The 72,089-nt window shown below is 37.8% G+C and overlaps 4 protein-coding genes across 4 annotated transcripts; 3 read left to right on the top strand and 1 right to left on the bottom strand.

Annotated features, from left to right (window-relative positions):
• Window positions 1-426: 426 nt before the first annotated feature.
• On the top strand, window positions 427-4,167 carry si:ch211-57n23.1 (uncharacterized). The gene is made up of 3 exons (XM_062990675.1): window positions 427-481; window positions 3,066-3,560; window positions 3,661-4,167. The coding sequence occupies exons 2-3, from the start codon at window positions 3,076-3,078 to the stop codon at window positions 3,800-3,802; spliced, it is 627 nt and encodes a 208-aa protein (XP_062846745.1). The 5' UTR covers window positions 427-481; window positions 3,066-3,075; the 3' UTR covers window positions 3,803-4,167.
• A 3,200-nt stretch (window positions 4,168-7,367) lies between these two features.
• chrac1 (chromatin accessibility complex subunit 1) lies at window positions 7,368-12,006 on the bottom strand. The gene is made up of 3 exons (XM_062990674.1): window positions 11,822-12,006; window positions 8,831-8,957; window positions 7,368-8,172 (listed from the first exon to the last, which is right to left on the bottom strand). The coding sequence occupies exons 1-3, from the start codon at window positions 11,972-11,974 to the stop codon at window positions 8,099-8,101; spliced, it is 354 nt and encodes a 117-aa protein (XP_062846744.1). The 5' UTR covers window positions 11,975-12,006; the 3' UTR covers window positions 7,368-8,098.
• Window positions 12,007-13,978: 1,972 nt separating this feature from the next.
• Window positions 13,979-26,363, top strand: crtc2 (CREB regulated transcription coactivator 2). Its single transcript, XM_063013975.1, has 14 exons — window positions 13,979-14,219; window positions 17,999-18,100; window positions 18,492-18,605; window positions 18,744-18,805; window positions 18,909-18,977; window positions 19,247-19,344; window positions 20,052-20,131; window positions 20,214-20,254; window positions 20,352-20,530; window positions 21,907-22,370; window positions 22,914-23,720; window positions 25,007-25,063; window positions 25,163-25,289; window positions 25,388-26,363. Exons 1-14 carry the CDS (start codon window positions 14,040-14,042, stop codon window positions 25,474-25,476), a joined length of 2,469 nt encoding a protein of 822 aa, XP_062870045.1. The 5' UTR covers window positions 13,979-14,039; the 3' UTR covers window positions 25,477-26,363.
• A 3,539-nt stretch (window positions 26,364-29,902) lies between these two features.
• On the top strand, window positions 29,903-50,218 carry si:ch211-57n23.4 (immunoglobulin superfamily DCC subclass member 3). The gene is made up of 14 exons (XM_062990673.1): window positions 29,903-29,951; window positions 37,865-38,176; window positions 39,847-39,991; window positions 40,092-40,222; window positions 40,437-40,574; window positions 41,140-41,298; window positions 46,021-46,186; window positions 47,019-47,269; window positions 47,549-47,713; window positions 47,976-48,164; window positions 49,011-49,127; window positions 49,293-49,419; window positions 49,554-49,689; window positions 50,126-50,218. Exons 1-14 carry the CDS (start codon window positions 29,903-29,905, stop codon window positions 50,216-50,218), a joined length of 2,178 nt encoding a protein of 725 aa, XP_062846743.1.
• Window positions 50,219-72,089: the final 21,871 nt, after the last annotated feature.

The following is a 72,089-nucleotide window of genomic DNA, read 5'->3' as shown; positions in this document are numbered from 1 at the left end:
TGGTCCTGACCATTTAAGAACAGCATGAAATGGGGCTAACAAAGCATGCAGAGAAACAGATGGACAACAGTCAGTAATCGTAGAACTACAAAGTGCTTCTATATGGTAAGTGGAGCTGATAAAATGGACAGTGAGTGTAGAAACAAGGAGGTGGTTTTAATGTAATGGCTGATCAGTGTTTGTCACACTCAATTGTTTTAGATTTTTAACAATTAAATACAGACTGATGGGCGAACATTGAATTAAACAGTATTAAAATAGTCCCACACCATCACCTTAAAAGTAGGTATAATGTTTTACTGCAATATGCTGTGTTAGTTTTCTAGTTAATTACGTGTGCTAATTACACCGGAAAATGAATCGCCTAACAGAATGGCGACTCAAATTTTCCAGCAGCCAAGTGACGACACACACACACACACACACACACGAACAGGCGCACACTCCAGCAGAGGCAGCGAGCAATTCCACGCTAACTGCGGTAAATTTTAACCTAACTTCTGTGTAAACAGTAAACAAATTGAATAGCTAGATATTTAGTTTAGTAGAATTTTTAGTTTATTTATTTAGTTATTGGTTATGCTAGCGTTTTTATACAAGAAACATGAAAGGATTTAAGAACATGAACAGTAACTCTTTCGGTGCTTGTTTTCTAAAGACATGTTTTAGACTGTAAAGTTTATTTAAATGATACAGTTTATTGTGGGTGACACAAGTACAACGAGATACAGTCTAAATGCGTGATGTTTGTAATGTTGAAATGACCGTGTCGGTTTAGTATATTAACGTTACAACAGGATGTAATGTTAGCTAAGTAATGTCCGAAATAGTTTGACTTCATGTTAACAATTTACTAACACATTAGGTGGAACTTACTATTTGTTTTTATTTATGTATTTATTTATTTAAATTCTACAATTATGGACCATAGTTTATTGTAATGGCAGAGATAAAAGATTAATAAAATACAGTCATAACCATAATCATATAAACAATCCATGCATTGTTATATGAAGCCAAGTGCAGCTGTGACCTAGCATTAAGAAATTATTTCCTATTTCCAAAAAAGATCAGTGATTTGTTACATTTCTCAAATCTTTAGATTTCCAGTGTTTTCACTGATCATTGTACTTTGTAAATATATACACATTTTGAGGGCGTGCCTCTTAGCAAGAAGATCCAGGGTTCCATTCCCAGGTGGAGCAGTCTGGGTCCTTTCTGTGTGGAGTTTGCATGCTCTCCCCATGACTGCGTGGGTTTCCTCTGGGCGCTTCGGTTTTGAGGAGTGGCGGCTCCTGCCAAATCTCTCAGGGGGGAGGCAATTGTTGCGATGATGGCCAAGGTGTTGGGTAAATTAAATGGCCGTTCAATGGGTAAATGAAAAGCTTAAATAATTAACATCTTAAGTCATCTGTCAGTTTGCCCTCACAGATAACTTTGAACATGGAGAGAGACCAGCTTTACCATTAATCATAAAATTAAGTAAAGCCTTCACACTAACAGTTTAATTCAGTCTTCATCAGCATTTTATTTTAGGTGCAGCAGATCCTGAGGTAATGGTAGTCATGTTGACGAGATCGCTAGCTGCTCCAATTAGGGTTGCCAATTTTCAGAACTGGAAATAAGGAACACCCTGGGCTGACAGGTTGGCGGAAGGCATAGGGTGGGGGGTGGTATGGCGGGTGTTTACCTGAGCGGGAGCGCGGGGTAGGCGGTTAGGGTTGCACCTATAAAAAATATAACGGGTCTTACACCGTCATAGGAACCTTATCAAAATGTTTTATGTAGGCTGTTTAACATTAATTATTTTCATTCTTTATAATAATAAATCAGAACCATATTTTAGGCAAAACAACATAAAGAACATCATGTAACATTTTTTCTCAATAACAGGTTGTTACGCTGATAAACCTGCGCACACACGGCGTTACTAAGACTAAAAGTGAATCTTACTTAAATAATAAACAAACGCTTTCTAATTCCCATGGTAGCAGCAGTTTCCTTATGTTTCATACATATCGCCCTGTCTCAGTCTAATCTGCAACATTTCTCTCTCATTGATAAAAATACGGAACATCATGTTTAGTTTACAAATAAGGAACGATTACGTGTGACGCAAGCATGTAAGTGCGTGCCCTCCCGGAAGCCATTCGAAATGCATTGCAGTGCCTGCAGTAAAAAAAAAAAGAGCCTTAACATGAGAGTCTATGAGCGCGATCTGGGGCGATTTTCAGTCAGACTGGAGTCGGCCCAAAAGGGGCGGTACTGTACGGAACACAACTCGACGCTGATTGGACTACGATATTCCGAGGCAAGACAGACTCCAGAACAGTCACAGCTAGTTTAACACTGGTTGAATGTGATAGAAAAATTTCTTCCCTTTCGCCCTTTGGTGGTGCGTCGCCCGATCGCCCTAAGGAACGAGCCGCCCCTGGTTTTGAGGACATGCGTTCTGTGTCTACAAAGGCACACTGTTGAAGCGCTTGCAGAATGAGGCCTGGCATCATATTGCTGAAATAATCATGGACTTCTTGGGAAAAGATGTCACCTTGATGGCATCATATAGCTCTCTAAAATCCCAATATTCATCACCGCATCAGTGGTACCTTCACACATGCACACTGTTGCACCCCCATACTATGGTAGAGAACTTAATGTCCATGTTTTTCCAAACAATAATAGACAGGTATGAAGGATTTATTTGCTTAGAATTGTATTTTTTAAATGTTGATTGTCAAGTCATAAGTAGATCAAATTAGAACCTAACACTCTGAGGGCCTAGAGGGCTATGACGGTTTCTCTCTGGTATTAACAGTGGGTTTTGAGTAAATAGTTTGAAATAAATGTTCATGATGATTGCACTGTGTCTTTAAATGTAATGTTTTTGTGACATTTTTCTAACAGCAATCCATAACAGAAGATTGTGTGTATAGATTGTTATAAATAAATTCAGCCCTCCTTATGGTTTCAGAGCTGACTAAAAGCAAACAGTTTGAGTGAGTAACAACTAAAGATGGACTGGCTAATGTTTAATAAATCTGTGAATATGAATGTTTTTCATATAGCCGCTCCAGGATGACCTGGTTACAGATTTGCAGCATTTTGCTTCTTCTCGCTGTGTGCCACTCTGGAGACAGCATTAAGGTAGACATGGAGGACACAGACTGGGAGTGGGGCTCCGGCCTGCACGAGCAGCTGCACATCTTCTCTGCAGAGAATCCCTTCATGGGGGAAATGCCAGAGAATCATGTGGTAAATTGTACTCAGCACTTCTTGCTGCCACCATCTCTACCAGTGTGCTGGGAAGACATAGCAGGTCCAAAAGAGTTTGAGGAGACACGTCTTCTGGTACTGCAGAACCAAGCAGCTCTGCAAGCTGTGACTGAGGTCAGTGGATTGGAGGAAGTGGAAGCCTCGTATAGCGAGCAGGCAATGTCAGATGTACAAGGAGTTCGGGAGGATCAGCTTAGCATTTCTCTGACTGTACAATCTATTGAGAAAGTCTTCTTTGACCTGGAGGAGAACCGGAAGCATGCAAGGCAACAGCAAAAATTGTCCAGGTAACTGCTGTGAGCTACATTTTAATTTTTTTGTCTAAAGAAAGTATTTTAATGTGTTTCATATGACATATAATTAAATTGAGTGTCTTCTTTGTTGAAGTTTGAAGGAGAATATTGCAAACACCAATGAATCCATAAATGGCAGGAAGCAAATATCTGTACGTCTGGAGCAACATCTTTCCCACATTGAGAGGACCTTGAATGGCATCCAGCAAAGACTAAACAGACTACTGGCACACTAAATGTGTTAAACAGAGGATTTACGAATTTTGCTTTAGTACGATGCATGACTGTGATGAGATTTTTATATTTCAAACCATGTTCCACAAACACATTATTATAAAAGATGAGTGATCATCTCATCCACTTAAACATAATATAGGACTGTTTTATTATACATTGCAATGTATTATTTCTTATATTGTGCTGATAAACCATGCAGGCATCATATTGATTTTAAGGAGTCAAGTTCTTCCCAGGCTTGATAGACACAGTGTGACGTAGTTGAGGGTAAATAATGCCATTTTTTCTACAGCTTTGCCAGTAATACAAAACAACCAATTACAATTGTAAAACGCAATAAAAAGAGGAATCTGTGATTTTTTAATTCTCTTGAATCTTTATTTCACAGATAAAGTAGAAAGAATGTTTTCACTGATCAACACACTGCAACGCATTGCAATACATTTGGGAGAGAAGCATGTTGACCCATGTGTTCCATCATCTTTCTTATTAATGGACTTTTTTGTAGTGGGTAGGAACTAAGAACACTATTTGTTGCAATTTGTCCACTCTTGCTTGATACAAGACTTCAGCTGCTTAACAGTCCATGTTCAACATCATCTGATTCTCTTCTTCATGATTCCCTGTCAATCACATCTTCACACATGCTGGTCCTTTTCATTCTTGGCACAGAAAACTTAACGTCTGTTTTTCCCAAAAACAAGCAGAACCATGGACTAATCTGACCACAGCACATGTTTCCACTGTCTTTCGGACCATGTGAGGTGAGTTTGGGCTCAGATCTGCATAGAATTGATGAATGTCTTTGTTTGGTGGTAAGTTTTAGGCTGAATTTCTTGATGCAGTGGCTGGCTGTTTTAAGTTATTATGTTTTTTCTCATTCTCTAAGACATGAAACCCAGCCACCTTTTTTACGAGCTGTGGCTTACTGGGCAGATCAATGTGCTTTAAGTTAGGCACTAACTGCCTTGTCTTTACACAAGCTAAAGGATACCCAGGATTGTCTGGTGATGATCAATAATGTAAACAGGAACTACTATTTATTTGAGGAACCATTTATAAACACTGATCAGCCATAACATTAAAACCACCTTCTTGTCTCTACACTCACTGTCCATTTTATCAGCTCCACTTACCATATAGGAGCATTTTGTAGTTTTACAATTACTGACTGTAGTCCATCTGTTTCTCTACATACCTTTTTAACCTGATTTCATTGTTCTTCAATGGTCTGGACCACCACAGAGCAGATATTCTTTAGGTGATGGATCATTCTCAGCACTGCAGTGACAATGACATGATGGTGGTGTGTTAGTGTGTGTTGTGCTGGTATGAGTGGATCAGACACAGCAGCGCTGCTGGAGTTTTTAAATACCGTGTCCACTCTATTAGACTCTCCTACCTAGTTGGTCCACCTTGTAGATGTAAAGTCAGAGACAATCACTCATCTATTGCTGCTGTTTGAGTTAGTCATCTTCCAGACCTTCATCAGTGGTCACAGGACGCTGCCCATGGGGTGCTCCATCATCATTGCTGTGTCTTATCCACTCATACCAGCACAACACACTTTAACATACCACCACCATGTCAGTGTCGCTGCAGTCCACCACCTAAATAATACCTGCTCTGTAGTGGTCCTGACCATTGAAGAACAACATGAACGGGGGCTAACTAAGCATGCAGAGAAACAGATGGACTACAGTCAGTAATTGTACAGGGTGGGCCATTTATATGGATACACCTAAATAAAATGGGAATGGTTGGTGATATTAACTTCCTGTTTGTGGCACATTAGTATATGGGAGGGGGAAAACTTTTCAAGATGGGTGGTGACCATGGCGGCCATTTTGAAGTCGGCCATTTTGGATCCAACTTTAGTTTTTTCAATGGGAAGAGGGTCATGTGACACATCAAACTTATTGAGAATTTCACAAGAAAAACAATGGTGTGCTTGGTTTTAACGTAACTTTATTCTTTCATGAGTTATTTACAAGTTTCTGACCACTTATAAAATGTGTTCAAAGTGCTGCCCATTGTGTTGGATTGTCAATGCAACCCTCTTCTCCCACTGTTCACACACTGATAGCAACACCGCAGAAGAAATGCTAGCACAGGCTTCCAGTATCCGTAGTTTCAGGTGCTGCACATCTCGTATCTTCACAGCATAGACAATTGCCTTCAGATGACCCCAAAGATAAAAGTCTAAGGGGGTCAGATCGGGAGACCTTGGGGGCCATTCAACTGGCCCACGACGACCAATCCACTTTTTAGGAAACTGTTCATCTAGGAATGCTCGGACCTGACACCCATAATGTGGTGGTGCACCATCTTGCTGGAAAAACTCAGGGAACGTGCCAGCTTCAGTGCATAAAGAGGGAAACACATCATGTAGCAATTTCAAATATCCAGTGGCCTTGAGGTTTCCATTGATGAAGAATGGCCCCACTATCTTTGTACCCCATATACCACACCATACCATCAATTTTTGTGTTCCAACAGTCTTGGAGGGATCTATCCAATGTGGGTTAGTGTCAGACCAATAGCGGTGGTTTTGTTTGTTAACTTCACCATTCACATAAAAGTTTGCCTCATCACTGAACAAAATGTTCTGTGTAAACTGAGGGTCCTGTTCCAATTTTTGTTTTGCCCATTCTGCAAATTCAGTACGCCGATCTGGGTCATCCTCGTTGAGATGCTGCAGCAGCTGGAGTTTGTAAGGGTGCCATTTGTGAGTAGCTAATATCCACTGAAGGGATGTTCGACTGATGCCACTCTCCAGTGACATGCGGCGAGTGCTACGCTGTGGGCTCTTGCTGAATGAAGCTAGGACAGCCACTGATGTTTCTTCATTAGTGACAGTTTTCATGCGTCCACATTTTGGCAAATCCAACACTGAACCAGTTTCACGAAACTTGGCAAGCAGTTTGCTAACTGTAGCATGGGAGATGGGTGGTCTCGTAGGGTGCCTTGCATTGAAATCTGCTGCAATGACCCGGGTACTGCGTTCACCAGACATCAACACAATTTCTATCCGCTCCTTACGTGTTAACCTCTGCGACATGTCAATGGCTGTAAACAAAGAGAAGCTTGTAAATAACTCATGAAAGAATAAAGTTACGTTAAAACCAAGCACATCATTGTTTTTCTTGTGAAATTCTCAATAAGTTTGATGTGTCACATGACCCTCTTCCCATTGAAAAAACTGAAGTTGGATCCAAAATCGCCGACTTCAAAATGGCCACCATGGTCACCACCCATCTTGAAAAGTTTCCCCCCTCCCATATACTAACGTGCCACAAACAGGAAGTTAATATCATTAACCATTCCCATTTTATTTAGGTGTATCCATATAAATGGCCCACCCTGTAGAACTACAAAGTGCTTCTATATGGTGAGTGGAGCTGATAAAATGGACAGTGAGTGTAAAAACAAGGAGGTGGTTTTGATGTTATGGCTGATCGGTGTATATAAAAATAATTTATCAGAAAGATAAAAGATTCACTGCTTGACCTATTGTTTCTGGATAATACAAACTTTTAGTAAAACCAACTCATATTACGAAGACAAATGTTTATTGCAAAATACATACCAAAACTCATACAGTACACTTTGCACATCTTCAAATCTGATACAAATTTCAAGTAAAAATATTAGCAATTTCAGTGCATGTTATTGATTTAAACAGGAGAAGCTCTGCTCTACCAGCAGATGAAGTTTTCACTCTCCATATTAGAGCAGCAGCCAGCACACACTGACATACAGTTCTAATTATAACTGTTAGTGGAAGCACTAGGCAATTAGATCTGTAGTATATCAGTGTCATTTTCATCAACATTGATTTGAAAACAGTCTATACACACACAAAACAAAATGTTCTTAACAGATGGGTGATTTTTAAAAAGTGACACCTTAATGCCTAATTAAAGTGTATACCCTGAGCAACACTGCTTTTCAAGCAGCTGAGATTTAGTAAATTTAAGCCAGTTATGACCAGACAGTCTGTACAAGCCATTGTTTCTTACAGAACCTCACTGGTAGTTTGGTGCTAAACATGTCTTAGCAAGATCAGTGACTAGGCCAACACTAAGTGTTATAACTCACACTAGAAAAGAGCAAACTATGTTGCCATTTAAAAGTTGTAAAGAACTATGAAAATTTGGGTGAATTGTTCTGAATATGAATTACTAAACTCATGTTAGGAATGTTTATCTGTCATCATCATGTTATTACTATGTACATTTAATAAAAATGCAGATGTAACAGGTCTTTGTAATAATTGGTTGATTTTTTAAAAATCAGTTGTCGTCATCTTCCATTTCCTCCAGTGACTTGAGATAATCTCGTGCCAAGATTTTCTTTGGAAGAATATCTAAAAGGAGTAAGAGAGTGAGTTTAAAATACTAATTTTACAGACATTACAAGCATTACTGTTTAATTCTGAGACTTATGTCTATCTGTGAACATATCTAGATCTTAAAGCATGTTTTCTTATATCAAAATGCCGTACATATAGTGCACAAATACTATTGAGGTATTTTAACGCTCAGATACATTTAAAATGAACATTCATTGAACTTTAACTCTTTTTTTTTTTTTTATGCATTTTCTCCCCATTTTTCCTCCCGATTTAGCGCATCCAATTTGTCTTCGCTGCTGACAGACTCCAGATTTGCATCCAAGGAGAGCACGCTGCTGCCCACGCCTTCTTTACACGTGTACAGCCCTCCTCTTCTCGTCCGTGCTCCCTGCACGGGCGTCTCTTCTGCCAGTCAGGGTCCTTACACAGAGTATGAAGACCCACCCACCCACATATAGTCCGGTCCGCACCCTGCAGATACGGTGGTGATCTGCTGCAGGCACTGCCAATTATGCCCGCCAGATGGCGCCCAGCTGACCGGTGGCAACACCGATCCTCGAACCCGGGAGTTCAGAAACTCGGTGCTGGAGCGTCAGCGGAATATCCTGCTGCGCCACCTGGGCGCCTATTGAACTTTAACTCTTAATTCATTGACACAGAAAGCACTCACCTGTAAGGAATTGAAAAGTCTCTATCTCTTCTGCAGTGTTGGCCAGATCACTGTATGACAGGGTGCCATCATCTTTGCCAGATCCTGTATTATATGAAGTCAGAGCCAGATGCTGAACAAAAAGCTCCTGCAGGGAGAAATTAATGGGTTAATGACAAATAACTTTAAAAAACTTTCCACATGGCAATACAAATGTATAGTGGATTCATACAGTATTCAGACCCCTGCCTTGTGCCTATTTTAATGTGTTGTAAATTGTATTGTGCGTGGACATATTTGCCATTTTATCCATCAATCTACACAAAGACCGATAAGCCGAGACATTAGGACACCTGCCTAACATGCTGTCAAAACAGGTCTGACCTGATGCATCCTGGTAAACGATGTACACATGCAAGGCCAAACACATGACCTTGGAGAAAATGTTGTCGGACCAGTCGGCCTTTGTCCATTGCTTTGGTGTTCAGTTCCGATGCCTTCCTGTCCACTGTAGGTACTTTTGTAGGGCAAGTACTATGTCTGGTGCAAATAGGCACTGCATATCACCTTGCTAAAACAATAACTATGTTGAAACTTGGTGGTGGTGGTGGTTTGTTTATTAGGATTGTAATGTCATGTTTTACACTTTGGTTACATTCATGACAGGAACAGTAGTTGCTCATTACACAAGACTCATCAGTTCACGAGGTCATATCGAACACACTCTTGGGACAATTTAGTGTCTTCAATTCACCTCACTTGCATGTCTTTGGACTGTGGGAGGAAACCAGAGCACCCGGAGGAAACCCACGGGGAGAACGTGCATACCCACGTAGCCACTGAGCTGCCCGGACTGGTAAGAACTGGACATAAACGTTGGCATAAACTGCTCACATAAAGGTGAACTAAGCTTGAGAAGATGTAACCCAAAAGACTTGCAGCTGCAATTGCTGCCAAAGAGCCTCAACAAAGTATTGAATAATGGGTCTAAATTAGAGATGTTAATGATTAGTCGGTTAACCAACAAATAATATGTTTGATCAGTACTGTCAGTTAATTCAACAGATGAAGCTTTATATAAACTGAGAGTGGAGTTAAAGAACTCAAACACATGCCGTTCAGACTGATAATTATTAACTCCCCGTCTCCCACCATCAGTTAACTGACTGTTAATATACTCATTCAGAGAAAGTGTGCTGCAGTTCTGATCCAAACAGACCATTTTTATGCATTTAGATTTTCACAGTCATGAATAACAGAACTATGATGCATTAAAATCACAAACTGTGAAACTGTTTCTTGTGAGTATGAAGTATGACTGCATGGAAAAGCGTTGACAGAGTACATCTCTTACATAATTTGCATGCTACGTTTGCCCTTGCAAAGACCTGTTTTCTTAAAAATCCACATTTTAAACCAGTAGTACTAATGATGTTTTTGTTCATCTTACCACTTTACTTAACTGCAGTTTTCACTACGCTGTTGTTCAACATGGTATAAAGACTTGATGGGTTTTACAGTGATGCTATTCTAAGTTTGTTGGTTATCGGTTAAAAGGAATTGAGAAAATTTGCAAGTCTAATGTAAATATTTTTATGAATTCTCATAGATTTTAGTTTATGGTTTTTCATTCATGTCTTAGAAAAGCTCTAAAACATGTTTAAACTTCATTATAGGTGAATAAATTTGGCAATAATACACATCCGAATCCACAACTACAATAAAAAAAGTGCAAAAGGTCAAGGGGTGTCATATTTTATTTTCTAATACAGGCAAGAGGTACGTTGGGTAGCAATGTCACCTCACAGGTCCTCTCTGTGTGGTGTTTGCATGTTCTTTCCATGTCTGCGTGGGTTTCCTCCGGGAGCTCCGGTTTCCTCCCACAGTCCAAAGACATGCAGTCAGGTTAATAGGTACAAGTTTGTGTGAGTGTGAGTGTGTGTGTGTGTGTGTGTGTGTATGTTTGCCCTGTGGTGGACTGGCAACCAGAGTGTTTCCTACTCTTCACACAATGTTTGTTTGTTTATTAGGATTTTAACGTCATGTTTTACACTTTGGTTACATTCATGACAGAAACGGTAGTTACTCATTACACAAGGTTCATCAGTTCACAAGGTTATATCGAATACAGTCATGGACAATTTAGTGTCTCAAATTCACCTCACTTGCATGTCTTTGGACTGTGGGAGGAAACCGGAGCACCCGGAGGAAACCCACGCAGACACGGGGAGAACATGTAAACTCCACACACAAAGGACCCAGACTGCCACACCTGGCGATCGAACCCAAGGCCACCGTGCCGCCCCCCTTCACACAATGAATTAAAGCCACTGTGACCCTGAATAAGACAAAGTGGTGGGAGGAAACCGGAGCACCCGGAGTAAACCCACACAGACACGTGGAGAACATGCAAACTCCGCACAGAAAGGACCCGGACCGCCCCAACTGGGGATCAAACCCAGGACCTTCTTGCTGTGAGGCGACAGTGCTACCCACCGAGCCACCCCAAAGTGGTGGTAAAGCAGGTTTCTGATGCACTTGTTTTAACCAAATCTCCTTTAATATTAGTATGCTCTTAGATATTTCCATTCTACTAATGATAACGAGTAATAACAACCAACTATTGATCAATGCACTTAAGAGTTGCGGTTACATGGGGGGGTGTATTATATATAACTATTAAACAAGGTTATACATGTTAGCTTTTAAATAATTTCAAGGAAAGATAAAAGTCATTATGTCTTGACCTTGAGAGGGTCAGTTAAATTAGTAACACATTTACTTTAAGATAAAACATGACGTACATCTACCAAGGTTAATAACAAAGAGTAATGGCTAGCAATTACTAGAACATGCAACGTGATCATTATTAACCCTTACTTCTGTTAAATAAACTTATTCCCAGCATAAAAGAAACTCGATCTAAAATAAACACTGAAAGCCAAGGGACAGGCACACTTTATACACTTTACTCAGGTTAGTGGTAAAATAAAAGACATGTTCACACAATACCGTCGCTTTCGTGGTCAAGAACAGAGCGTCCTGATAAATACAGGATACATCAGGAGAGCTCTTCATTATTAATTTTACACGGGAGACGGGGAGAGAAATGCCTTTCCCATTAACAGCTCCATCAACTTTGTTCTCCACGCTCTTCTTAGACATCTTTACTCAAACTTTGCTAGTTTGTTTAGCGGAAGTACGTCACCCGGTTTGTAACAACAATAAACACAATAAATAAACTGAAGTTTGATTGGTCATTATTTTTTGTATTTTTAAAATCGGTTTGGTACGTATATTTGTAGTAAGCCCCTTAACTATTTTATCCTTATCTTTAAGCGGTTAAAGTACTGTTCTTACTGTATTTTATTCTGAGCCAAAAAACGCCATTTCCCACAATGCCACAAGTGCTTGTAGTTTTCTGCAGACCTATTGTACGTTCAAATAACAATGATTATTTGCTGTTCAGACCTACATTTCCCACAATGCATTTGTCTTAGCTCTCTGTAGAGCCGTTTCATTATAATGATTTTAGAGTCGATTCCACCTTAGATTCCAAGTGTTTACAAAAAAATCGATTTCAAGAATACTTTTTATTAGTTTAAATAATTAGCTGCGACATGTACAGATAAATCTGAAGTTTAATATCAATTACGTACATAATAATTTGCATACAGTTTCATGTTGCTGCTAAATTATTCTTATCCTATGTTTATATATAATATACAATTTCTATTTTATACTCAGGTCTGTCAGTGTACTGTCAGTGTACCATACTTTGTATCTCCATTGCACAGTGCCTGTTGCTGTTCATGTCACTGCCACAGTTTTTTTATGTCATTCTATGCTTATATATAGTATTCCTTTTGTATTATTTCTATTTTATTATTTTATGTATGTTTGTTGACACCTGCACCAAGAGAAATTCCTTGTACATCTGGTAAACAATAAAGATTCTGATTCTGATTCACAGTAAAATGACCAGGGATCATTACATTTATAAACAGTACCTTAGTTGTTTCTCTAGAATACAATGTAATTTGCTTTTTAAGCTTTTAATAATATCCAGTTCAAAATAGGAAAAAAAAAAGTTTTGTTAGACATTTAAATTTTGCATTTCAAAGCAAAATATTACCACGAGATTACTGATGTCTGTGTTACAGAGTAAGTGTTTTGCACATCAAATATACACAACAGTGCTCCATACAATGACATTTTATCATCAAGTTGTGTAATTAGAGTTGCCTCACAGCAAGAAGATCCTGGGTTCGATCCCCAGGTGGGGCGGTCTGGGTCCTTTCTGTGTGGAGTTTACATGTTCTTCCCGTGTCTGCATCGGTTTCCTCCGGGAGCTCCGGTTTCCTCCCACAGTCCAAAGACATGCAAGTGAGGTGAATTGGAGTGTGTAAAACATGACGTTAAAATCCTAATAAATAAATAAATGTGTAATTAGAGTGAAAACAAAAGGGATTTTTCAAAGTCGATAATGTTAAGCTTAAATGAAACACATCTAGTTCTCTTGACTGACAAATGTCTATGCGCCTTATTGTTAAACCCCAGCCTCAAGGTACTAGGCAAAGTTAAGTGGAACATCACTTTGCATTGATAACCTCGAATAAGTGCTTTTGGTAAATACTAACAAGCTTCTGGAATTTTAACATATTCTTTTTGTGCAAAAGCTTCCAGCTCTTGCTGAGACTGAGAAGCCAACTCCAGGGTATTCCAGTAGTGTTTCTTTAACCAAGCTTTGATTGACTTGGTAATGTGCTTGGGATCACTCTCTTGCTGGGAAGTGTAATTATCACCAGGGTTCAAATTCACTACAGAAGGTTCAAATGCCAGTCACATGGTCAGGAATGCCAGTTCCTGTAGCAGAAAAAAACATTCCCACATCATCACTGATCCACCTTAATACTTGACATTGGCGTTTATCTGACAGCGAAGGCAAAATCAAGTCTGCGAATCAATTTTACTTTGTGGAATCGACTCTAAGTGAGAACTAACTTTATTCCCGCTACCTGGAATTGGAGAATCAATTCTTTTTGATGATCGACTCCCGGCTCCAGTAAACGACACAAACCTGTAGTTGTAAAGCTCGTGTGTGGCCGCTTGTCGTGTAGAACTACATTTCCCGTAATGTATTCCTCTCATATCCCTGTTGGGATTCTCTCTGGGGTTAATGTCCGTGTTGTGTAAGAAGTAGACAACTTTTTCTTTCTACAGAATAATAATGAATTTGACAGGAGCGGGCGGTGGAGCGGCAGGACGCGCACAATGGCCTGGTACACTGGCCAGTTCTTTCACTTGCAATCCACGCAAATTTAGCGAGAAAATCGCCCTGCACACGCAGCGACAAGCCGAGGATATCGCCGCCTTCCGAGAGGTAATGATGGACATCACTTCCACCAGGGTGAGTCCAGTTCAGGCCTGATCCTGCTTTTACACTCACATAACGGTTCTCTGCTATACACTCCTAACACTACTAACGGTTTACTGTTAGCGCCTTACTAATACACTAGTATATTATAACGGCTTAGTTACAGCTCAGCCACAGAAAATAAAACGCTGAACTAAGTAAACTATCCGTTTCTTTAATATGTAAAACCTGTTGATGTGGTTGATATTTATTGACGACACGATACAGAATATAATCACTCTTCTAGTGTAGACCTTAATGTTTTATAATGTTTTAAACTATATACAGGGTGCTGTGAAGAAGCATTTCCTTCCTTCTGAATTTCTATTTCTGCTCATTTGTCACATTTCAATGTTTCAGATCTTCCAGCCAATTTTAATCTAAGACAACATAAGTAAACACAAAATACACCATAGATTTTAGTTTAAAATAAATTTATTCTGAAAAGTAATAAACCTAATAACTGGTTGTGCCACGCTTGATAGTAACAGCTGCAATCCGACATTTACATAGCTTGTGATGAGTCGTTTACATCACTGTTAAAGGAAATTGTTTCAATTTGGCTACACTGAAGGGTTTTTGAGCATGAACTGCCCGTTTAAGATCCTGCCACAGCATCTCAAAAGTCGTGACTTTGACTTGGCCACTCCAAAACCTTACTTTTGCTTTTTGAACCTTTCAGAAGTGGACTTGTTTGTGTGCTTCAGATCATTGTCCTACTGCATAACCCAACTGTGTATGTGCTTTATGTCACAAACTGATGGGTGGACATTCTCCTTCAGGATTATAGGAGTGCAGAATTCATAGTTACATCAGTTTTGACAAGTCATCCAGACCACACACTACCACCATCATGTTTTATTGTGGTTTGCTGTGTTAGGTTTGTGCCAGATGTAACGGAACCCATGTCTTTAAAAAAGTTTTACCGCTGACACATTATTCATCAGAATATTATCACTAAAGTCTTATGGGTCATTTAGAATTTTTGGCAAATGTAAGACGAGTCTTTGTGTTCTTTTTGCTCAGCAGTGGTTTGCCCCTGTAACTTTGCCATTTCTTGTCTAGTGTCTTTCTTATTGTAGAATCTTGTACGTTGATCCTAACAGAGCCACATTGATCCTAACTGAGTTTTTTTGTGACATCTTGGATATGTTGTCGATGTGTTATTGGTGAAATGTTACAGTTACAGTTATTACAGTAATCTTATTGCAGTTATTTAGGTGATCAAGTTTATTTTGAGGTACAGGCGCCCAGGTGGCGCAGCGGGATATTCCGCTAGCATACCAACGCCGAGATTCTGAACTTGCTGGGCGCCATCTGGCGAGCACAATTGGCAGTGCCTGCAGCAGATACTAATTGGCCACCGTCTGCACCGACTATGTGTGGGGTGGGATCTTCATACGCTGTGTAAGGACCCTGATTGGCGGAAGAGACGTCTGTGCAGAATGCAGGGTGTGAAGAGGAGGACTGTGCACATGTCGGAAGAGACGTGTACAGCGACGTGCTCTACTCGGATGCAGTCGGGTATCCCTCAGCAGCAGAAGACAAATTGAGTGCGCTTAATTGGGAGGAAAATGGGGAGAAAATGCATTAAAAAAAAAGATTATTTTGAGCTGATAACAATTAAATCATAAATTGAAATTATCTTGTTGACAGATTGTCAGACAATAATTATTTTACCTTTATAATCATAACAGCCTAATTTTTAATTTGTATTTCGTAGTCGTAACAGGTTTAAAAAATATTGTTATTATTGTGTATTTGCACAACATGACACTTTCTGGTCTAATTACAAAAATCTTAATGTTAATTTATCATATTTGGAAATTTGTGAATAAAAGATCAATAAACTGAAAATAATAAATACAAAATACTATTAGTTTTAGTAACTGCAAATGGATGCTTTGAATTATCTGTCTGTTTAAGTGTAGACTTCATAAATACAGTGTATCACAAAAGTGAGTACACCCCTCACATTTCTGCAGATATTTAAGTATATCTTTTCATGGGACAACACTGACAAAATGACACTTTGACACAATGAAAAGTAGTCTGTGTGCAGCTTATATAACAGTGTAAATTTATTCTTCCCTCAAAATAACTCAATATACAGCCATTAATGTCTAAACCACCGGCAACAAAAGTGAGTACACCCCTAAGAGACTACACCCCTAAATGTCCAAATTGAGCACTGCTTGTCATTTTCCCTCCAAAATGTCATGTGATTTGTTAGTGTTACTAGGTCTCAGGTGTGCATAGGGAGCAGGTGTGTTCAATTTAGTAGTACAGCTCTCACACTCTCTCATACTGGTCACTGAAAGTTCCAACATGGCACCTCATGGCAAAGAACTTTCTGAGGATCTTAAAAGACGAATTGTTGCGCTACATGAAGATGGCCAAGGCTACAAGAAGATTGCCAACACCCTGAAACTGAGCTGCAGCACAGTGGCCAAGATCATCCAGCGTTTTTAAAGAGCAGGGTCCACTCAGAAAAGACCTCGCGTTGGTCGTCCAAAGAAGCTGAGTGCACGTGCTCAGCGTCACATCCAACTGCTGTCTTTGAAAGATAGGCGAAGGAGTGCTGTCAGCATTGCTGCAGAGATTGAAAAGGTGGGGGGTCAGCCTGTCAGTGCTCAGACCATACGCCGCACACTACATCAAATTGGTCTGCATGGCTGTCACCCCAGAAGAAAGCCTCTTCTGAAGTCTCTACACAAGAAAGCCCGCAAACAGTTTGCTGAAGACATGTCAACAAAGGACATGGATTACTGGAACCATGTTCTATGGTCTGATGAGACCAAGATTAATTTGTTTGGTTCAGATGGTCTCAAGCATGTGTGGCGGCAATCAGGTGAGGAGTACAAAGATAAGTGTGTCATGCCTACAGTCAAGCATGGTGGTGGGAATGCCATGGTCTGGGGCTGCATGAGTGCAGCAGGTGTTGGGGAGTTACATTTCATTGAGGGACACATGAACTCCAATATGTACTGTGAAATACTGAAGCAGAGCATGATCCCCTCCCTCCGGAAACTGGGTCGCAGGGCAGTGTTCCAGCATGATAATGACCCCAAACACACCTCTAAGACGACCACTGCTTTATTGAAGAGGCTGAGGGTAAAGGTGATGGACTGGCCAAGCATGTCTCCAGACCTAAACCCAATAGAACATCTTTGGGGCATCCTCAAGCGGAAGGTGGAGGAGCGCAAAGTCTCGAATATCCGCCAGCTCCGTGATGTCGTCATGGAAGAGTGGAAAAGCATTCCAGTGGCAACCTGTGAAGCTCTGGTAAACTCCATGCCCAGGAGAGTTAAGGCAGTTCTGGGAAATAATGGTGGCCACACAAAATATTGACACTTCAGGAACTTTCACTAAGGGGTGTACTCACTTTTGTTGCCGGTGGTTTAGACATTAATGGCTGTATATTGAGTTATTTTGAGGGAAGAATAAATTTACACTGTTATATAAGCTGCACACAGACTACTTTTCATTGTGTCAAAGTGTCATTTTGTCAGTGTTGTCCCATGAAAAGATATACTTAAATATCTGCAGAAATGTGAGGGGTGTACTCACTTTTGTGATACACTGTATACACTTTTTTGTCTAAAAGTTGAAATGGACATATAATATTTTAATGCATAAAAAACATTTTATGTGGCTAAATGTGAAACTTGAAAAATGAAAATGTGGTGTTAAGATATGTTATAGTAGCTACATAAAACACTGGTGTTAGTATTGTCAGGATATTTTCTATTGTCAGAAGTTTTCTATTGCAGATTCATGCTCAGAGAGTTCGACAAGTACGAAATCTGGCTTCATATTATGGAGGATCACTGCCAAATGTCAACCAGATATCAGCATGTTCAACAGAGACTCAGGTGAGTGCCTCACACTCTTTGTTTGAATTTTCTTAAAGGAAGATGAGTGACTGCTTACATTTATGGAAAGCCTTTGGACTTTAAATGTCAACAAATAAATTATACTTTACCATCTGTTACCATATTAAAGTATTATTGCTCACGCATGAACGAATTAAAACAACGTGATCATGTTTGTAGAGTTGCTAATGTTTTGCCTATACATAAATTAAAGTACATAAAGTACATAAAAAAAAAGAATACACAAAGTATATTGACAAAATCTTTATGTACATAAATTGTGTAGACTGTTCATTATCACCTTCATTGTGATATAAACTACCTGTGACATTAAAACCTTTTGTCCATTACACAGCAATTTACTAACTGATTTGTTTTAAATAATGTGTAGAGCCAGATTCTGTATCACCCAGACTATAGTTCCACCACACAGCAGCATGTAAAGACAGATCAAGGACAAAGAGATCACAGACCCAACAGTCATGGACGGCCAAACAGAAGACATGTATCCTTCTCTGTAAAACTGCTAGTGTGCATTTACAGCCCACTGTCTTACTCTGTTTACTACATAAAATAAGTCACATTTCACATTTAACAACCACAATATTTGAGAACCATTTATAACCTTAACTCTAGTCCACAGATTGACAGTGCCCCCTATCTATCATCTCACATGTCCCCACCCTCAGGGCCAGGCTGGCGGAGGTATTTGTTAACTTTGTGCTTATTGCATTAGCGTTAACAAAAAATTTCGCCTCTCCCAATATTAACAGCTTTATATTGAAATAGTTTTTGTTGCTTGTTAAAGGAACTGGTCTAGTAGATCTGTAAATGAAAAAAAGCAAATGGATCAGCTGCCAGTACCGACCCTGAGTAGGTAAGGACAAATCTGTGTGATGTATTCTTGCTTCTGTACTGCTGTATGCATTGTCTAATTACAAGAATCTTTATGCTCATCTGCAGATAAGCAAACTACTTTAGCTTTTATGTAGTTTTATTTCAACTAGATAGGAAGGCCAAGCTAAACTAAATAAAGAAGTTAAATTAAGATGGTTTCTGCTTGGCTAAAATAAAAACCTACATTTAGAATTTCTATTAGTGGATAAAATTGTAAATCCTTGTTTTATATCCTCATATATTTTCTAGGACTCATTCGGACTCTGCCCTCCACACCAGTGTGAGAATGACGTACATCGGAGACCCAAGTTCTGCCCATGTCCTAAATACCTGCTCGAGGAAAAGTGGTCAGTTGTCCACCCTTGTCTTATTAAATTGTTTTGTTATCTAAATATATGTTATCGGATTATGAATAATAATATAGTTAATGATAATCTAGGGCAGGTGGAATGCATATTTGTCATATAATATACACTGATCAGCCATAACATTAATACCATCTCCTTGTTTTTACACTCCCTGTCCATTTTATCAGCTCCCCTTACCATATAGAAGCACTTTGTAGTTCTACAATTACTGACTGTAGTCCATCTGTTTCTCTGCATGCTTTGTTAGTCTGCTTTCATACTGTTCTTCAATGGTCAGGACCCCCACAGGAGCACCACAGAGTAGGTATTATTTAGGTGGTGGGTCATTCTCAGCACTGCAGTGACACCGACATGTGCTGGTATGGGTTTTTGAACACCTCACTGTCAATGCTGGACTGAGAATAGTTCACCAACCAAAAATATCCAGCCAACAGCGCCCTGTGGGTAGCGTCCTGTGACCACTGATGAAGGTCTAGAAGATGACCAACTCAAATGGCAGCAAAAGATGATTTATTTAATGATGATAATTAGTATTGTTGATATTATCATTATTACTATAGTTAGGCATAATTAAAACCTTTAGCAAATGACTGTATAGGGTGCCATGAACAGAAAAATGATCGAACACAAAATCATTGCAAAAGCTATCTGTCTCTCTCAAAATCTATCTGTCTGTCTGTCTATAGGCTCCACATCATTTCCTTATCCCGTACCACTGATTGAAGAGAATGTCCTAGAGGAAGGGAGACCTTATAAATTACAGAAGGTGTGTTTATATAGAAAATTCTATAAAATAAGATTGTATAGCAATTAAATGACTAAATAAACAGCCATGTATCATTTCACAGACACCATCAATGTTATCTGAATGTGACACACCTGGAAATAAGTATTCTTTCTTTTTATCTTTAAAAATTACCTTACACTCAAGAATAGACCAAGTCGTTCTAAGCTAAGTCAATCTTTCCTTTATTTATTTTTTCCAGCATAAGTGGCTCCTTACCAGACCTCTCCAGCCTGTGTCTGCCCTCTACAGTGCCTGAGATTTTTAATTCTGAACCTCTGAGTCACAGCAGCTCACCTAGCAACTCCACCAGCATACAACAGAAATCAAACAATGTTACACTATCTGCAGCCATGGCTAAGAGTGGTTTTTCCCTGCCTGGTAAGACAATAAGTGCTTGTTCCTTGTACTTATTAACTCATATAACCTTAAGTGATTGTGTCTTTTAAATGGACGATTCCGTATAAAATTGCAGTCAGCCTGAAAAAGCTGTCTAAACTGATGTAGCCTTATACAAGCTACAGTTACAAGAGGAATGTCTGTAAACCCTTTGTAACTACAAATGTTCACAAATCAATTTCTCTTTTTAACATTATATGAGTTATAATAACTCATAATAGATGAACACATTCTACCCAAACTAGTAATATTAAACTACTGTTTATTGATTAATTGTATGAATAACCCTCTTATAAAAAGGCCACCTCATCTTGTAACACTAAAGCCCATAGCCTGCAGAAATTGTAAAGAACCCAAGTGCAAGATGATTAAATCAAGATAAAACAATACTTTGGCTAAAAGCCTCTAACTAAAAGGGGCAATCACAGATGAATAAGGTGGCCAAATATGGAAACAAAGTAACAAATGTAACAAATCTGCAGCTACAGGGAAATTGGATAGGACAAGGATAACGAAGAACTGATAACTGATCACGGTTTATCTTTTGTTTTGTTGCAACATCTAATTTATATTATCTTAAGGTTTCTTACTGTCTCAGTAAAAACTGTCTTCTAGTTTTAATTTCTTGATGTGGTTGGAATTCATTGTTTCCTCAATAAATACAAACCATAATGCTTTCACCACCATGCTTCACAGTCAGGACAAGGTTTTGATTTTGTTGTTTAGTGCCTGTTTTTTCCCAAACACAGAATTCTGTATTTTATGTTTCTGTCACCTAGTCACAGAAATTTTAAGTGTTTTTGTTAACCACAGCACAGTTAATGTGTGAACCATTTTTGTTAGTAGTTTCTTATAGGTCCTTTGGATTGCATTGCATTGCACGTTGTACTTTGTTGTGGTCTGTGCAGGATGAACAGTCTTAGGGACAGCTACAACAGTAATTTATTACCTTCATTTGTTGAACATTTGACTTTTTGTGAATTTATGGACAAATACATCCAAAAAAATGTACTTATTTTTATAACATGCTACATATTTCAAAGTATATTTCAAACTATTTGGGGCAAGCTCATCCCATTAATTTGAACACATGCCATGAGATTTTTAGATTTCTTTACTGAATTGTAAATAATTTTTTAACCTATGTGCTTACCAATTAGATAACAAGAAGAATAGTGTGTGTTATTAGTTTAGGAATAATGTGTTACTCTATTATGCCTTGGATAAAGATTAGGCCACTTTTATGTGTACTTAATGCAGACATCCAGGTTATTTAAAAGGATCAATTTACTGTAGATTCTGTGATTAGCACTAATTTGTGGGGGTCTTTGTTTTTGGATTGTTTCTTGTTTTCTTAGGTTTGTCAACTCCAACTCCCCAGGTGGTTACTGTAAATCCCTTGCTGCAGGCTTCTCTTAGCAATCCCAATCTCAAGACAACACACAGCAGGCACTCACTGTGCAATTCCCTTAGCTCCACATCCCTGTGCCCATCACTAAGCAGCTCGTCCCTGAAGTCCTCCCTTAGTAGCCAGTCCCTGCAGTCTTCGTACAGCAGCTCCTCTCTGGGTAACCAATCAGTACAATCCACAGCAAGCACCTGTAGCTACAGCAGTGGGATTGGTGGGTCTTGCTCTTGCTCCTCTTCCTCACTTTCCTGCTCACCACATGCATGTGGACAGGTTACAGTGCCACATAGTGCTTCATCACGGAGAAGAACCCCACTCAGTCCATTAATGATGCCCTGTGGGGAAGAATCTCTTTGGCAACTACCAAAGCAGTTCTCACCAACTGTGTCTTCTTCACTCTCACCTATTGCCCAGGTAAGATTTTAATATAGTGGAATATGGACTTCATTAATCACTCAATAATTATATGTGATTGAAAAAATGGATGGCAAAGTCACCTTGAACTTGAAGTTGCTAAACATTTACAAGCTCCAGTTCTGAAAAAAGTTGGGAGAATTTGTAAAATGCTATAAAAAGAAGAATCTGTGATTTGTTAATTCTCTTAAATTTTTAACTGACAAAAATAGAAAGAAGTGATTTTTCACTGATTTGTTTTACTGTATTTTGTACATATAAACACATTTGTAATGTACTCAAAAAAGTTAAAACAGAGGCAAAATAAGAGTGAGCAGTTATTATTATAACAGCTGAAGGAATCATGACTGGGTATAAAAGGAGGATCCAACACTTTTGTCACAGCCCTTCCTGCTGCGAGGCATATACATTTCAGAACATTTTTCATACATGGACTTTTCTATGCTATTGTATAATTTTATGCATTACTGTTTGCTTTTTGAGATTTGTAATTTCTGTGAAATATTTTAGTGCCTTCCTTTTGTGGTTTGATTATTTTTATAGGGGGTACCGCTCGACACCAGCAAAGTGCCACAAGAGGTAAAACCACTAATGTATCCATATAATCAGCTTCCTCTGACAGAGACTCAAATTGGAAATCATTTATCTCAATCCTGGCCACATGATCACTCTTTGGAATGGCATCAGTACAGTCAGGATACAAGACAACAAAGCCATCGGCAAGTCTTGAAGCAGCCAATGTCTCAGTCTAATTCACAACTATATTTTATGCAGCATCAACACCCTCACTGTAAAGCACAGTTGGTGAATCCACATCACTACGCAACTCAGCAACAGATGGGCCAACAAACACAAAACATGCGTTATCCTTACCAGCAGAGTCAGAGTAATCAACACCAACCGCTAATGTGCCCACCAAATCAATACCCACCACAGCACCACACACAGACAATGCAACAACAGCAACAATACCCACAAATTGACCGATGCTTGAATCCACAACTGCAGCTTTTAAGCAATAACCAGCATCAGCTGCAACACCAGTTAAACAATGACGATCTTCAACGACAGCAACCTCTTCATGAACCTAATGTTACAGCTGCACTGGATGAAGATATATCCTGGCAGAATCATTCACAAAACGTTATCAATATGGAGATGCTAAAACATTCTGGTACATGTATGAACACAAATGAACTGTCAAAACCACAGTCCAAAAAACCTGTCAGTGAAAGTGGAAGAGAGAGAACAGCACACTACTCTAAAGCAATACAGTCTCAGAAAGATCGTCGCCAGCTTACTCTAATGGCTTCTTTGAGTTCAGTGGATAATGGATCCGGACTTCTTAATGTAAGTGGTGTGTTTTCTTTCCTTTAGGTATTAGAAATAGCCTTATCTATTTTTAAATAATGTGCCAAATCAAATTATATAAATATGGTTGACCACTGGGGCTTGACATTTGCTAGCTCAGTACCTTAAGCACTGAGTCACCACTGCCCTAGTACTGGAAGTACAGTGTTATGAGTTTTAGTCGAATGCAGCATTAGACACTCTTGGATAGCCAGTTATCCAGCTAATTTTTAACCTTTTTCATTGATATTTACGCAGTCAAATGTCTAGTTCCAATATAGTTTAAAGTTAAAGCAAAGAACAAATAAACAGGTAAAAAAGCAAATAATGAAATTGTGTTTAGAAATAAGATTATGAAATAGGTTTAAGATCACAAATTTTAATATACATTTGTGACTCATCAAATAAGCTACCTTTTGAATATATAACAGCTAAGCATAGTGCTACAACAGAAAGCCTACCATCTTGTTAGTTTGGGGATATGTTTCTTGTCTTTGACTTGCTGTTTGATGAATTTCTGACCAACAAAATGCCGTGGTAGCCTTTTGGGTCAGAATTCCAGTTATTCTTTGCAAGTCACCAACCCTGGACTCAGCAAAAGAGCTCCAGATCATTGCGCTTTCTCCGCCATATTTAACAGCTGGAGTTGCACACTAAACCCTGTGTGATACACTAAAAATTTAATTTAATTAAGATTTAGATTCATCTGTACATAAGACCTGCTGCATGCCACATGCAAGACTCTTTTTCTTACAACCACTGAACCTGTCAAACAACCAGCTTAAAGTCACTGCAGCTAAAATTGAGACTTGCTTATGTGTAACTGTTAAACTGTGCTTGAAGTTGTTGTTTGGTGAGCTGCCTATCAGATACGCTATTGACTCTCAGAAATCGATGCTATCTGATGCAGCTTTCAAAGCTTAATTTACTTCTATTGCTTTATAAGATCTTAAAGTTGAAGCTTTAGCCTTTTTTGCTATAATTCTGAAATTGACATTAGTTTTTGGCAACCTTTACTTTTTTGTTACTCTAGGTAGTTTACTGCTTATGTTTTCAGGTTATTCACTTAACTTGAACTGCTTAAATATAAATAAAACTGGTAAAATGTGGGTGTAGGTGGTGTAGGTAAATGTACTGATTGGACTTTTGTTGACTTTAACAAGTTAAAATTCTGTGAACATTGCCAGCTACGGTATTTTCAGTTACAAATATTCTTCTGGTATTTAGGATTTAAACTGTAATGTGTATTGTCAGTAAACACTTACTTTAAGCTTCATTTTCTCAAGGAATCTTACAATGGCCTTGAACTGACACCCAGCCAGACAGAGGCTCTCTCACAAAAGGTACGCCTGTAACACTAATACATTTCTGTAGTAGTTCTTTTCTGTAGTCTAATTAATGCTGGCTGATTTTTAACCTAATTCTTGTTATCTGTTGCACAGCTTGGTCAACTCTATAAACTTACCACAATATCAAACTCCAAGTGTCAAGATATAGAGGAAAAAAATCTCAGGGACTTGCAAACCCACAGCAGTGAAGAGTTGTGTTTTCCCAGCACAAGCAGTACATGTAAGTGTCAATTTTATCATCTTTGCCATTCCAGTTATAATAACAGTTTTAAAACCCTTGCTACTCAGTTTCATTAATTGTATTTTTTGTTTCTACAGTGCCATCTACCTGCCTGGATGAAGAAATTTTAAATCTGCCATTCTCTGTCCCAGAAATTGACCTGGAGTCCTTCGCTCTGACAGAATAAAGCGTTTAAAAAAAATTAGTTATGCTAAAAAAAGAGCAAATGTTCATTGAACATAATCATGCACTGAAATGTATAATAGTGAAGAGTATCTATGTATATAATTTGAAATGGCCTTATGTATAGTATTAAACTATTAATAACCTATGTTGTAAAAAAAAAAAAGTATATAAATACTTTTGCGAGGTCAGACGCTGATGTTGGACGAGAGGGCCTGGCTTGCAATCTTTGTTATAGCGTACTCCAAAGATGTTGGGGTTGAGATCAGGGGTTGAGCTATATGCATGGTTGAGCTCTACGTGGGCCAGTCAGGATCTTACAGACTAAATTTACCTTTTTTTGCACTGGGGCACAGTCATGCTGGAATGGAAAGTGACCTTCCACAATCTTACAGTTGTTCAAAAATATAGTATGCTAAGCGTTAAGATTTCCCTTCACTGGAACTAAGGGGCCTAGGCCAACCCCTGAAAAACAACCACAAAGCAATATCCCTCATTCACCAAATCAAGCAGGCAGGTAGCATTCTCCTGATATTCATCAAATCCAAACTCGTTTATCACACTGCCAGCTAAAGAAGTGTGATTCGTTATTCCACACAACATGTTTCTACTGATCCAGAGTTTTTTACTTTTTCTGACTTTTGCCATTGTGCTTGGTGATGTAAGGCTTGCATGCAGCTGCTTGGCCATGGAAACCCATGCAATGAAGCTCCTGACTCACAGTTTTTGTGCTGATGTTAATGCCAGAGCAGGTTTGGAACCCTGCAGTTATTTAGTCAGCAGAGTGACTGACTCATTCTTTCTCAGATGTTTGTAAAGGCAGATTGCATGGCTAGGATCTTGATTTAATACACCTGTTGCAATGCAACTTAATAAAACTAACTATCTGTCTGTCTGTCTGTCCGACCGTCCGTCTGTCCATCCATCTATCTTTTTACACACACACACACACACACATATATAATTTTAAAAAGATTATTTGAAATAATTTGAAATGTAGTTCTCTTGACTATTACTAAATTAAGCTGGGATTTAAATCTGGAGATCGAAAAGGACAGGACTGATTTCTTAACCAAGCTGTGTTTAACTTGGAAGTGAGCTTGGGATCATTGTCTTGCTGGAAAGTACACTTATCACACTTATACAAATTTACCACCGAACACATAACATTACTCCTCAAAAGGCCTTGGTATTTCTGTGAATCCATAATGGCAGTCGCATGGTCAATATTGCCACGAGTTTTGGGCTTTCTTCAATGCCCAGGCAGGTTTGGTGCTGCGCCATAAGTTTGGAACCTCCAGACAACACTCCCACTGGTGTCTCTAGGAATGTTCAAGGTCTTTGAAATCTTAATTGAGAGAGGAGACAATTCCTTAGTTTTCACCATGGTGCAACACACCTTGAATACATCTCAAATAATTTTGACATTGCAGTATTAACAAAATATCCTGCTACTCTATGTTATAAAATCATTAACTTAGGAATTGAATATTTCTATACACACATATACACACATACATGCCGGTTTAACACCACATTCTTGACAGAAATGCTACAAGATGACATAGATGCATTGTTTTTATTTTAAGATTTATGAAGTAATATATGAGTGTGCCTAGTGTTTTAAGTGTTTTAATTTCTTTATAATTATTTGAGCTGTGGAATGTTTGACAGTATGTTACTTGTTTGCACTATGATGAATGCATTAATGCAAAAATGTTTGTATTAGAAACTATAAAGTAAAACTACATTTCAGATTTATTGAAGTTATTATTTTGTGATCAAGTTCAGAATTTATGGTGTTATTTAAATCTAAGTTTCATTAATACTTTAAATAATACATTATCACTTGGTTCATCACTTTGTTCCAAATTATATGAGAGAATTGGCAGTCAGTTCAAACACAGTGTTTCTCAGTGCAGAATTGCAAAGAATGTAGGTAGGTCTTTCACCATTTACAGTTTATAATATTAAAAGTTTCTGGGGAAGTCTGTGTGTAAAGGCCAATTGCATAAACCCCTGCTGAATGTTCATGAACATCAGGCCCTTTGTTTGAGAAACCTTCACGCTACTGTGATGGACATAACCACAGGTGTGCTGGTGTTTTATGTAGAGCAAAGAGTATACAAAGAGTAAACAGTAGCTGGAAATATTACATCCACCATAGAAAAGGATTTATAACTTCTTTATAAGGGTTCATAAACTTTTTCTGCCTGTCTTTAGTTCTTTGCTTATTAGGATTGTTAACATAATCTTTTACACTTTGGTTACATTAATGACAAAACTGGTAGTTACAGGTTGCACATAATTCATCAGTTCAAGTTCAGTGTCAAACAACATCATGGCCAATTTGGTATCTTCAGTTCACCCAACTGATTTTGACTGACATGACTTTGGACTGTGGGAGGAAACCGGAGCATTGGAGGAGAACATGCAAACTCCACACAGAGAGGACCTGGATCGCTCCACCTAGAAACTAAACCCAGGACCTTCTTGTGATTGAGCCAAAATTTAGTCCAGAGTCCCCAGCAATGTCATTAAGACAACAAAGAAGATATTACAGGATGGGTTGTGCCTCAGTACTGAAGTGTGAAGTAAAGCCTCGCACCTGCAAGAACTAAAAAATGAACCCAAGTGCAGGACGCTCAAACATGGTAGGATAATACTGTGGCTAATCAGCTATAATCAAAAATGGTAAGCACAAATAAAAGCAATATATCACAAGAGAGATAAAGCAAAATAACTAAAACAAAGTAACAAATGACCTAAAAAGTAAAAATTATTTAGTTTTTATTAGGATGTTAACGTCATGTTTTACACACTTTGGTAACATTCATTACTCATTACACAAGATTCATCAGTTTACAAGTTTAATGTCAAACTCAGTAATTGACAATTTTGTATCTCCAGTTCACCTCACTTGCATGTCTTTGGACTGTGGGAGGAAACCGGAGCTCCCAGAGGAAATCCACGCAGACACAGGGAGAACATGCGTACTACACAGAGAAAGGACCTGGACTGCCCCACCTGGGGATCAAATCCAGGACCTTCTTGCTGTGAGGCAACAGTGCTACCCACTGAGCCAAAAATAAATGAATGACATGATTAACAAAAGACATGTCAGTAATGGAGTAAAGCAAAACTGGAACTGTATGGCCATATTGATTAGAGGTTAATCAGGTGCAGGAAAAACTGAGTCCTATGATCAGAAGAATACTGTACCCACAGTCAAGCATGAAGTTGGGTCAGTGATGATGTTGGCATATTTTTCTGCTGCAAAAACTGGCAACCTGGACCATATCACAGGCAATATGGCTTCATAGAAATACCAAGGCATTTTAAAAAGGAATGCTATGACTTTGGTGGTGAAATTGACCCTTGGTGATAATTGGATGAAACAAAGATTCCAAACACATTTCCAATTCAATCAAAGTTTGGTAAAAAAAAAAAAAAAAATCAGTCCTGGAATATCCTGGAGTGGCCTTCTTAGTCTTCAGATTTAAATGACAGAATTCTTTTGGCTGGATTTAAAGAAATTAGTGGCAGCACGAAAACCATCAAACCTCAATGAGCTGGAGCTTGTTAGCACTTAGCAAAATCGATTTAGTTATCAAGGCAAAAAGGTGTTTAACCAAATACTGAGACTGGTTGTGCGCACAGACATTTATCATTTACACTTTCATTATTTGGCAGATGCTTTTATCCAAAGCAACTTATATTATTGTGACAGTTTATTCTCTGAGCAATTGAGGGTTGAGGGCCTTGCTCAAGGGCCCAACAGTGAAAACCTGGCAGTGGTGGACTTGAAACAGTGACGTTCGGCTCACTAGTCCTGTACCTTAACCACTAGGCCACAACTAAAAGAGAACCAAATGAAACTCTATTTTAAAATGTCAACTTTAAAAGTTTAGCATCTATACTTATTCTTTATTTGTTTCTTCTTGTACATTTTTAATGTGTTCATTCTTTACACGTCACCATAATACCTTGTAAGGTAAGGGTATGAATATTTCAGATTGTAATATTCGGAATGAACATCTGCCATGAGTGGATGAGTCGGAGCCCCGCCCCTTGAGATGTTTGTGATTGGCTGAGCTCAGTTCGATCTGTCAGTGCGCGTGAAAGCTGAATGCGTGAGAGGAAGATGGTGATTGACAGCTGAGAGGAGATGCAGAATTAGTAATGAGCGCCGCTTATTCCGCACATTCATCCCAACCAAACATTAGTCTAACCGCGGCTCTCAGTGTGAGCAGCAGCCCTCCTCCCGGCACCCGCTGGACTAACGAACTGAAGTGGAAATGTTTTCTCAAGTTTAAACACGGAGTGCTTAATACTATTATTAATATATTTGCGAACAGTAGTGGACGAAAAATAACACATATATTTAAGACAATTTACCGGTACCTCAGGCTGTGTGTGGACGCGTGGAGATGAAGCCACGGATTTTGCTGACCATTTTACTGACATTTGTCAGTTCTTGTAAGTATATCATGAGTTTTGTGTTTGAGTTTCGAAATTTATTGTCGAAATATGTTATGTTAAAGTAAATGATTAACCTGCTATGTTTTTATAACACTTCGGTGTCAGTGTGTTTACATATATGTTTGCGTTTGCTTATCCATAAAAGTGCTTAACGTTGGATAGTTTATAATCGTCCAAATGTGAACGTTAATAAAAATTTAAATATCTAAATGATTAATAATTGTAATTGCAAAAGGAGACCAAATTACACTTAGTTTTTTCACAATTTTCTAAATTTAAAACTCGAGCAACATTGTCACTCAACCGTGTCATTTTAATGTCTAAGTTATATAGAGAGCGTATTCATATACAGGGCTACTATAGAAGAACAAAACAATTACAGGTTAAAGAAAGTAAAATATATATTTACGTGCAATACAATATACAGTAAGTGCATTTACCCTTATTAAACAAACAAGCTCCAAAGTTCTTATACGTGTACTTTAGGCTATGTGTGTATGCACTATATGTAAACACACAAGCTCTTTTTGAATACATCAAAATGTCTTAAAATAGAATTGATTTTTGAAGGAAAACAGCTTTTCTAACTTCAGCTGTAAAAATTAAACCTGCAACTGCCAAGGAAAGCTTACCATATAAAGCCATGCTTCTAAAATAAATTGCAGTGATTATATAAGCCTACTTATTAATAATTAAAGGATAAATAAAAAATAAGGGTGTCTACCAATTACTGCTTCCTTAATTATCTTTCTTAACCCTATATCACATCATTTCAGGGGCAAGATGAGATGAATTAAATATGTTTTAGGAATGTGGTGTTTTACAGTATGTAAAAGTATTTTGCAAAAAGGTCACATTAGATAAAAAGGCTATTCTTAAGTAGATTGTTCTGATCAATACTTACAAGCCTAATCACTAGTTTACTTATAGACTAATTAAAAAGTTGTGTCTGTTTGTAAGGCTGAACTTAAATACTACAAATGTAGCTGTATGTCTGTCTGCTGGGCTAGAAGAAACAATTAGACATAATGCTTGCTTAACTTTGTAAAGACATTTAGTTGAAAAGTAATGTCTTGATCTATAGACAGACAAAGTTTTGTTTTGTAAAAAAAAAAATAATAGTGAATGATTTGTCTGTTGATAAGGTGTTGAATAAGACTTGAATATAGTTGAATATAAGGTTGTACCTGACATCTTATATTTGTTATTTAAAACATTATTGGTAGTTGTTGACTCCTCAGCCAAATGCATTATTAAAAAGTAAACAGATTACAGGTTAAAATGCTTGATAAATTATAATTATTGTGATAATCACTCATACAAGACATGACATAAATGTGAAAATTTTCTTCAGCATACAAAAGCATGTATATATCTTTTGGAATTAAGGTTGTAAGAAATATTCTTATGGGGTTAAACATTTATTATTAACTGGGCAATTAACCAAGATAACTTTAAAAAAAAGTGTGCATTTCACTGGCAGCATGCATCATGCAAAATGCAATTAATTTAAAAGAGTGATTTCAAATTATATTATTCTAGACTTAGGTATACATAGGTATTAAAATAGTTTACTTTAAAGCGTGTTTATTTTTATTAATCTGGGTCTTGTGCTTTGTCCTTCCAGAACTATAAATAAATACTGCACTAAAGTAGTGGAACAGAAGGAGGTAGTAAGTCCCAAGAGAGAAGGGAGGGAGATAACTGATTTCACAGAGTAGGCCCTATGATGACCTTGGGTAGCCTTAACCTCTGGGATTCCCCGTCTGGTCAGCAGAGACGTTCATGCAAAAGTCCAACAAAAGCGAGCTCTAGAGACAATGGCCAGTTTTGCTCCACTCCTTCTGACCTGACCCTTACACCCTCATCACCATAACACTAGGCAGGCCTTTTGGAGACACTGACTGTGTGTGAAGCCTTATTAAAATTTTGTGTGCACATGCATGTGTGTGCATTTGCGTGTGACAGGGTAAGCCCTTCACAGCTGCCATTGATTGTGTCCACACTCGCCACTCTGGCCGGGTGTTCCTCAATCCTTGATCAGGCGTGCTAGATCCCTTTAATTCAGACAAGACACCCCTCTAGCTAATCCACATGGCCACAATTAAAGTAAATCAGGCCATTGCACTTTTAGGCAGAGGTGGTGGGTGACATCTCTATCTTTGCCATGCTTAAGGTAATCATTCAAGGTTCATACCTGCTGAAGGTACAATAATGAGAATGAAACATTGGGCAGATCACAGTATAGATTTGTCCAATCATTTCCTGTAGGGGCAGTTGTTAGACATGTAACCTACAGGCTTAAAGATAAAGTTTTCACTGCAGTGGTTGTGACTTTTTTTGTTCATGTTCTTATTGAGATGTTTAGATCACTTTGGTGACTGTACCTGAGACCTTTATAGTAAAGTATTAAGCCTGATCAAACAACACTAGCATAGGCAGTCTTTGGCATGGTATAAGTTGTTTTAAAAGGGCACCCCTTATTAATAAAAATGACCCATATAGAGAAAAAGCCATTACACTGTTTATACAGTACACTTCAACTATGAGAGACAAAATGAGAAGAAAAAAATCCAGGAAATCACATTGTAGGATTTTTAAAAAATTTATTTGTAAATTATGGTGGAAAATAAGTATTTGGTCACCCACAAACAAGCAAGATTTCTGGCTCTCACAGACCTGTAACTTCTTCTTTAAGAAGCTCTTCTGTCCTCCACTCGTTACCTGTATTAATGGCACCTGTTTGACCTCGTTATCTGTATAAAAGACACCTGTCCACAGCCTCAAACAGTCAGACTCCAAACTCAACCATGGCCAAGACCAAAGAGCTGTCGAAGGACTCCAGGAAGAAAATTGTAGACCTGCACCAGGCTGGGAAGAGTGAATCTACAATAGGCAAGCAGGTTGGTGTGAATAAATCAACTGTGGGAGCAATTGTAAGAAAATGGAAGACATACAAGACCATTGATAATCTTCCTCGATCTGGGGCCCCCACGCAAGATCTCATCCCGTGGGGTCAAAATGATCATGAGAACGGTGAGCAAAAATCCCCGAACTACACGGATGGACCTGATGAATGACCTGCAGAGAGCTGGGACCAAAGTAACAAAGGCTACCATCAGTAACACACTACGCTAAGAGGGACTCAAATCCTGCAGTGCCAGGCGTGTCCCCCTGCTTAAGCCAGTACATGTCCAGGCCCGTCTGAAGTTTGCCAGAGAGCATATGGATGATCCAGGAGAGGATTGGGAGAATATCATGTGGTCAGATGAAACCAAAATGGAACTTTTTGGTAAAAACTCAACTCGTTGTGTTTGGAGGAAGAAGAATGCTGAGTAAACACCATACCTACTGTGAAGCATGGGGGTGGAAACATCATGCTTTGGGGCTGTTTTTCTGCAAAGGGGACAGGACGACTGATCCGTGTTAAGGGAAGAATGAACGGGGCCATGTATCGTGAGATTTTAAGCCAAAACCTTCTTCCATCAGTGAGAACATTGAAGATGGAACGTGGCTGCGTCTTCCAGCATGACAATGATCCCAAACACACCGCTCGGGCAACGAAGGAGTGGCTCCGTAAAAAGCATTTCAAGGTCCTGGAGTGTCCTAGCCAGTCTCCAGACCTCAACCCCATAGAAAATTTGTAAAGAGAGTTGAAAGTCCGTGTTGCCCAGCGACAGCTCCAAAACATCACTGCTCTAGAGGAGATCTGCATGGAGGAATGGGCAAAAATACCAGCTACAGTGTGTGCAAACCTGGTGAAGACTTACAGGAAACGTTTGACCTCTGTCATTGCCAACAAAGGTTATGTTACAAAGTATTGAGTTGAACTTTTGTTATTGACCAAATACTTATTTTCCACCATAATTTACAAATAAATTCTTTAAAAATCCTACAATGTGATTTCCTGGATTTTTTTTTCTTATTTTGTCTCTCATAGTTGAAGTGTACCTATGATGAAAATTACAGACCTCTCTCATCTTTCTAAGTAGGAGAACTTGCACAATCAGTGGCTGACTAAATACTTTTTGGCCCCAATGTATGTTCATATGTTTGCTTTAAATTCACATTTTTTATAAATAGGTGGTCTGCACCTTGCTAAATTAATCTAACTGTTACAATTTCACCTGCTCATTGTAAAATTATGTAACTTGAATATTCTATAAAAACTTTTACTCTTATTTTGTTTCTGTCCCAACTTTCTAGAGTTTATTGGATGCATAAAATTCTAAAACACAGTATGTTGTTCTACAAGAACTGTTGTTATTGTTTTTAGTTTTTGTTTCAATAAAACAGGAATTTGGTAGTCCAGTATGTTGGTCCTCCCTTAGTAATTACATACTAGATATAAAAGCCATGTGGTCTCCTCCCCCAAACAGTGATTTTCCTTATTGATCCAAGCTAAAGGTTGTGGATTGACAATCGCTTTACAGAGTGTTGAGCTTTCAAACCCAATCCAGTCAATGAAAGCAGTTCAGCTGTCACCAATAAATACAAACCCCATTTCCGGAAATGTTAGGATATGAAAATGTAATACTAATAAAATTTTATAAACTAAAAAACTGTCATTTGTTAAATCAATTGAACTTTTATTTAACTAATAAAAGTAGAAAGAAAATATTTATAGTGTTTTCATTGACAAACCTATTTTGTAAACATAAAAATAACAGAATGTGATGCCTGCAACACACTTCAGAAAGTTGGGACAGAGACTAAATTAGACTAAGGTAATGCAAGTAACACTGTTTTGAAATTAGACTGTTCCACAATTAGACATTTAACTGGTTTAATTTTGTAATAATGGCTTGGGTTAGTTTATAAGTTTTGTTGGTTCTTATAAAACAAAAGCAGTTTAACAGATTTAACACACAAATATTGCTTTTAAACAATAGGTATTAATAATTAGACCCCATGTAGGAGGCGGGACAAACAAGATACACATGTTCACAACAGGAAATCATGGGAGTAAACTTGACTTTGAACTTGGTAAATGACTGCTAATAGCAATCAGTTCTTAAACAAAAGAAACGTATGGCCTTCCTAATAGCAAGACAAAGGAGTGCCTATGCAACACACTAATAAAGACCTTGTTGCATAGTTTAACTCCCATTACTGACACAAAAGAAGAGGTTCTAGGCTTCTCTGATGCATGAAGACCCCTTTTCTCCCAGCTGCTTTACAATTCCTTCCCCACAGTTTGTATTCACCCATTGTTTGCGTTGTAGCTCCGGTCACAGTCATTGACATAATGGATGAAAAGAGGAGGAAAAGGAATTTGTAAATGTGCATGTGCATTTGAAATTTTGTTTAAAGGCTTAAAATGCATTTTGTAAGCAGGGATTATGTCTTAAATTCAGAATATGTGCTTTGCATATTCAAGCACAGATGTTCTAACAAAAAAGTTTATACACATATTAAATTCTTCAATCAGTTAAGGTGCAGCCACACTGGCCCTAATTGAGTATCAGGGCTCTAAGGCAAAGTGTCCTAAAAACGCACTTTATTGGCTTTTTACACTCAAATGCAGTTTGTCATGCAGTTTGTCAAAATGTCATGATTTTACTTACATAAAAAACAAGAATTTTATAATGAAACACAATTTCAAACATACCTCATTTAAAACAACGTAGTAACTATTGTTGGTTGGCTATCAAAAACCCATTTGCAATTGAAGTAGCAATTTAATTACGGTTTCTTTATTCTATGTATTAGGGCCTGCTTTTGATGTTTAGACTTGGGGTTGGGGAACTTGGTCTGGACTGCAAAAAAACTGTGAAGTTCAGAGCCAGCCAAAAGTAAAGACAAGGAACTGAAAAAGGGGGTTTGTGTAACTGGACACAGGCTGTTCATCAAGATCTCCACCCCAACCATTCAGCCATATCCAACTCTCTCATGACCTTTTAGAATACAAGGACACAACCTGAGGGGTGTGGCTGGTTGGAGGGCTCCTGCTGCTCTGGACACCCCCAACAATCAATTCAAATATGCAGACTGAAATATAATTAATCCTGAATACTCGAACACTTAAATAATAGGCTAACTACTTTTGTATGGTGAAGGAACTTCAAACGTCTTAAGCCAGAAGCTTTGCATTATTACTTCTACATATGTGACGATATTACAGGATGCTTGAGTAAAACTAGACACAATTTATAGAAACAGGAACTTTAAATAAATAACTATATTTAGCTATTTAACTGGATTTTTCTGTATACGGTGTTATAAGTGATTTAAGGGTTTATTAACTTAATAAGCTGTTATTGTGTAATACTAAAAATCACTGTGTAATAAGTGACTTAGCATCTTATTAACCTAATAAGCTGTTACTGTGTAATACTAAAAATCACTGTGTAATAAGTGACTTAAGGTTTTATTAACTTAATAAGCTGTTGTCGTGTAATACTAAAATATTACTATAAATTAATACTTTCAATACAATTGCAGAAAGAATCTTCATGCATGATAGAAAACATGTATGAAGCACCAGATTGGTGAATCGTAGTTCTAAGGTGCTTAAATTTAGCATCACAGACTCAGTATCAGCATGCTGTGTGTTTATTTTGACTTATCACATCCTGCTTATGTCATAAGCTACCTTTCCCACATGGGACTCCTGAATTATATTATCAACACCGAGGGCAGATGGGGTGGGGGGTGGTTCATAGGTAATCATAGTAATCCCTTGTAATACAGTGCAGCTGAGCTAGACTTTCTGCTTCTTGCATCTGCTAAGTGTGACACCTCATAACAATGAAAATGATAGGACAATAACTTGATATTTCTTTATGGCAGCGGTCTATTGACAGAATGATTCATGATCCTTCAATGCTATGCCAAAACTGTCTGTAATTAGAAATAAAAATAGATCCTGTGTGATCTAGTGGGAATAGTGATACATTCTGGAAAACTGAAACCTAATGCTTTAATACTATCTAGCTGTAAAAAATCTTAAAGACTAAATTATTGTTGGCCAATGGTTAGGTGGCATTGGAAGGATGTGCTGTGGCAGTCCAAAGCAGGCACAAGTTAATAAGTATATGTTATTTAAACTGTGAACATAAAGTTTATACAGGGTTGGGGTCCCCATGATAGTTGCCTCAGCTCCATACTTCATATTGTAAGTTCAAGAGCAGGTCTCTGTTCTCCTCCAAACAGCATCTGGGACAGGGGCAACAACAAAGGGTCATCTCTAAGGGTCATTTTCGTGCATACATGTGTCTTAGGGTGTCCCTCTAAAAAGGAAAGAAAATGAACGAAAGAGCTGTAGTTTAAATGTTGACACATAGAGAGGACTGGGGTTAGCCAGTGGCATGGGAAAGTCACCTCCAAGTCAGAGTGAAAGGAAAGTGGGGTCTGGGTGGGGGTGCAGGAGGGTGGGGGGTTGCATAAGTAGGGGGCAGATGGTCCAATCTGAGTGGTCCAATCTGATGGCTCCCGTTGGTTGATAGCAGTTTTTTAGGGAGTTGGAAAAAAGGAGTTGTCAGATCGCTATTGTTTTGGGGGTGGGCTTTCTTTAAAGTGGCTCTTCTAACTTGACCTTATCACCTCATAGCCCTCTCTAGTTTTTGGGCCTGTTTCTGCCTTTGTCCAGACCTTTTGGCTCAGTGGCTACACAGCATTTGGCTCTATTGTTATAGCAAGGTTTGGTTTGGTGATACTGAGAAGAATACAAACAATGCAACATCTCAATACAAGTCCAAGTGCAGTTAAGAATAAAAGATTTGGAAGGGGGAAGGTGCAAAGGGGGATATGGAACGAAAAAGAAATTGAAAGGACCGACTGTCATAAATATACTATATATGGGAAACACTATTTTTATATAACAACTCATAATTCTCAGCATTATATTTCCAAGTCAATGAATAAATTCATGACATAAATGTAACACACTCTTACTCTCTTATGTGTAGATTTATGTAGCAGCATGGAGCTGGCCTTCTTGCTGGAGCCCAGTGATGTGATTGCTGTGAGGGAGAGACCTCTTATGCTGGACTGCCGGGTGGAGGGTGAAGAACCTATCACTGTTACATGGCTAAAGAACGGGCGACCATTACTCACAGGAGCTGGTACACGGAACACACTTCTGTCTAATGGCACTTTGTTGATCCAAAGTTTTCAAAAGAAGCGAGATGGAGATGCCACCGATGCTGGCGAATATCATTGCGCTGCCCAGAACCGCTATGGCATGCTGGTCAGCCGAAAGGCTCGTGTCCAACTGGCATGTAAGTGTGATAATGCATGTGATTTGTAAGAGATAACTATTAACTCCACTTTAAAACTGATGGTACTTTTTGCTTTCATTTTGTCTGTTATTTTAAGACATTATCATCATCAGGAAATTGGGAGACCTAAATGGCTACTGTATTTTGCATTGTCCAGTCTTAGAGCCTTACTGCCCTGCAGAGTTTTAAGTTTGCTTTACTCCTAACACACCTGATTCATCTAATAAAGGGCTTCATAATTATCTTTTAAGCTAAGTCAGGTGTGTTGAAAAAAGGATAACTTTAAAATTTGGGCCTTTAAAAAACTCACAGACTTTATAAACTACACCTACTATATAAAAGCACTTCTTTGTGCACTTTTTCAACCCCCTCTACTCCAACTATCAATGGAAAGGGACCCCCACTGACCAGATATGATTGGGCGATGGACTTTTCATTACATGGTAATGACATGGTAGTGTGTATTGTACTGGTATGACTGTACTAGTTGCAGTAGTGTTGCTGGGATCTTTAAATACTGATTAAACTTACTGGCATCTTTTTTTAGAAACACATACCCAGGTTGCACTCTTTGTAGGTGTACAGTTATCTACTTTCTTTTTCATGCACACTGTAAGGTAATCTTTGCCTTTATCAGTGGAAACATTTTGATCGCAGGACCACAGGATCTTAAGTTTTATATTGTTGGTTTGCTCAGTATTCTTCTCCCAGCTATAAAAATCATAACAAAACTGCTGTACCTGTACAACCTACACTACCATGTCATTACCATGTTTATACCAGTACAGTGTTACCACCCAAATAACATCTGATCAGTGGGTTCTCTGGAAGTCCCTTGCCATTGATGGATGGGGGAGAGAATGACAAAGTATACAGTACAGAGACTAGAGTTAATAATTGAACACTTACATAATGTATTTATGGTAGGTGAAGCCATTTAAATAAGCCACTAAATGTATGTGCAAAAAAGGTGTTTTTAATAACATGCTGAGTATAAGTAGATATATGCACTGGAAGTATATTAAATAGCAGAAACAAAGATGTTTGAATACTTGTTTTTTCCACTGTATCTGACCATACCACACATGTTGATAACATATATAAATAACTCAAACATTGTTACAAACATTTACAAGCTGTAGTTACTTCAGAGTAGATTAAACTAGTAATGTACTAGTATCCACATATTTTATACCTTACTGGGCCTTGTTTTTTCAACGCATCGGTAATGCACATTTTTTTCGCCTACACAGCCTTAATCATTTATTATTTATAGAAAAGATTGCTAGAAAAAGTTTTAGACTTATACATCCAGCTAATTGGAGTGGATAAGTTAATAGCTGGGGCGTTCACTTTTTCCTAAGTTTCCAACATACTTTTTTCAAGTACTTTGAACTAAAAGGCAATAAGGCATGAAAATTGTCATGTATATAATATGTTTATGTTAAAGATTAGATAACATTTTATGAATTATCATTCTAAAAATGTAGGTAATTACTTAGGATTCATAAACGTTCTCTTGCAACTGTATATGATAAATGAAAAACCTCAGTTTGTAAGCCTCAGATTTTTACATCTCATGCTAATGTTATTACCAGTAATAAACAATAAAATCTTGGTTGAAGAATGTGAGTTTTTATTAAGTTTTTCATGTTATGTATCCTGAACAGCCCTTCCAAAGTTTCATACTCATCCAGAGTCCATGTCAGTTGATGAGGGTGGTGTGGCACGTTTCCAGTGCGAGGTGAACAGTATTCCAGAGGCTAACATCACCTGGGAGAAGGACCAAATGGTCATCAGCACATCAAATGGAAGGTAATCTGAAGTATTTCTGTTGTACCTATGTTTTATCCACTTTCTTGCTGATTTTATTTTACTTTTTTCATTCTCACTCCTTTTTTCTCTTTCCATCCAGGTACACTTTTCTTCCTATGGGTATTTTACAGATCACAGGGGTGAGGAAGTCAGATGCTGGAGTTTATCGTTGCGTTGCCAGAAACATTGCTAACATTCGCTACAGCCATGAAGCCATGCTCAATGTCACTGGTAAGTTATCCTTTCTTTTAAAAATGTCATTGTGTGATAAATCAAGAAGCCTTTGATTAGTATCCAATGTGTTGCTTGTTTATTATTTTACAAAACTAGTTATCAACAAGGGATGCAGCATGCAGTAAATATTAGAAAAGTCATAATCTGTCATACTTTCATCTGTTTTCTTAGATCCCTCTGCTCAATGTTTTTTTTATGTATTTTCTGTCAGGTGGAGCATTGCGTATCTACAAGGAACCAGTCATCTTGTCTGGCCCACAAAACCTCACTATTACCGTTCATCAGACAGCAATCTTGGAATGTATTGCTACTGGAAACCCTAGACCAATTGTGTCTTGGAGCAGGCTTGGTTAGAACTCTTCATTTTTGAATTGAGCAAGTTTGATTAAATAAAGTCATGTTTAAACTGTACAAAATGCCATTTGCATCAGATGTAAAATGTGCAAAAAGTTTCAAATGGAATTAGCTCACCATTGTAATTTGGAACCATAAACAAATAAAAAACACAAAAATAATATCTAGCTGTAACCAGATGTACATGGCAATAAAATGATTTGGATTGCATAATACTGTAATAATATTGTATAAAATATAAATTATATGAAAACGATTGCATAAAAAGCTGTCACAATGATTAAGCTACCATGTCCTTAACTGACACTTATCTATAAGATCAACATAGATAAGCAGTTCTGCCATCGAACATCACTGCAAAGTTTTGCTTGCAAGTGTGGTTCACACTGGTAGGTTTAGAGGTGAGAATGCTGAAATGATTAATTGTATTATCATTCACGTAAATAGAGCTGTAGATATTTTTGTGCCTAGCTTATTTTGGAGGCAAATATTTCACTGTTGCGCCTGCTGAAATAATGTAACTCTGTTTTAACTGTGTTTGTGTGTGTGTGATTTTACAGATGGAAGATCTATAGGTGTGGAAGGCATTCAGGTTCTGGGAACAGGGAATCTAATGATCTCTGATGTGTCACTGCAACACTCTGGAGTGTATGTGTGTGCTGCTAATCGCCCTGGCACCAGGATGAGACGAACTGCTCTTGGAAGGCTTGTAGTTCAAGGTAAGCTTACTCAACAACAAAAAAACATCTGAAAAACTGCTATCTAGTCATATATGAAATTATGAACTCTCTAATGTTTTCCAAGTGTCCATCCTTAAACTGATCAATCAGTGGCTCCCCATCTGTTGTACACAAAGGTTTTGGCAATGCAGCCATAGGACTACATTTTTAATATATTCATTATATATTGATTTACTTTTTGGTAAAAGGAAAAATAAGATCATTCAAGTGTTTACCAAACTGGTGAATGTATTTCGGACCTTCAGAACTGCCCCAAACAAGTGGCCCTGTCCTCCAATATTAGTTTATTAGTGGTAACTCATTTTTGATAATTGATATCCCTGAAGACTCTGTGTTTTATTGTCCACAAAGACATATTTAGGCTGCTATTTTCTGTTACCTGTCTATGAAAAATCATTAAGCATGACAGGCAGATGCAATGACAGTCTGAGAAGTGGCAGTGTGTATGTTTGGGGTAATAAGGACTGTGGCACTTAGGTAGCATGATGGGCAGGCAGGATGCACACATGGATTCAGACAAAAATCCTGAAAGCTAATTGGTCAGGAGCAGGTGGGAAGTCAATATTCATTCTTTCCCATTCACCTTTGCCCCTGACCACATGGGTTGGGGTCTTTGTGGCTCCTCCTATACTTGGATGGTGTAAACCCTTTTGATAATTAAGTGCTTATGGTACTGTCCAGCTGGACCTTTGCATGAAGGGGTGCAAAATGGGTAATGGTGGTCACTATAAGAATCATCCACCTCCACATGGATCATGGTGACACTCATCCATCATCCTGCCACTGTCTATATGATTAGCCTGCTCGAGTTTCTCTCTACCATTATCTTTTCTGGGTAGCTGGACACTGTAAAACACAGCTCAGTCATTGATACTCATTAAGCAAAGACTATTACATTTACATTAGTTTAAGTGATTTTGTTTCACTGTAATCATACACCACTTTCTTTTCAAAAACTTTTAGTATTACATTTTCCAGAAATGACACATTTGACAGCTAAGAGACCTATGTTCTCTTAGTTCTCAGTCACATTAGTGTATAGTTGTTTGAACAGTGTAAATGTGTCTTTGATCATTTAACATTTGAAATGACTATTTCAGGAAAAAATATTTGTTGAAAAAGTATTATACCCTCTGCAATCATGATGTTACCATGATGATGTTTTTTCTCTGTGTTTTTATTAATCCAAGCACCCAGTTGTGTTTTTTTCAATGTATGTCCCATGTGTCCATCTTTAAACTGATCAATCAATAGTTCACCCTATCTGTCTCGCACAAAGGGTTTGGCAAGGCAGCCATGGGGGTAAATCTTTAAAATATTCATTAATTTATTGATTGACTTTTGAGTAGCAATATTATAAAAGCTGTTTTTTCCACCAACACAGGGAAATTTAAATTTTAGATCTTCTTAAACTAAAGGAAAACTGGCTGATTATTTAGAACTTAAAAAAGTATTTAATATTCATATGGTTAAATGTATTACACAACAGTGGTGATTTCAAGTAGCTTACATGCAAGTTTAAACAAAAACATGACAATACATTATATGTTTAAAGCTTTATGCTAAGGTTGATGTTTACCAATGTATGGCTGGATGAGAATGCTTGCTGTGTCTCTTTTTATACACAGCCTTGACACTGACATAACACTCTGTACTTGACCCAGTTTGGTCTGGCTAGTGGTTTTGTCCCAGCATATGCTGTGAAGGGACTGAATGGTGGTAGATGTTCAAAGCAGAGATGGGTGTTTGAGTGTTTAGTGCAAAGAACAATCACCTCCAGCCTTTGTCCAGGGATTTTTCACCTTTGACATTGAGCTTGAGGCAGTTATAGAGAGGCAGCTGAGGGGTGGAGTCTAGCACGACAGACAGACGATGAAGCAGGGAGGGGTAGAGACTTGCAAAATTTATGACTTACAAATGAGAAAGGGTGACCGTCACCCTGTTCCCCTGCTGCTGCCCCCACCTTTACTACCACAGCAGAGGGCGCGGTTGTTCTTGTCGCAGCTGGTAGTCCTGCAGAGGAAGACAAAGTTGAAGCGGGGCAGCTTGTGGCTTTGTAAATAAAGAGACCCCTTCAGCTCGTTTATCTGGTCTTTTTGGGGTGAGAATTTTAATATGAAAAATGATAGTGAAATCATTTAAGAGCTTTAAAATGCAGATCCCACAGCTGCCAGATCACCATAAGGTGATAAGGTGGGAAAATAATGCTAATACTAATGCTGCTAGATGCAGTTACTGGATATTATTTACCAACAGAACCAGAATGCAAGAAGTAAAAGTGTGAATGATTTTTTAGTAGTTTAAAAGGTAGCTGTTTTTCTATTATTACAACAGAATACAAATGAAATTAGCTACTAATTATGACAGAACAATTTACAAGAAATGTGTTTATTAAAGGCAACAGCCAGATTTAGGCAAAACATGATATTGATTATGCCTGTCTTTAGCAGATCTCAACAATACTAAACATACATGTTTTATTAGGGTCATTTTTTTCAAATAATACTTAATAATACCAAAGTAACATATTATTTCTAAAAACAGGTAAATATGCATTAGGAATGACCTGCTCTAACCAAAGGTCAATACTGAGCATACAAAGCCAATAATCTAACGCTTTTTTATTTAATTTTATGCATTGGCAGACACAAGGTTGATTTTTTTAAATATTCATTACTTATTGATTAGCATTTTGGTGGAAGATGGAATAAGTGTATATAAATGTTTAACAAACTGATGGGTCAGTTGACCACTAAGGGTCAATACATGTTGTAAAATCTATTTAGCATTTTCTGTATTCACTGTATTTGTTTGCTGCCGTATAATGATGAAAAACCAAGCCTAAGACAGCATTGCATTTAAAACCAGTAACTGAAAACCATATAAATGTAGGTTGTGAAGTGTCCAGAACCTCAAATCTATACTCTGCTATATACCAGGTGGTTATAATAGTTCTGTCTATAGTTTTGTTAGACATTGCGGTATAAAATTACCTAGTAGCTGAGAAAAGACTAAAACATTAAAAGTACCTTTACTCAAAGCTTTGTTTGGATTAATCCATTCTATTTGGTATAATATTTTGATCATGCCTATCTCTCTGCCAGTTTGATAAAATATTTTATACCTGTACTCAAACTAGCTAAATATGTGGCATTTGTCTTAGGTTGACATTGTAACATAATTTCTGTTTGTTAGACCAGTCAGTTAAACATTACCTTCCTTAATTTTTGATAGAAGTAGTTCACACATTTAAAATAATGAAAGTCAGTCAGCAGAATTTCAGAATTATAATGATTTCCCTTTAGGGTATTTGTGCATCCAGCTGATCTATATTTTTGATTTACAAAATAGGAATAGGGCCTCCATTGGCTGATCTGATGAATGGTTTTCTATTGAAATAGGCTCATTTTGCCCCTTGACCTTTCACACCTTATTGGACTTCCCCAGACCCCTTTCCCAGGCATAGGGAGAAGTGGTCCTTCACTGGGGGTCTGTTTTTTTTAGTTTTAGTCAGTGTCAATAGGTTAATGAGATGCATGGTTTAGGGTCTGGCGCGCTGTCTATATATGCACGGCTATTGTATGGCAGCTAAAGGGGTGTTACGTGTTACGCTGAACCCACATCTGTCCTGCTATGTAGCTGGAGGATCCATGGCCATCACCCTGGGAGACAGCCCAGGTTTAGAAAACAAGTTCAAAATCTAGTACTTGAGCTTGGGTTGACTTAAAGTGTGGTTATCACAAAATGTTAATTACTTATATCAGTTACATTTAGAGTTCTCATGTGTTGGTTTTGAAGTGTCAAAACATTCTCCTAATCACCATTGTAAAAAATCACAACATCAAAATCTGCTCCGATGTCAGTCTTAAATTTGCCTTTTAGCAGTTTACCACTGTCTTTAAATGCATTTAAGCAGTTTATCCCATTCTACAGGGATTCTCTCAAGATCTATCAGGTTAGATTGTAAGTGTTTCAGGGCTCCCCACAGATGTTTGATGGGGTTTAAGTCTGGGCTTTGGCTGGGCCACAAGCACATTCAGAGACTCACACCAAAGCACTCCTTGTGTGGGCCTGTTGTGTTGAAAGATGAACTGTTGCCCCACTCTGAATTTGCATGCACTTTGGAGGAGATTTTCTTTAGAGAGGTTCCTTCATTTGGCTGCATTTATCTCTCCACCAATTTTTATTAGTCTCTTTGTCCCTATTTTTGTTCTGCCTCATGTTGCCCTGCCCATGTTACATAATGTTTAGCAAACACGAAGCAGACTGTCATTTGACTTTTACTTGCCACGTCTTGCCACGAAGGCCTGATTTATGGAGTGTTGTAGAGTTATTTTTACTTAATTGATTAAGGCCCTTCTTGCCTTAATGCATAATTTAGATTTAGATAATTTAGGACAAGTAACTCTAGGAAAGTTCAGAATTATTTGTGGACTCTAGACACATCTTCAGGATCATTTAAGCAAAAAGGATGCACCTGACAACAATTTAAAATGCCACAACATAGGATCAGTCTATTACTATAAAGTGCACAACATATATCTGAATATTTTCTATATCCACTGTACATCATATACCAATACTAAATACATATCACTTATACAGTCATGTTTTGCTTTTTTCTGTTAATATTAAACGTTTTTCAGTTTCCCTTAAAGCCGTTTTCTTCTTTCTATCTGTCCCTTCTGATTCTCTGGACAGCTCCTCCCGAGTTCCTCCAGTGGCCACAGTCTGTGTCTAAACCAGCAGGCGGCAGTGCTGTGTTCACTTGTGTAGCTCAAGGAGTTCCAGATCCACACCTGATCTGGCTAAAGAACGGCAAGATTCTTACACCTGGAGACAACGTCAAGCTTACCAACAACAACAGGTGCACATGATCTTACTGTTACTGTCCTGCTCTTCTTGTCTTACTGAGAACTTGTAAACAAATCAGAGAGGGATGTTTTACTTAAAGAATGCTAAACTTGTCCTGTGTTCAATTTTGATGTACATTTAGTAAAGCTTAAAAGTTTTTTGTAATTGAATGTCATTTAGTATTTATTATTATTAGTTGATTTGACTAGTATGTAATCACTTGAGGACCACTGGCAGCGTTTTTTATCGTAATGCAATTCCTAATTTTACCGCAAGATGTCACTGTCCACTGACTTTACATGGTTCGTTGTAAGGACACCAATCACTGATTAAATAACATTTTAAACAGTAGCAAAAATAATCAGACTTTATTTTCTTTTAGGTTCAGTTACCCTGTAAATTACCTAGATCAAATAGACCTGAGACATTTATTGAAAATAGGAAGTATTAATGATTGTACCTGAAATAATGGCCTTTGTAAAGTTAAGATTAATTAGTGTAAATAAACCCTAAATTAACTAATCCAAATGACACAAAAACAATATAACATACCAACCGTGGCACAATATCGAATGACTTAATTACATTATTTAAACAAGTAAAAGGTCAAATCCAGTTTTGGCTCTTAAACGACTCTCCAACAAAGCAAACTATGATTTAAAGGAAAAAAGACAATGTAAATAATAATATAATGTCATCATAACAATAGAGATATTTAAGATATAAATATGCAATTAAATGTTTGTTGCTTATTATAACAAAAGTCATATTAAGTGACATATTAACCTTGTCTTTCATTACAAAACATCTTCATGATTTTTAAACCTTTTTGTACTGTCCCCCAGCACCTTGGCAGTGACTCGTATCACGTCAGAAGATGAGGCCATTTATCAGTGCATTGCTGAGAACAGTGCCGGCACCAACCAGGCGAGTGCCCGTCTAGCTGTGTCTCTGGCCAAAGAGCTGCCTGACTCCCCTCAGGCCCTGAAAGCCACACCTCTGTCCAAAACCAGCCTGCAGCTTTCCTGGATTCAGCCTCCGATAGAGGTGACCGATAGCATTATCGGATATGTGCTGCACATCCGCAAAATTGGCGGTAAGTAATATTGCAGACACTGTTATTGAATCTATTGCAGTACTTTAAATATTTAAAAGTACATGCTGAATATTGGGATCTGGCTGGTAACAGCTTAAAGGCTTGAATAGTATGTTATCAGATTTGCTACACTTTCTGATGCCATGAATGTGTGTACTGATGATTGAGACAGCATGTATCACAAACTTCAACATATGACTTACATACATTTTCAAGCAACTACACTAGTGACATATTTAAAATGGTTTAGATATACATTTAATAAAATGTTAATTACAGAGCCAGATAGTAAAGAGCTACAGGAGGCAGTCAGCAAGACAACCTACCAGCATGACCTCAACAACCTGGAGCCTGCCACCACCTACTCTGTTTACCTGAAAGCGTACTCACCAATGGGTGCTAGTGCAGAGTCCAACACTGTGGTTGCTACAACACTAGGGGGTGGTAAGTAGCTGACGAAACAGATTTTCACACTGTATCTTACACCCAAATTGCTCTGTGGTGTGTTTGTTACATTTAGCCTTTTTTTAGCCCCGGCATCTTTACTGTTTTCTTATTGTTATTTGAATGGACGACTGCTGCACAAATAAAAATTTAATGATTTTGCTGATTGGACTACTATTACTACCTGATAAGTGGAGTTAGTGACCACTGGCATTGACACTAGCCTGAATGTCTCATTTATTTCCCCTGTTTTTTTTTCTAGTTCCCACTCCATCTGCATTCTTCACTAAGGTGGTGAACTTAACATCAGTGCAAGTGCTGTGGGAATTGCCCAACAAGGCAGGGAAAGCTGAGGGATTCAGACTGTCATATCGCAGGGTCCCACATGGAGACTTCCAGGGCCCAGTTCAAATGTCCTGCCACACTAATGCCCACACCATTGCTCACCTTGGTAAGTGCAGAGGATAGCACGTTTGCATTATGCAATTGTATTTATTGATGTGAACATGTAAAAGGTGTGTGCACTGGTGTCATTATTTTATGTGTTATTAATAAGGTTATGTACATTTGATAGTAAATAATAAATTATTATTATCAAATCTAGCAAGCATGGGGCATTGATGTCACCTTACTTCCAATATTAAAATATGAGAATAAACATTTTTTTCATGTATTTTTTGTGTAATTTTTCCCCTCATACTAAAATACATGTATGATTCACACATGCACAATTCAGAGGCAACACAGTAGTGTTTTATTATAAATGATAGTAAATGGGCTATTCTTAAATCATCATTAAATTTAATTACCATCATCAAGAGTATTTTCGGACAGTCTCTATGTTTCTGCATTCTGATAATTTCCTGTTCCTGCTTTTCTTAGAAATGTAAGTAATGCAACACCATTAAAAATGGTATAAACTGTTAGTTAGATGTAGTGCAAATATCATCTGCTGTGCTGTCTATTTTTGTATTTTTCTTATGAAACAACAACTTTCATAAGATGTGGACTGGTAGCTTTTGTGTACTTTGGTTGAATAATGTATTTTTTTTTTATTTCTTTCATTTATATTTATATATAGACCAGTACAGACAGGTCTAAGATATAAAATGAAGACAGGGCTGGACAGAGACAGACAGGAAGGCTTTTCGAGATGCATAATGTTGATCAATAGTTCCAGTGTGACACACACTCAATAAATATCTTACTAACAGATCTGTAATGTGTGAAGTGGATGAATTATTAATGACTGAATAATAATAACTGTATGGTGAATGTAATTGTTTTGGTGCCTTAGATCCTGGTGCTGTGTATGAAGTCAAGCTAGTGGCCTTCAATGGCAATGGAGAGAGTGATTGTTCCAAGCGACTAGTGTCACTGGCAGAGGATGGAACCGCGGCTAAAACCAGTGCTGGCAAGTTCATAGCATAGACTTCATTAATTAAGGGCTAAAATAATGTTTACTTTGGCAATGTTTTACATATCTTACAAATAGTAAGTTGTAGTGTAAATGTAAATTACATGACAATATTATTAATCCAGAGGATAGTAAATTAATGCAGACTGGTGTGATGTTCAGGTGAGGAGACCCAGTGCAACTGTAGGGACGCTGAGGGCTCACTGGGAGGGGTGGTGGTTGGAATCCACATTGGCTTGGCCTGCATCATCTTCTGTGTGCTGTTCCTCATGTTTGGATACCGCCGCAGGTAAAGTGGCTAGTGAGAGTCATCATTTAACCCTGTTTTTGGCTGGGAAATTCGAATTAAAGGTTTAGTTTTATAAATGTCTAATACATTTGTTGAACTGAATGTGCATTAAGAGTATTGGCTGCTGTCTTTAGTTTCCTCTGCAGAAAAGGGTCCAAGAACAGTTGGTCTGTGCCTAGTGGAGAGGAAGGAGGACTCCATGCTCAAAACAATGGACTGCCTAAACCAGGAGTGTTGCATCCAGCTCAAGCCATGGAACTAATGCCTCAGGTAGAAGCTTGGTACATAAAAAAGTAGTTTATAATTAATATAAATGTTAATTATCAGTGCAAACAGCCCACATACTTTCATTAAAACCGAGTTGAAATCACACATATACCACAGATGACTTAAATGATAATTTGGTTTAAAATGATATATTATTACTTTAAATATTTTACTATTTGAACAACCTTATAAAATGGTGTGATGTTAAATTTAAAACAGCCACTGTTCTGTATTTTTGATGTCCCATTGCATTTTCTATCAGTAATACAGTGCACAAGGTGTAGTTAAGTGTTGTGACCCAGTAGTATACTGCAGCTTATGAGATTTACAGAAAATCAAGGTCACAGGTAGTAATAGTACGGGATTGCTGTTCGGGTACTTGGTTGACTGATTGCTCCAAATACCCATTACTGACTGTACCTTCTTTTTTTTCCTCCAGGGTCAAAACCAGGCTTTTCCAACACAGTGCCAGGTTCTCATAGAGCAGCACTCAAACAGCACTCTGCCGGGAACAGATGCAGGCACTGGCTAGCACTTGCACTAAGCATATCTCCAGTACTCAGCCTTCATGTGGTTTCTCCGTTTTGCCTGCCTACCAAAGCCCTATAAGACTCTACAAATTTGTAAAAGTAAAAATATAATGCTGCTATGATGATAACACCTTAACTGGCACTTCTCTGGACCACAGTGATATTTACAAACAGAAGTATAAAAAAGTAGGTGTAAAATATACAAAAGCTAATTACCTTTCCTTTAAAACAAAGCTTTAATACCACATAGAACTTTGTAACGATTTGTTACAAGCAGTATACCAAAAATAGCCTTAGGAGATGTGAATGAGAATATGGATAGGAATGTATCATGCTTTACATAGTCATTTTTGTAGAGCGTTATTTTTACTTGTGTGCTAAATTACCTGATAAACTGAAGCTAACCAAAAACTAAACAAAATAATGTTTTACTATCAGAGGGCTTTATGCTTAAACCAAATTTTACATTGCAATGGTGTCCTCTGGTAATAAGACAGACTTATTGTTCTGCCCTAATGAATACTGATTTGCTCAGGCCTAGACATCTTCATGTTCAGGAAAACTGAACTGCAAACTGTGCCAAATAGACTAGCTACTTTAAATGTGTTAATTTTATTTTTAAAGGTTAAGGGAGAAACCTTTATTTTTCTCTGAGCTTAATAATTACCAAGAAAAACAAAGCAAGTCTAAATAAGATAATAATACCTCACCATACTAGCCTTGAGGCAAACCAAACTGGAGAAACCATAAAGGCAATCCCTGTGTGGAATCTTTATTCAATACTAACCCACCAAAAGCTGTATACCTCCAAAGATAGCTACCTCAAAATACTTGAGCCATTGATGCTTTTAAATGTGCTGCCTTTTAAGCAAGCCTACCTCAGCCAAAAAAAAAGTCTATGTTTATCAAACTCTCAGATTAAGACTGCTGACCTCAGATCAGTTTTGGCCATTCAACAAGATGTAATGTGAATTGGTGAAGCTGTTATCCAGTCAGTAGGTTTTGATCTATGCCACATAATATTGTTTTATGTACTTGCCGATGCCAGTGGTTATGCCAGTGCCTGTGCCAGCCACCTTCAGTGCCCACTCTTAGAGTGTCCACCTGATTACTGCCATGAAGAGTGTGATTCTGGATTAACTCGTCCCTTCTGCTGCATCAAACACAAAATTAGTTTTAGCAGACGAAACAACTTGTTTTCCTTCAGCTGATCATCTTCTATTCAGGATATTTCAAATGAGCGCAAAGCACATCGGTGGAATTGCTGAACAAATGCTTTAAAAAAACCTCTCCTCTATAAGTTCTCAGCTTGAAGGTAAACACTTAAATCCTGTTGCACACAGAGATTTAAATCCAGATTATGGCACTCTGAATGTACTGAGGTCCAAAGAAAAAGACAAAATGCGAAAGTAGACACAGCCAGAAGTCAATTTTGTCTTTCTGAAGCATGCTGCTTGGAAGCTACAGGATGTGCACCAAAACTGACAAACTCTTTTGATCAACGCACAAACATAGCCAGAGGTTGTACGAGCTGTGCGGTGATGGCTGAATTTTGGGAGACTGTGGGACATCGACGTTTTCTTGTCCATGGAGAAGTACAGCACCACACTCCAAGCACAACCAAACATAAAATACCCACAAAATGATATCCAAAGATGTAAATGAAAATGTTTTTGTTCTTTTACTCATCCATAACCTTGTTTATGAGATACACCATTGTGTTTGTGATTTTTAGTTCCAGTTATTAGGGGAAGTCATTATCAAAGTGCTTTAAATGAAGTAAACCAAAAGCTTCATACCAAAATATTTGCCTTTATGAGGATGTCTACATGGCATTCTCATACAGACTTCCTTTAAATAACATGGAACTGTCACATTTTGTTCAAATTTACCATTTAACTTTTAAAGAATAACCAAACCAAAAATGGGATATATTTTCAAGAAGATTTTCTATGTTGATACAAGAGAGCAGTTTTGGCTTTTATTGTAATAGAGTAGAATTTGCCAAATAAGTAGACTTATAGTAATGTAACCAAATAACTGATGTTTAACATTCATAGTCTTTATCTTTCATAATGCTCCTTCAACCAAAGCACAGGAACATGCATGTATTTACTGGTATATTCAGTGTGTATGTATGTATGTTTGTATGTATGTTTGTATATACAGTATGTGTGTGTGTGCTCTGTGACCAGATAACTTGGCTAAACCTTGGGCCAGTAGTGGTAATATTTTTATGTATACCATATTCAAACAGATTTAAGAAAATAATTTTACAGTAAGCCATAAATAGAACCAAAGAACTTGACTGCTTTAGGGTGAATTACCAGATAAGCAACCTCTGCTTTGGTATCAGCCTGTATAGTCAGTAGTCATTTCTGTAAGGTCTGGTAGGATTCTGATCCTGGTATCCATGAGTTATACCTATTAATAAGCAACAGCAGTCAAAACATGCCCTACTGTGCTACATAAAGGTTTGCCTACACAACCCCCATGAGTGTTAAAAGGTTTATCCACAATACTGCAGATAAAATGGTCTCCTACAGACTTTCCTCCCATCCATATTTCTTTATCTAAAAATGAGAAGTCAAGCCTATGTGATACCAAAAGCAAAATTACATGTAACAAACTAGATTGTTACACTTTTATCTGTATAGCGAGATTTCCAGTGATAGAATGATTTCTCTTTGTTTGAAATACAGTGTTTGTTGGTTCTTTTTGTAGAACATTCTTTTTTTTAAAAATTTTTCCATATAGCTGCATTTCATGCAGTTCAAGGAAAAGGGCTATTTTAAATGTGTTAATATGTTTAATATTATAATTATTGTTGTTATTGCTAATTTTATTTGTCTTTGTCTCTTTATTTGCTTTTTTGTTCTTTGTAGAAGGGGAGAAAAATGTAAAAACGGTTAGAAAACTGAGAAAACAGTGGGTCAGAAAATCAAAGTATGGTCTAACAATTAGTTCAGTGACAGACAGGATGAAGGTGATTTTGGAATACTGAAGGAATTATGTATTAATAATGTGAAATAAGGTAAGTATTCCCTATAGTATATCATGATGCAATGTGTTTTCATGTTCAAATTGGAAACAACAGAATAGTACTTTGTACTATAATTTCATACTTATATGACTTTTTGACCCACAGTTTATAAAAATGAACAAGAAATAGTATAGAGCTAGTATTTAAGGGCTAGAACCAAATAAGGGAAAACCAATAGTTTAACATTTACTTTCTTTTTATTTAGGTCATTAGAACTAAACTCTAAAAGCTTTAAACATTTCGAGACTGCGATGTCTTCAACCAAAAAGAAAGAGAGAGAGAGACTTGTGTTGAATGATTGAAGAATTATTATCAGGTTATAACAGGAAACCAAGCAGATTTATTTTAGATTCTGAATTACAAAATTCTCAAATGCACTTGTTCACCCCATTCCAATTAAACACATTTACAAAAATCAATTTTACATGCATGCCAGAATTCAAAATAGCAAATATTGTAATTCAGGCTAAAAAGTGTGATGTGAGGAGAATGTTCTTGATACGTGAGCAGTATGAGAGTCACATCTTTGATATTTAAATTCTGCTCAAGCTCTTTAATTGGCATGGTAACAAAGATAATGCTGACACAAATGCCAGAGGTCAGTTCAATAAAGACATCAGCAACCACTCTTACTCTTTAACTGAATTAGTTACATGGCTCTTGATAGACTAAGAAGGTAGCCTTGTATATTTCTTAATATATCACAGTACTGCAAAGATGCTGCTCATTGAAATGTGAAATTGAAATCTGTACAGTTCAGCTGCTTGGTCTCCTTAATTGTGGTGAATAATTTAATTGTCTCTGCTTTCTGTTTGTCATTATGTGTTTTAATTTCACAGCGCATAATACCAAATAAAACAAAGAACAAAAATGTATTTTATTGTTTGTGTGGTTGTTACTTGTTCTTCTGTAGTGAAAAGTGAGTGCAAATGCACACACACATAGACCTGTGCAATATAGTCAAACATGTAAATTCCCAAACATCACCCCAACCCTCAGTTTAAACAGCCCCAGCTTTTTTTGGAATGGCTTTTTTATGGATTGTGTGACATTGCTGTGGAAATTTGCATGCATTAAGTCACAAAAGCTTTAATGAAATCAGGTACTGACGTATCTCAACACCCAATTTATTTATGGACCTCACTTTCCGTTGCACGGTACCCTACAAAACATTACGTTAAGCATCAAAATCCAGAACTATCTGTACCACACCTAATACAAAGTACAAGCCCAATTTCAGAAAAGTTGGGACATTTTGTAAAAACGCAATAAAAAGAAAAATCTGTGATTTGTTTATTCTCTTGAAACTTTATTTAATTCATAAAGGTAGAAAGGAAAGATTTCCAATGTTTTTACTAATCAACCATATTTTATTCTGTAAATGTAAAGACATTTAAAATTTGATGCCTGCTGCACACTCCAAAAAGTTGTGGAAGAGAAATGTTTAGCACTGTGTTCTGTTAGACCTTTTATGATTTGGGAACTAAGGACACTAATTGTTGCAGTTTTGCAAGTAGATTTTTTCTCCATTCTCGCTTGTCATGAGACGTCAGCTGCTCAACAGCCTGTGGTTGCTGTTGTATGCAGCACTATACATTTTCAATAGGAGACTGATCTGGACTGTAAGCAGGCCAGTCAAGCACACACATTCTGTGTTTATGAAGCTGTTGTAGCGCGTACAGAATGAGGCCTGGCATCGTCTAGCTAAAATAATCATGGACTTCCCAGGAAAAAATCAATGGTACTGTCACACATGTAAGTCACCCATGCCATGGGCACTGATGCACCCTCATACCATGATAGATGTTGGCTTTTGCACCTTTCAGTAATAAGTCTGGATGATCCTTTACATCTTTGGCACAGAGAACTTGAACTGTGGACTCTGAGCACAGCACCAAGGCCCTAATCACAATATAGTGGGGGACATGTCTCAGGTGGCCATGTGCTTGCCTTACAGGTACATCAATGACACACTCCAAGCGAAACACATGACCACAATAATATGTTTCAGTGAAAGCAATACAGTACTACCACCTTATTTATTTATTTATGTTAGTATTGTTTTATCTTGGTAAAACATCCTGCACTTGGATTGATTGCATTGTACCAGTCACAATCGTAAGGTGCTTTGGATAAATGCATCTGCTAAAGGCTATAAATGTAAATGTAAGTAAACTTGGCTAGCTATGTAATATTAAATAGCTACTGCTTTTCCTGCAATAGAATGTTATATTTTTTAAATAAAACCAATATTTTAAAGCAGGTCCTTTTCTAATTTACAGAACCAAACAGAACAGCTAGCAGCACTTGGCTGGTCAAAGTCTACCTAGAACTATACCTTATTGTCTCAAGAATGTTTGTGACCTAGAAATTTCGATACATGCCAATTACGTTATACATAAGCATTTTTGTATGTCTTTTTAAGGTTTGGTGGTTACCCTCCTACAAAAATTCTGCACACCATCCTACATGCATTGCACTAAGCCATTTGTCTCTCCTGATCTCATAATCTCTCATAAGCTTATGTGTTGCTTGACATTGGTTTGACTAATTGGGCTAGGGCTACATTATTGCTGGTACATTACTGAGTGGTTATCATTATAACTGATGCATGACAGTGTGTTTAGCATAATAAACATATCCAGGATTGTAATTGTGTCATGTAGCTATAACCTACAAATGGTACAGACAATATAGTATGGATAAATGTATACATGCTTCACAGACTGCTTGAACAGTATGAGTTTCCTTAGAAGTATCAAATCTGCTCCACACCAAGTAACAACATATGGTTCTTATACACATACATACACAAAGCTTCTTGCTGTCTTAGTTTTATGTGTCTCATTATGCTGTGTTAAGCTCACACACACACACACACACACACACACACACACACACACACACACAAAACCAGCCTTATGCTGTTGCCATGGAAACTTTGCTCTCTGTGGTCTTTTCGTTCCTCACCCAGATGGCCCCTGTGATCACTCATAGGTGTTCCAGTGTGATAGCTTTATAATACTGTTTTAATTATTTTACTGGTGTTATATTATTTGTTTCGTTTTATTTTTATTTTAGATATTGTAGTTAGCTTTGACTTATTGTAGTTGTAGTTTTAAATTCCAACTAAAAAGTTGTGTCACAAAAAGAAATGCATAAATATACAATAAAATTGGTACATCTTTAAAACAAGCGAACACGCAATATTTGAAAGAATACGAAATAATATTTAAATTATTGAATTGTTTTATATTTTATTACAATTTTTGAGCCATCAACTCGCTGATGATGTGGAAAGCAACATGGAGGCTGCAGACTGGCACTGTATCATTTCCTTTGGGTGGTACAACATCCACACCTACAAAAGCAGCTTAGACTGACCAGCCCTGGCACAATGCAAGTGGTACAACACACCAATAAGATAGAGGCATTCAGCAATAGTCACAGTCCAAAACATATAAGAGCCTTTACTGAAGTGGATGACGACTGTGAGGAGAAGGAAGCGGTTAGACCAGTATCAATAATGCTTTAAACAGCCTGACCACTCCCAAGCCTGGTGCCCTTACTGCCTTCAATCAATCGCCATTTGTTTTTTTAATTTAAACTTAAAATTATGTCCAAAATAATTGTGTACCAAAATTGTCTTTACTGAAACTTAATAACATAATACTTATTAAGGTAAGGGGGTGGGGTTGATTTTTTTTTTATTACAACTGTAGACACAGCTGGCAATTTAGCATTAATAATTAATGTTTCATTACATTCTCAGTCATTTATTTTAAAAATACACAAAGATATGACACACATAGTTACGACTCACAGCAAGCAGACTTTATACCTAACTGAAAATAAACAAGCTCATACACAATGGATGTGAGTGCTCTGACTCTAAAGTCACAAGTGTAAAAAATAAAAACAATACTACTACTACTACTGCTTCTACTACCTATAATGATAATAGCCAAACAAATAAAGAATACCATGACAGCTGTAATTTTATGTGGTTAATTAGCACATATCTAAAAGAAGAGCTATGTACACCGATCAGCCATAACATTAAAACCACCTCCTTGTTTCTACACACATTGTCCATTTTATCATTTTCGGCATTATCAGCTTCACTTACCATATAGGAGCACTTTGTAGTTCTACAATAACTGACTGTAGTCCATCTGTTTCTCTGCAAGCTTTGTTATTTCCCTTTCATGTTGTTCTTCAATGGTCCAGACTCTCCCAGGACCACCACAGAGCAGGTATTATTTAGGTGGTGGATCATTCTCAGCACTGCAGTGACACTGACATGGTGGTTGTGTGTTAGTGTGTGTTGTGCTGGTATGAGTGGATAAGACACAGCAGCACTGCTGGAGTTTTTAAACACCTCACTGTCACTGCTGGACTGAGAACAGTCTACCAACCAAAAATATCCAGCCACTGATAAACTGATAAAGGTCTAGAAGATGACCAACTCAAACAGCAGCAATAGATGAGCGATCTTCTCTGACTTTACATCTACAAGGTGGACCAACTAGGTAGGAGTGTCTAATAGAGTGGACAGTGAGTGGACACAGTATTAAAAAACTTCAGCAGCGCTGCTGTGTCTGACCACTCATACCAGCACAACACACACTAACACACCACCACCATGTCAGTGTCACTGCAGTGCTGAGAATGATCCACCACCTAAATAATACCTGGTCCTGTGGGGGGTCCTGACCATTGAAGAACAGCATGAAAGGGGGCTAACAAAGCATGCAGAGAAACAGGTGGACTACAGTCAGTAATTGTAGAACTACAAAGTGCTTCTATACGGTAAGTGGAGCTGATAAAATAGACAGTGAATGTAGAAACAAGGAGGTGGTTTTAATGTTATGGCTGATCGGTGTAGCTAGGATTCAGACTTTTAGGGGACCATTTATCACTATTACTGCTTGCATTCAACAACTGAAGAAAAAGTGATAGGCAGGTTGCTGACAGCAAGCAAAATAGCTGATACCTGTATTTTTCATGGATACAAATAATATTTTAGGATAGATTTTATATTAACTTTCACTGTTATACACACTGTTTTCCAAAAGAACTAGAACAATATGTTCATAACTGTAAAGATTATGATTAGGACTATGTTATTTTTCTTAGATTCATCCCTGTTTTAAATGTTAAAATGTTACCTTTGAACTGTGGGTAAATAATTTGACCCCAAAATCTACAATGTATCGGACATCAGAATCAACCAACCAAAATAACCTTATCAAACACATGAACACATGGTAAAATACATGGTAAAGCTGTTTGTTTTAATTGTACTTCCCCTACTTTCAAGCTGCTTTTTTAAAAAGAAAATAAATGGAAGTAAAATGTGTCAAATAAGTAAAAATGTGTAATATCTCTGTTCATAGGTTTCCCTCTGATTAGATTTTAATTTCTGTCTTTTGATTTGATTTTCCTTTGTCAGGCAGACCCACAGGTGCATTACCTGTCAATTATAGGGTGAAAACAAAGAGAAGGATGGAGGGGTGACATTCTGTTGCCGCAGTGCTACAGTCTGACAGCAGTGCAGCTATTGACTTATGAATGCGCTATTGGATCTGCAACAAGATTTTTGGCAGTAATTCAGATTAATGGCAGTAAAACATGTCCACTAAATTTACCTCTAATTTGATGAAAAACAACACTTTTAAACTAGTTTAAATGGCTCCCAATAAATCAATTTTTTTCTTTCTTTTATCCTTTTTGCCACACACAAGAAATGTGACTAATAATGATTTGACTGTGTAATGGTCCTGAAGGTGTTAATAGCTTTGGTATTTACACAGCAGGTCTGATTCAGAACAATTACTAATCAGTAGAAAATTAGGCTGGGATGTTTTAATCTGGATGTTAAATGAATTACAGGCCTTAACTGCTAATGAAAAGCCAGCACTTAATTTTCTGTTCTGCCTTTCACGCTTATTGTGTTTTTGCTTGAGATTGCATACGATAACTGTTGTTCAGATAGGGGTGGGATATTTAAAAAAGCCGCATAGGGACTCTCTCATAATTAATGCAATTTCGACCTCTGCTGGCTGATTGGTGGCGCCTGCACAGAGATGGGAAAAGAGTGCTGTCAGGGTGTGTCTCTCCGTACACAGTGCTGATCCACATTGCACTCGTCAAAGTGTAGGTGACAAAATGCTTACGGCTGCTGCCCACGTGTCGGAGGGGGTGTGGGGTTAGCTTCGTTCTCCTCGATCAGAGCAGGGATCGGCATTGGTGGAGAGGAAGCATGATGCAATCGAGCAATTAGGCGTGCTAAAAGGGAGAAAAATGGGATGCATAAGCAAATATATATATATATATATATATATATATATATATATATATATATATATATATATATATATATATATATATGGAACCTGTAGTATTAATTATAGTCAACAGTGAAGTGGACACTGCTTTTTCACTATCTTAACTGCCATAACTATTTTATTATTTCTTTATATACATGCCTTCATAGTAGTTGTTTACTGAACAAGAGGGCACACAAAATACAAGTTCGTGTGGTGATTTTAAGGCATAAAAACTGCAAAAACTGTAATAACTAAAGGGTTTAATGACTGTATGCTACTAAGCTAATTGGAAGAATTGTTGTGTGTAAAATGGTATGTTAGCTTTATGGTAAATGTGATGACTTGGGGCTCATTAAGGTGTTCTTTGCCAAATGTTAGAAATGTCTTTATTTTCCTCCTGGTTTGCAGTGGCTTTCGTTCTTTGTTCTTCATTTGGAAATAATGATTCTCTGGAGTCTCAAAGTCTTAGAAATAGGTTTATACCCCTTTTTTATTTTCTCTGTGAAGCGTGCTGTGCTGTTAGGTGAGACTAATGTTTGTTAAGATACAGTGTATCACAAAAGTGAGTACACCCCTCACATTTCTGCAAATATTTCATTATATTTTTTCATGGGACAACACTATAGACATGAAACTTGGATATAACTTAGAGTAGTCAGTGTACAGCTTGTATAGCAGTGTAGATTTACTGTCTTCTGAAAATAACTCAACACACAGCCATTAATGTCTAAATAGCTGCAACATAAGTGAGTACACCCCACAGTGAACATGTCCAAATTGTGCCCAAATGTGTCGTTGTCCCTCCCTGGTGTCATGTGTCAAGGTCCCAGGTGTAAATGGGGAGCAGGGCTGTTAAATTTGGTGTTTTGGGTACAATTCTCTCATACTGGCCACTGGATATTCGACATGGCACCTCATGGCAAAGAACTCTCTGAGGATGTGAGAAATAGAATTGTTGCTCTCCACAAAGATGGCCTGGGCTATAAGAAGATTGCTAACACCCTGAAACTGAGCTTCAGCATGGTGGCCAAGGTCATACAGCGGTTTTCCAGGACAGGTTCCACTCGGAACAGGCTTCGCCAGGGTCGACCAAAGAAGTCGAGTCCACGTGTTCGGCGTCATATCCAGAGGTTGGCTTTAAAAAATAGACACATGAGTGCTGCCAGCATTGCTGCAGAGGTTGAAGACGTGGGAGGTCAGCCTGTCAGTGCTCAGACCATACGCCGCACACTGCATCAACTCGGTCTGCATGGTCGTCATCCCAGAAGGAAGCTGACGCACAAGAAAGCCCACAAACAGTTTGCTGAAGACAAGCAGTCCAAGAACATGGATTACTGGAATGCCCTGTGGTCTGGCGAGACCAAGAAAAACTTGTTTGGCTCAGATGGTGTCAAGGATGTGTGGCGGCGCCCTGGTGAGAAGTACCAAGACAACTGTATCTTGCCTACAGTCAAGCATGGTGGTGGTAGCATCATGGTCTTGGGCTGCATGAGTGTTGCTGGCACTGGGGAGCTGCGGTTCATTGAGGGAAACATGAATTCCAACATGTACTGTGACATTCTGAAACAGAGCATGATCCCCTCCCTTCGAAAACTGGGCCTCATGGCAGTTTTCCAACAGGATAACGACCCCAAACACAACCTCCAAGATGACAACTGCCTTGCTGAGGAAGCTGAAGGTAAAGGTGATGGACTAAACCCAATTGAGCACCTGTGGCGCATCCTCAAGTGGAAGGTGGAGGAGTTCAAGGTGTCTAACATCCACCAGCTCCGTGATGTCATCATGGAGGAGTGGAAGAGGATTCCAGTAGCAACCTGTGCAGCTCTGGTGAATTCCATGCCCAGGAGGGTTAAGGCAGTGCTGGATAATAATGGTGGTCACACAAAATATTGACACTTTGGGCACAATTTGGACATGTTCACTGTGGGGTGTACTCACTTATGTTGCAGCTATTTAGACATTAATGGCTGTGTGTTGAGTTATTTTCAGAAGACAGTAAATCTACACTGCTATACAAGTTGTACACTGACTACTCTAAGTTATATCCAAGTTTCATGTCTATAGTGTCGTCCCATGAAAAGATATAATGAAATATTTGCAGAAATGTGAGGGGTGTACTCACATTTGTGATACACTGTATGTCCATTGTCGAAAAGGCTTCATTATGTTTCTATTCAACAGAGCTGGCAGTAGTTAAGCCTGGGTTATAACCTTTTTGTTAGTTGCTTGTGCAAGTTACTAAGAGGGTATTTATCGTTTCATTTATGGCCAGCTATTGTTAGATAACAGTTTTCATTTTAATTAATGTAATTATCATATAATAAGAATTTATAGCAGACACTGTTTCCCTCAGTTGATGATTTTTAGGCTGTCTCTGTGCTTTTCTATCTCCACACCTCCCAGGTTTTGATACAATTACATGTGTTATTTTCAGTAACAGAGAGTCACTGGTTGACGTAACAGTGACTACATCACAGGCCCAAAGCAAATAGAATGTGGGTGCAGGTGTGCACATGTGTATCTGTTACGGAAGATGGTTGTGCATGCACAGGCTACACTGCTGATTCTTCCTTCTATTTGTCGCCTTTTCAACCCTATAGTCTTACTGGCTCAACACCCCTGCTGACCCTATTTTACTTTTCATTTTTCACATGCATCACCTCTCTAATAGCTTTTATCCCACATCTCTGTCGCCTTAGTGCCTGGCTTTTGAGACATGTCTTTGTGATCCTCTATTTCATAAATTGGATATGTATCTCTTAGCTTCCTGTATGCTTTTGTTGATGTGTTGAATCTCCTGTCAGCAGTACCACAGCAAACCACACAAACAAACACACATAATTCAATTATTTTTATGTTTACACATGCTAATGAATTAAATTAATATCAGCTGTCACGGGGAGCTGCATGAACAGCAGGTGCACTTACTGTTCACCTTTCTGCTGCCTATTTGCATATGTTGCTTTTTGTCTTGCAGTTTATTTTCCTTCAATTATTCCTAACCCTGCTAAAGCCTGTGCTGATGCTCCTGCCTACTTACTAGTAACTACTAGTGATGCCAACTTACCCTCTCTCTCATTTTTATTTTGGCTTTGTAATTTATTAGGTTGTTGGGGAAGTTTCATATTCTCTTATTTTTTATGGGAACCATGATGCTACAGCACATAGTGTTCAGACTGCACAGTAATAGGATTCTGGGGACCTGGTTGTGATACTCATTTCTGGGTACATTGTTTTTCTTGTTACCTTCCTTATTATGCAAAAGGTGTTTTGTCCCTAGATGTGAGTGAATAAGTAAGTATGTGTGATAGATTGATCAGGGTGTATTTCCAACCTTTGTGTTATTCCTGATCGTACTTTAAAAATATATTTAAAAAAGTATTTAGAATTCACAGTTCAGGCTGTAAAAAAGGACATCTGACTGAAGCCACTGGTGAGTAAAAGACATAAGACAGTCCGCGTGGAGTTGGATAAATGGCATGTAGATTCTTTGGTCTTAAATGACAAAAATTAAACACTTTGAACACTACTATAGTTCTTTGAGCAATACAATGCATAATATGCACATCACATGGGTGATACTTTCTCAACAGGGAAACATGGTGGTAAAAGTATCGTGCTATGCAGGTGCTTTTCAGCGGTAGGCACTGAAAGACTGTTAAGAAGTAAGGAACTGGCACCCAGATGGCCCAGATATTCTGCTAGCACACGAGCACTGAGAATCTTAACACCCTGGTTTGAATCTCAGCTCTGCTACCGGTTGGCTGGGTGCCATCTAGCGGGCACAATTGGCAGTGCCTGCCGCAGACAAAATTGGCCACCAAGTCTGCTGGGTGGGGAAGACCTGACTAATAAGTGGGTGTGGTCTTTGTGGTCTCATGTGTTAATCCAGCGAGGCACAGGCAAAAAAGAAGGGGTTGAGGGACTGCACAGGCACCAGAGGCAGCGTGGAGCAGGCGAACATACCCTCCTCGAACCCAGTAGGGATACCCAGCAGTGGAAGACTAATAAGCTACGCTAAAATCTGAAGAAAAAAAAAGAAAATTCATAAATAAATAGAAAAAAGAATTGAAAAACAAATGAATGCAGTTAAATACAGTAACTGGAAGAAAAAATAAGCCAGAACACCAACAACTCAGACTGGGGCAACCATTCACCTTTAACATGACAATGACCTTTAACATGAACATGACAAAGCTTAAGAAAATCTGCTACGAACAATGTATTCAAGAAGCAAGAAACAGTAATTGCAACAGAAGGGCTTCCACCAAGAACTAAGAGGGGTTTAAATACTTTTGTGAATAGGGAATGAGGTTTAATTTTTTGATTATTTTTTTGACAACTCTAATAACATGTTTTCACTTTGTCATTGTGGGTGATTAGGTGTAGATCAAAGTATAAAAATGGCAACTATATTCATTCAAAATCAGATCCACAACACAAGCATGCAAACGTCATGGGTTTTGAATTCTTTCTGAATCCACTATATGTCTATGTCTCTTCATGCCTATTATATTGCACTGAGCTCATATGTGTAATATTCATGGAATTACTTCAAAAGCATCCAGCAATTTTAAACCTTTCCTGTTTGAGTTGATGAGATTTCTTTCAAAAGGTTGACATTGTAGCATGACATTCACAGACTTTTTGATTGTATACACTTGACAGATGTATGGCCTACATTTTATATTGTATACAGTGGGTACGGAAAGTATTCAGACCCCTTTAAATTTTTCACTCTTTGTTTCATTGCAGCCAATTGGTAAGATCAGAAAAGTTTTTTTTTTTGCTCATTAATGTACACTCTGCACCCCATCTTGACAGAAAAAAAACAGAAATGTAGATATTTTTGCTAATTTATTAAACAAGAAAAACTGAAATATCACATGGTCATAAGTATTCAGACCCTTTGCTCAGTATTGAGTAGAGGCACCCTTTTGAGCTAGTACAGGCATGAGTCTTCTTGGGAATGATGCAACAAGTTTTTCACACCTGGATTTGGGGATCCTCTGCCATTCTTCCTTGCAGATCCTCTCCAGTTCCCTCAGGTTGGATGGTGAACGTTGGTGGACAGCCATTTTCAAGTCTCGCCATAGATGCTCAATTGGGTTTAGGTCAGGGCTCTGGCTGGGCCAGTCAAGAATGGTCACAGAGTTGTTCTGAAGCCACTGCTTTGTTATTTTAGCTGTGTGCTTAGGGTCATTGTCTTGTTGGAAGGTAAACCTTTGGCCCAGTCTGAGGTCCAGAGCACTCTGGAAGAGGTTTTCCTCCAGGGTATCTCTGTACTTGGCCGCATTCATCTTTCCTTCAATTGCAACCAGTCGTCCTGTCCCTGCAACTGAAAAACACCCCCATAGCATGATGCTGCCATCACCATGTTTCACTGTTGGGATTGTATTTGGCAGGTGATGAGCAGTGCCTGGTTTTCTCCACACATACCACTTAGAATTAACACCAAAAAGTTCAATCTTCATCTCATCAGACCATAGAATCTTCTTTCTCATAGTCTGGGAGTCCTTCATGTGTTTTTTTGCAAACTGTATGCGGGCTTTCATATGTCTTGCACACTCTGCCATAAAGCCCTGACTGGTGGAGGGCTGCAGTGATAGTTGACTTTGTGGAACTTTCTCCCATCTCCCTATTGCATCTCTGGAGCTCAGCCACAGTGATCTTGGGGTTCTTCTTTACCTCTCTCACCAAGGCTCTTCTCCCACGATTGCTTAGTTTGGCTGGACGGCCAGGTCGAGGAAGAGTTGTGGTCGTCCCAAACTTCTTCCATTTAAGGATTATGGAGGCCACTGTGCTCTTAGGAACCTTGAGTGCTGCAGAAATTCTTTTGTAACCTTGGCCAGATCTGTGCCTTGCCACAATTCTGTCTCTGAGCTCCTTGGGCAGTTCCTTAGACCTCATGATTCTCATGTGCTCTGTGAGCTGTGTGGTCTTATATAGACAGGTGTGTGCCTTTCCTAATCAAGTCCAATCAGTTTAATTAAACACAGCTGGACTCCAATGAGGGAGTAGAACCATCTCAAGGAGGATCAGAAGGAAATGGACAGCATGTGAGTTAAATATGAGTGTCACAGCAAAGGGTCTGAATACTTATGACCATGTGATATTTCAGTTTTTCTTGTTTAATAAATTAGCAAAAATATCTACATTTCTGTTTTTTTCTGTCAAGATGGGGTGCAGAGTGTACATTAATGAGCAAAAAAAAGAACTTTTTTGATCTTACCAATTGGCTGCAATGAAACAAAGAGTGAAAAATTTAAAGGGGTCTGAATACTTTCCGTACCCACTGTATATAGCTGCTGTGAACTCCACTGTTTTAAATAAAAAATAAACCCACACACCGCTTAGCCTATATCTATGACAGCACATAATACTGTGCCTCCTTTATTCTAAATTTGTTCAGGCTGTTTGGTCCCAGTGGAGCTTGTACATTTCCAGTCATTTGCTATGAAACAACACATGTCGTCATAAATATGTGCTGACAATGTGAAATAGTGTCCTCCTGTCTCAGATTCTACTGCTTCCAGCAAAATACACCTTGAAGAAAAATGAGAGCTGGGGACTAGAAAGACTTATTAAGCTAAATGAATGGACAGTCGCAGTTTCCAAATCCCTTATGTCTGATATTAGAACTGCACATCTTCTATATCATTCTATTTAACGGTTCATACTCTTTAGGAGTTGAGACCTTGCTATACTGCTTATCATGTTACATTTAATACAAAAGAGTAAGCAAACATGCACATGCATATGCTTATAAGAAGCATGATAAACAAGTATAATACACATTGCAGTGTCAAGAATGCTAATGCATGTACAGATATAAAACAATTCATCATGAGGGTGACAAAACATTTTGTATCTTGACATTAATGACTAAAAAAGATGTAATCTATTTCCCTGCTTGGTAAAGGTCCAGAGAGACCAGCTCCCATATCTGTACAGCACTATATAATTACCAGTGTGAAATCCGTTACCAATTAATGTGCCTTGTCAACGAGCCTCTATTAGGTGCTATTTGGGGATCCAATTACATGCAGGTGATTCTGTGGCCTTTTGTGGGTAGACAGAAAATATTAATACATCTTAATCAATGCTGTCAGCTATAACTAGATATTTGTTTATATTGCCCCATGTTGCAGACACAAAATAAAATGAGACTATTAAAGCAATCATGTGACATTTATCTGTATAAACTTTTTTCAATAAGACTCCTAAATAAAACAGTTTGTGTTTCATGGTTTTGCTAATGGATGCGTATTCACACTGTGTTCTGACAGTGAAATATTAGGTCATTAGGTTTGATAAGTCCAAACTTTATCATTTCTTTTACATGCAAGATTACATTTAAGAATAAATGCAAGATATTACATTTTGCACATTACAAACCACTGAATAGCTTTTACTACCTGCTATGATTGATGTCAGCGGTCCATCTGTCATGCATAAATTATAAACATAGATTCTCTGTATTAATGTTAAGGAATGAATGTTTTATTTTTTATTCAAAAAGCACTGGTTAATTTATTTAAAGTCTCATCAGACTTAATTCTACCTCAGTTATGGAGGGCATTGACATATTCTAAAAAAAAATATTTTTCTTTACTGGGTCTTTAATATGCTATGTTCATGTGTGGCACATGATTCTTAATCAAACACTGATAAAAAGCTTGGTGTAATTGTCATGATGTAAATAGGTGTTGAGTAAGGACATTGTTGTAAGTGTACAATGCATAGAAGCCAAATTCTTTCTGTCACATCAAGTAGCATTTTATCTTGTGGAAACTACTAAAAAATTTAAAATATGTATTTTATAAACTTCCTTCCTTCTGTAATGTGTGCCCTCTGAAAAAAAATCCTTCTTGACTCAATGCCTCAAATCCCATTAGTAAAACTGATTTTCAGAGTAGAGTAAATGGATAAGTATCTTTTGGAAACCATGGAGACCAATAACCTTGACTTTCTTTTAATTTTACAAACTCGGTAAGCTTTAGTAAGTGCAGAGGAAAATACATGGGGAAACATCAGATTTATCAGAATTCAGAAATATCAGAATAAGAACCGAAGAGAGCATTTTAGATACAGTACTGTATATAGAAATACTGTGCCTGTAGAATGTATCACTTGACCCTGTTACGTGTGATTTTGGCAATGTATTTATTTATATACTTATTTTGGCAAACTTATGTATTCATTTATTTTCCTGGGTCTTCTGGTAGGCCCAGTAGACCCAGCATTAACTAAAAACACTATTCAGCAAGGCAGGAGTATACCCTGGACATAGCACAAATACATGGTAGGACAACAGAGACTTAGGCATTTGGTCACTCAAAGCTATGGGCAAATGTTGAGCTTTTTAATTAACCTGCATGTTTAAGGAGATGGGAGAGAACCCAGAGGAAACCCACATAGACATGGGTGTCACAAATCCAGCCCCACTGTGCTCCCGGAGCTCATTTTTCATGTGTATGTTCCATGCCCCTGTCTCATGGTTGGGGTGGTTTTGTTTATAGTTTCAGGTTGACGCCCCCTCATGATTATTGGACAACAGCTAATGGTCAACAGCTAAACCTCATTGCAGGTTGAACACTCAAGGTATTTAAGGACTGTGCTGCAGATCATTCACTGGAGGCTGTTTGATGGTTTGGTAATTGTTTGGAGTAGCTTGCTCTAAGAATCATGTATTGTAGTTCATATATTGCTTAGAAATCTTGTTTAGAGAATCATGTCTTGTTTTGTGTTACAGTCAAGTTCATGTTGAGCATTAGCATTGTGTTAGCTTGCAGGGTGTAGCATAGCTTAGGGTTTAGGATAGTTTAGGATCAAGTTTCATGTGTGTTTTGATTAGCGTTAGCATTTAAAATAGCAGTTAGCATGGTCAAAGACAAAAAGTCTTGTGAAACCGAGTCTTATCCAGTGTAATGACGAATAAACTATATGTAACATCTATGCGAGTGTGTCTGCCCTTGTCTCCCATCATGAACCCTTTGTTAAAATGGGGAAACATGCTAAACATGTTATGTTGAAATTCAAGTAGTGTTCTTGCACGCTTGTTACTGGGATGGGTTTCAGATGCATCTTGTCTGTGATCAGTGTTAAGCCATTGCTGAAGATGAATGGTAAATTTATTTTAGTTTTGATATGGAGGAATTTTTAAATCTGTGCATTTATATAATACTATTGATCTCAAAGTTATGCAAAGCACAATTTATTTGAGAGTTGCTTTTAACAGAATGTGTCACCCCCTGAATCTTCTACCCAGATCAATATAAATGCATCACAATAAGCTGCAAATACACATTTCACTGGGTTAAATGAATTATTAATAGAAGAAGCTTGACAGTAAGGCTATCAGAATTGTCCTGGGGCCAGATTCACTGAGCTTCTTTTATAGCCAGCTACTGTGCAGCATGTAAGAGAAACGGTGGATATATCTGCACCCACTGTTAGGTGTGAAATCAGTCTTCTCTGTGCAGATTAGTGTTGAATTAGGTCTGAGGTTCAAGGGTTCATTGTGTGGTAGGAAAAATCTAAGTAACAGATACAAATCTGCAAAAAAGTACTTCAATCTTTATTTAACTGACAAAAATAGAAAGAAATTTTTAAATAAACAGATTTAGAATTCGATGCCTGCAACATACTCCAAAAACATTGGGACAGAGGCATGTTTAGCACTGTGTTTAATTAATAAGACTTTTTAATGGTTTGGTAATTTAAGATACTAAATATTTCAGTTTTGCAAGTAGAATTTTGCCCTTTCAAAACTTGAACTCTCAACAGTCCATGGTTGCCGTTGTTTTTCGAGGGGGTTGCTGGCATCAAAGTTATTTTTTATATTAACAAAATACAATTAAGTTGTTCTGTAAATACATTAGAATTCTTTGTACTTTTGAAGATTGAAGGTTTAAAAGAATTAATGAATTACAGATTGTTGTTTTTACTGACTTTTACAAAACATCTCAGCTCTTCTGGAAATAGGGTTTGTACATATTGAGAATTTGCATCTATTTCAGTACAAATCACTTTATCCAATATCTTTTGGTGTGAATGAGTGAATGGTTGACTTTGTAATGTCCTGACATAGACAGACATTGTGTAATGCAGGGTTCATTTTTAGGTTAAAATTGTGGCCAAATTCTCACATAAGAAATGTTATTTGGCCTGAACTAATTAAGTCAGTTGATGTTTTCTTGCTAACAGTAAAAACAAAGATAATTTATTGGCCTGAATATTAGGCCATTAGACACTCATTTATTTGGCATTCATTTATACCATAGACTTCAAGGTCCCCACCTGGAAACACTAATCACATTCTCTGAAATGAGCATTGGGGCTACATCTGGGGCCATTTAAAGTCCATTCTGTCTGTTTTTGGGAGGTAAAGGAAAATCTAAGTATCTGAGCATCTAAGTAAAAACTATGTGGACACTATTTAAACTGGTTTACCAGCTGTGTGACTGCATCATTCCAATATAGTGTTAATTTTAGCAAAAGGAAAGCAGTAGACACAATTCCTGATACACAAATGCATGTTACAGATCACATTAACACTCTGCACAACACATGGCTTATAAAAAGACACTTTATTAAATAATTCCAAAGTCTTTCATGCATACATAGTTATACATTGCAGCAACTCCTAAAAATAGGAAAGTATCTCAATACATGTACACATTTTAAACAATATTAACGTAACTAGGAACTGTATTGTTGGATAGTTTAGGGCCAAACTTGCTCATGGGTCAGATCTGACCTGGAAGCCTAGAACTATTTTATAAAGAGGGTGTAGAGGGTGTCTTTAAAGATCCTACTCTACAGTTATTAGTCTGTTTGTGTTCATACCTCAATTCCCCAATACTCTTTGCAATAAAAACAAGAATCTGTGATTATACTGAACCTTTATTTAAAAGACAAAAGTGCGAATTTTAGATTTGATGACTGCAACACACTCAGGAAAAGTTGGGCAAAAGAATAGTGAAAAGTTAATAGAATATTAAAGGTAACAAGAACTGTCATGAGTATCTAGAGTATCTGCCAACATCTGCCATGTTATGTATGTGTATCAGTACTCATGGGATAGATGACATGCAAATTACCACTTGACTTACCATTGGGGGCAAAAATGGGTATATTAGAGAGACATGCTGTCATCAAGATGATGTAGACACAGAGTATGTGTGCCTGACTGGCCTGCCAGCACTCCAGACCTGTCTGCTGTTAAAAATGTATGCTACATTATGAAGAGGAGAACCAGACAATGGTGACCAAGGACGGTTGCATATGTCTCTCCAAAATACCAATATAAGCATCTGTATCAATGTTATCTTCACATATATGCGGATAACCCATGTCGTGGGCACTGATGCACCGGATGATTGTCTTTTGGTCCATCTCAGATTACAGCTCACCGGCATTTCTAAGCAAAATGAATATATGCCTCCCTTTTTTAATAAAACAGTTTCAGGTTGCATTTCCTGATCCAGTAACAATACCACCTGAGGGCTTAATGATCACACACATTCAGACACCCTGAATCTTTTCATGATATTAAGGTCTGTAGATGGTAGTAGACCTACAATCTCTGCAATTTTATGCTGAGAAGTCCTTAACTGACTGACAATTCTCTCATAACATTTGGCACAAAGTGGTAAACCATGATCCATCATTGCTTGCAAACACTAAGCATTTGGTAAATGTTACTTTTATACTTAATCTTAATGACCTCACCTGTGACCAGTTAAACTAGTTAAGAAATGTGGAACCTTCCAGAACAGTGTTACTTGTATAACCTATAACTCCATCTTCCTCTCAACTTTTTTGAGTGTGTTGCAGGCATCACATTCTTTTACTTTTAATATTTACAAAATACAATCAGGTTTGTCAGTAAAAAATATAGTTTTTAGGGTTTTTATTGCATTTGTATGAACTTTTCTGGAAATTATGTTTTTACATTTGACATTTTAAAACATGTTAGGAGCATGTTACTTAACAAATTAACAAATCAAAGATTCTTGTTTCTATTGCTTTTTACAAAATGGTCCAACTTTCCAGAAATTGGGTTGTAATTGCTTATGTGATTAGACAATTTCATTCTATCTGGTCCCACTGGAAATGTTTTAAATGTGTATGTGTGTAAGGTGATAAATGCTCCTGCTGTTCTCAGTGATGGTAGGGGTAAGAGTCTTTAGAGATTAGGAAGGCCCTGTTTGTGTACTGAACAAGTCAGACTTGTCAACACTGATTACACATCATGCAACAGCAGAGAACAAAGATTTACTGCACGGGTGTTTACATTCACAAGTCAACATTCCATGTTACAACAGTGACAATAGCACAGCCATTGTATTACTAGAAAAGAATAATGATTTTTGTCCAGTTAAATTGGCAGTAAGACATTCACAAAATTTCTTCATCACACCTATAGTGTACTTTATTTCAAGCTGCCATAAGCTACCCTGTTCTTTCTCATTTCTGCCGCCTGCTACTGAG

This window comes from Trichomycterus rosablanca, chromosome 2 (genome assembly GCF_030014385.1).
Source record: "Trichomycterus rosablanca isolate fTriRos1 chromosome 2, fTriRos1.hap1, whole genome shotgun sequence".
Lineage (NCBI taxonomy): Eukaryota > Metazoa > Chordata > Actinopteri > Siluriformes > Trichomycteridae > Trichomycterus > Trichomycterus rosablanca.
The sequence above is the reverse complement of the archived record's forward strand: the minus strand, read 5'-3'. Positions and strand labels throughout refer to the sequence as shown.

Bases quoted from the DNA above. Each gene is read 5' to 3' on its own strand.
- si:ch211-57n23.1 (XM_062990675.1), top strand. From the start codon at position 3,076: ATGACCTGGTTACAGATTTGCAGCATTTTGCTTCTTCTCGCTGTGTGC. The intron at 3,561-3,660 runs GTAACTGCTGTG...TCTTTGTTGAAG, and splicing joins CAACAGCAAAAATTGTCCAG to TTTGAAGGAGAATATTGCAA.
- chrac1 (XM_062990674.1), bottom strand. From the start codon at position 11,974: ATGTCTAAGAAGAGCGTGGAGAACAAAGTTGATGGAGCTGTTAATGGG. The intron at 8,958-11,821 runs GTATTGTGTGAA...TTCTCCCTGCAG, and splicing joins TCTTGACCACGAAAGCGACG to GAGCTTTTTGTTCAGCATCT. The intron at 8,173-8,830 runs GTGAGTGCTTTC...TACTCCTTTTAG, and splicing joins GACTTTTCAATTCCTTACAG to ATATTCTTCCAAAGAAAATC.
- crtc2 (XM_063013975.1), top strand. From the start codon at position 14,040: ATGAATTTGACAGGAGCGGGCGGTGGAGCGGCAGGACGCGCACAATGG. The intron at 23,721-25,006 runs GTAAGTGGTGTG...CATTTTCTCAAG, and splicing joins ATGGATCCGGACTTCTTAAT to GAATCTTACAATGGCCTTGA. The intron at 25,064-25,162 runs GTACGCCTGTAA...TCTGTTGCACAG, and splicing joins CAGAGGCTCTCTCACAAAAG to CTTGGTCAACTCTATAAACT.
- si:ch211-57n23.4 (XM_062990673.1), top strand. From the start codon at position 29,903: ATGAAGCCACGGATTTTGCTGACCATTTTACTGACATTTGTCAGTTCT. The intron at 40,223-40,436 runs GTAAGTTATCCT...ATTTTCTGTCAG, and splicing joins AGCCATGCTCAATGTCACTG to GTGGAGCATTGCGTATCTAC. The intron at 41,299-46,020 runs GTAAGCTTACTC...TTCTCTGGACAG, and splicing joins TGGAAGGCTTGTAGTTCAAG to CTCCTCCCGAGTTCCTCCAG.